The sequence below is a fragment of the Pseudorasbora parva genome, chromosome 10 (assembly GCF_024679245.1).
Source record: "Pseudorasbora parva isolate DD20220531a chromosome 10, ASM2467924v1, whole genome shotgun sequence".
In the NCBI taxonomy this organism is placed as follows: Eukaryota; Metazoa; Chordata; class Actinopteri; order Cypriniformes; family Gobionidae; genus Pseudorasbora; species Pseudorasbora parva.
In genome coordinates, this window is record NC_090181.1 from 3,506,103 (window position 1) to 3,578,191 (window position 72,089).

General features: G+C 39.7%; 3 protein-coding genes across 5 annotated transcripts; 2 read left to right on the forward strand and 1 right to left on the reverse strand.

Moving 5' to 3' along the window:
• The first annotated feature begins 1,603 nt into the window (after nt 1-1,603).
• On the forward strand, nt 1,604-27,893 carry ppp1r14d (protein phosphatase 1 regulatory inhibitor subunit 14D). Its single transcript, XM_067454895.1, has 4 exons — nt 1,604-2,062; nt 23,287-23,367; nt 25,774-25,806; nt 27,047-27,893. The coding sequence occupies exons 1-4, from the start codon at nt 1,889-1,891 to the stop codon at nt 27,113-27,115; spliced, it is 357 nt and encodes a 118-aa protein (XP_067310996.1). The 5' UTR covers nt 1,604-1,888; the 3' UTR covers nt 27,116-27,893.
• Nucleotides 27,894-30,902: 3,009 nt separating this feature from the next.
• On the reverse strand, nt 30,903-44,832 carry zfyve19 (zinc finger, FYVE domain containing 19). 3 transcript variants are annotated; one of them, XM_067454891.1, is made up of 12 exons: nt 44,772-44,821; nt 44,605-44,690; nt 44,403-44,524; nt 44,272-44,325; nt 44,029-44,192; nt 42,694-42,836; nt 41,149-41,254; nt 40,719-40,931; nt 38,156-38,232; nt 37,050-37,151; nt 36,314-36,495; nt 30,903-31,015 (listed from the first exon to the last, which is right to left on the reverse strand). In XM_067454891.1, exons 2-12 carry the CDS (start codon nt 44,656-44,658, stop codon nt 30,934-30,936), a joined length of 1,299 nt encoding a protein of 432 aa, XP_067310992.1. In that variant the 5' UTR covers nt 44,659-44,690; nt 44,772-44,821; the 3' UTR covers nt 30,903-30,933. The 3 variants fall into 3 exon arrangements, with proteins under 3 accessions (XP_067310992.1, XP_067310991.1, XP_067310993.1); XM_067454890.1 differs by having other exon boundaries at nt 44,605-44,832; XM_067454892.1 differs by lacking the exon at nt 44,403-44,524 and having other exon boundaries at nt 44,772-44,789.
• Nucleotides 44,833-44,887: 55 nt separating this feature from the next.
• Nucleotides 44,888-56,211, forward strand: bub1bb (BUB1 mitotic checkpoint serine/threonine kinase Bb). Its single transcript, XM_067454893.1, has 9 exons — nt 44,888-45,373; nt 45,759-45,908; nt 45,981-46,040; nt 46,121-46,265; nt 47,837-48,033; nt 50,730-50,908; nt 50,997-51,181; nt 51,297-51,394; nt 55,868-56,211. The coding sequence occupies exons 2-9, from the start codon at nt 45,769-45,771 to the stop codon at nt 56,136-56,138; spliced, it is 1,275 nt and encodes a 424-aa protein (XP_067310994.1). The 5' UTR covers nt 44,888-45,373; nt 45,759-45,768; the 3' UTR covers nt 56,139-56,211.
• The last annotated feature ends 15,878 nt before the right edge of the window (nt 56,212-72,089 follow it).

A 72,089-nucleotide genomic window follows, 5' to 3' on the forward strand; every position in this document is an offset into this window, starting at 1 on the left:
CAAACTAAAAGCCACTAGAATATCTAAGCAAACCTTATAACAACGCCCTAGCAGCCACCAAGAATACTCTAGCAACCACATAGCAACACCCTAACAACCAATAAAAACACCCTAGCAATAGCACAGCTTAGCAACCTCTAACAACCACCCAGAAGTCCCTAGAAACCACACAGCAACAAACTAAAAGCCACTCAGAATATCTTAGCAAACCTTATAACAACGCCCTAGCAGCCACCAAGAATACCCTAGCAACCACATAGCAACACCCTAACAACCAATAAAAACACCCTAGCAATAGAACAGCTTAGCAACCTCTAACAACCACCCAGGAGTCCCTAGAAACCACACAGCAACAAACTAAAAGCCACTCAGAATATCTTAGCAAACCTTATAACAACGCCCTAGCAGCCACCAAGAACACTCTAGCAACCACATAGCAACACCCTAACAACCAATAAAAACACCCTAGCAATAGAACAGCTAAGCAAACCTCTACCAACCACCCAGAAGTCCCTAGAAACCACAGCAACAAACTAACAGCCACTCAGAATATCTTAGCAAACCTTATAACAACGCCCTACAGCCACCAAGAATACCCCGGCAACCACATAGCAACACCCTAACAACCAATAAAAACACCCTAGCAACTCAGAATATCTTAACAACCTTATACCATTGTCCTATCAGCTGAATAGAAACACCCTGGCAACCATTCACAACTTTTGTTTGGAATGACAAACACCACTTATATTTTAGAAATACTTTAAAAACTGACTTTATTTATTTATTAAAAATATATGTATTAATTTTTACAGCTTAGCAACCCCCTAACAACCACTCAGAACATCCAAGCAACAGTTTAGCAACACTCTAAGCACCCAGAACTCACATTTTCCTTAAACATCTAATAAAATGTACAGTTAGTAAAGGGTGCAACCTATTTATTTATATACAGTCAAACCAAAATTATTCAGATACCAGTGCAGGACACTATAGTTCATTTATGTAAGTGAAGACAGTAAAATAAAGTAACATATGACATATTATACCCAAAAAAAAAGTGACTACAAGTAAATTGGTTGACCTAATTGGTTCACCGTTCTAGTCATATTTTATTACTATTTACCAAACCATGGCGAATAATCTGTGATAATGTGAATTTTTTTTAAAGTAATCAATTTTTACAATTTAAATCTGCTAAATTAATAAATATAAATGTACTTTTTTTTAACTCTCCCATTGCATATGAATTACAGTAATAGCCACAAGTGCTTTAACAAGTGTTTTGACCTCTGGCACTGATCTTGCATGTTATCAGTCCTGAGTTGAACTATGTTCACCCTGAACACACACATGAACACACAACGACAACACGTCTTCATTACTAGCCTATAAAGACAGTAGGTAGTGAATGCAGGAGAGGGGGAGGGAAAGAGAAAGAGAGAGAAAGAGAGAGAGAGAGAGAGAGAGAGAGAGAGAGAGAGAGAGAGAGAGAGAGAGAGAGAGAGAGAGGGAGGGTGTGAGATAGTCAGAGGAGAGAGAGAGACAGAGAGAGAGAGGGAGGGAGGGAGGGAGAGAGGGAGAGAGGGAGGGAGGGGAAGGAGCGAGAGAGGCAGTGTAAGTAGAGTGCAGACAGAAGACAGACGCTAAAGGCTGTTGGACAGAAACAAACCGATCATGATTCAGAAACACACTGCAGTATAGAGAGTCAAACGACAGCAGGACTGTGACTGAAGGACCCTGTGTTTGAATCTGTGAGAGAGAGAGAGAGAGAGAGAGAGAGAGAGAGAGAGAGAGAGAGAGAGAGGAGAGAGAGAGAGAGAGAGAGAGAGAGAGAGAGACAGCCGCCTCTTGGACATCTCCCCGTCCGTGTGAGGTTGTGGCAGGCATGGCGTCGGAGCCGGGCTCCCAGTCCAGAGTGATGTTTCAGACCAAAGAGGACGAGCCACCCCAACGCAAACTGGGCAAACTAACGGTCAAATACAACCGCAAAGACCTCCAGAGGAGACTGGACATCGAGGAGTGGATCGACGGGCAGCTGCACCTGCTGTACGACTGCGAGGTAAGACAGACGAGCCGCATTACAGCACACAGAAGTTAATAATGCACCAAAATAAACAGCAAGACGGTGACTTAGAGCAGATGATTCTCTGAAAGGAGAAAAGCATTTCATGAGAAGTGTATGAGCTCATATTGAGATCTCTGACATTAGCAAATCTGAGATGTTTTTGAGATCTCTTCTGAAACTCACACATGGGGTCTAAGGAGAAACATCTGAGACTTCAGTAAATATCTCGATTTAATCTCATGGCTGTCTAGGAGGAATAATTGAGAGAAGTTTTCCTAGAAATCACACCATAGTATGTTTTTCCTGAACATTGTTATCATTTATAAAACTTTATTCCATGACGTGCAAATAAACATGAGTCAGTTTAAAGCTTCATAAACTACATGTGCATTTATTCATTTAGCAGATGCTTTAATCCAAAGCGACTTAAAAATGAGGAACATCACAAGTATGTTTTGCTTCACTGGATCTATATGAGCACCTGCATGAACCACTGTTTAAATCTGTGACATGATGTCGATTACCACAGACCATTATTTCGAATCCCTACTCAGTTTGTAAAAAACGGCAATGCATGTACAGTGGATGTCTACAGGGCAGAAGACTGTGATAAATGTATAAATATGACAAGACATATACAGAATATAAATATATATCCAAGCGAGAATCGAACCCGCGTCTCTTGCATTGGAAGCTAAAGACCGCGGTATCTAGCATCAGTATCTAGCCCGCCTCTTGAGTTCATGGGAAGTGAGGTTTACACACACAGCTCATGTCATGCCACCAAATGTAACCCCTCTGGTCCAGTGTTGTCATCAAGACCACCTAAATCGAGACCAAGTCGAGACCATGACAAGACTTAGACTTTGTGGGGTTGAGACCAAGACAAGACCAAGATCAGACCAGCACTCCTTAAATTCATCTAAAAGATCCAGATCCATATCTAATTTATTCATTTTCTAGAATTTATTCAACTGATTTGTTCAAAGCAGCTGATTTATTTTAATAATGAAACATTGCCGAATTAGCAAAGACACGTTTAAAGACACTGTTATAAAAAACTAAATCTCTAAAACCTAACCCTAACTCTAATTTTTTTGGCCGTTTATATTAATTTGGGCATTTTTGAGACAATGCTGCATTGCTTTTGAACCCACCCGCACAGTAACAAAAGAAATCATATTACAAAGAAGTTATTCATTGCATTTTAAGCAGTACGTTTTACATCAAATCACATGAATGATGTTAAATCAGACAATGCATCGGCAGTTTAGTGATATCCTTGCAATTGTTGTCTTGACTGGTCTTGAGAAAAAATCACGAGTCCTCTAAGTCCGCGACAGAGTAAAAATGTGGTCAAGTCCGAGACCAGAGCAAGACCCAAAAAATGGTCTTAAAACTGAACTCAAGACCAAGACCGGTCTCGAGTACTACAACACTACCGAGCAGGACTCAAACCAGCGTCTCTAGCAATGGAGACAAGCGCTAACAAGGACCACAATCTCTAGCACAGGGATAGGCAACATTGCAGAGTTTTGCTCAACTCTTACTAGCTTGCCTCCGTTACACTCTCCAACAAGACTGCAATCTCTAGTGTCAGTCTTTTGGATGTCTCTTGAGATCAGGGGAGTGAGGTTTACAGGGTTTACATGCACAGGTCTAACTAGCTTGCCTCCGCTACACTCTCCCCCCAAACCTCACTCTCATCCGGGTCACGGCACCAAATGTAACCCCTCCGGTCGTACTTGCCCTGCTCCAAGTGGGATTCAAACCACTGACTCCGGCAATGGGTGATGGACGTGCTAACAAATATGTTAACATGAAGTTTACATACATAGCTCTTACTAGCTTGTCTCCGTTACACTTTCCCCCCCAACCTCACTCCTATCAGGGTCACGGCACCAAATGTAACCCCTCCGGTTCTATGCGTCCTGCTCCAAGTGGGATTCGAACCAGCATTTCCGGCATGGGCCGAGGGTGCGCTACACAATTACGTGTAAACTTTCCTTTAGCGTCCAACTCTTACTAGCTTGCCTCCATTACACTCTTCCCCCTAAACCTCACTCCCATCCGGGTCACGGCACCAAATGTAACCCCTCTGGACCTACTCGCCCCGCTCCGAACGGGATTCATATAGTGTCTCCACTATAGGAGGTGGGTGCACTAACAAAGACACTAAAGTAAAGTTTACACACACCTCTCTTTGTAGCTTGGCCCCCTTAAACCTCACTCCCATCCGGGTCAAGGCACCAATGTAACCAGTTCTACTCGCCCGCTCCGAGTGGGATTTGAACCAGCATCTTCGGCATAGGAGGCGGATGCACTAACAAAGATGCTAAATGTAAGTTTACATGCACAGCTCTTTCTAGCTTGGCTCCATTACATTCTCCCCCCTAAAGCTCACTCGCATCCGGGTCACGGCACCAATGCAACCGGTCCTACTCGCCCCACTCTGAGTGGGATTCAAACCTGTGTTTTTGGAATAGGATGCGAGTACTCTAAAAAGGACGCTAAACAGTGTCTAGGGTCCTTTTAAAGCAACACTAGGTAACTTTTCAACCTTCATAATATATTTTCAAGACTCTTGTGATGATACATCGACTTACAATAGGTTGAATGACACGTCTGCCATTGCCTGACAGGGTCTGTATCGTTTTTAATCGTACTTTTAAACTTCGGGTTTCGGGTAGTAACCCGAGAACAAAAAGAACTACAAAATCCGACTGCTTTACGGCAAATACGTCACTTCCACCAACACCCACACTTCCTTAAATTCGGACGTGCAAGCCCAACTTTGTTCGTCGGATAATATAGTCATGTCCGAAGCAGCAGAGACAAATAAGATAGAAAAGGTTTTGTTGGAGGAAAGCAATAAGAGGAAATGAAAAAGTGATGGGATTAAAGGCAGGACGAGGATCAACATGTGACCAGCGTTTGCTCGTCGGCGTGAGCTGAAGAAGGCGTGCCCGACCGATGCTGTCCTGCTTGTTATGGTGATTACCGACCACTCAAACACTGAACTGAAGGATCATATAGATTCTGGAAAACGCTAACCAATAGACTACTATAATGACGCTGGCTTGTAAACGTGAGCATCGTGATTATTTGGCGTTTGAAAAAAATAAAACCCATGAAATGATATTCATATGACCTGCTGAAACATCTGCCACTGACTGTACCTGATGAAGACATTTCACACGCGCCACCAGAAGAACACCTGCATGTGAACTCCTCCTGCAGTGTTCAGGGGAACTGTTAGTGCTGCACCGACCCGCGGGACGCTTTTATGAAGTTATTTGGCCCGCCCCGCCCCCCGCACTGTATATATTTTTACAACCCGCCGCGCACCCGCGACCATTAAATAGACATACGGGGTCCGCGGGTTATGAGACGACCCGCGTATCACTAGTTCAGGGCTATCAGGGCTGTCATGTCTACAAATGCACGCGCGATGGCATCCCCTGTTGTAGGAGGACAGAGCTTACGACAGTAGCTGAGGACATTATTTTTTCCCAACTGTAGGGGGACCCCGAGTGCTGCTTTAAGACTACTATGTGACTAATAAGTGTAAGATTACTAAAAGCAGGTACTGTCTACATAGGGCAAACTTCAGGATCTAACATCCTAAACCAGGGGTGGGGACCGTTGATCCAGAAGGGCCACTCTCTTGCAGAGTTTAGCTCCAACCCTAATCAAACACATCTGAAGATATTCAAGGTCTTCAGGATTACTAAAGTTAAAGGCAGGTTTTTTTCAGGGTTGGAGCTAAACTCTGCAAGAGGGTGGCCCTTCTGGAGCAATGTTCCCCACCTCTGTCCTAAACATTATAAAGATGCAAAAAAATTATGAATTAGACACTTTACAGATCAAATAGCCATTTTTGCACAAAGCTTGTTGCATACACAGACCTTCCAAGCACATTACTGGCTGTTTTAACAAACTGAGGGGCAAAAGAAAATGACAGCACGTCAGACTCACAGATGGCGCTCATTCGCTGGTGATCACAAGTTACAAACATCTGGGATTGCGCAACATCTGCCCCGTTACATCAGAGAGTCTGTTTGCGCGGTGTGCATCCCGTGGTACCATGGAAACAGTGCTCCGGTTGGTTCAGCGGGATGCAGAGCAGCATGGATGAGATGAGATGAGTGTGATGATCGCACATAATGTGACACTGACATTTACTCAAGTGCGCTGTGGATGCGGTGATATTAGAGAAGGTCAAAACAAGTTGTTTTCTCCCAACATTCCCTCCCACATGTGCCGATTATAACTGACAGGTGTCAGGTGGCCTAATGCCGATCTCGGCACACACACGCAACAATCACCTTGCAATTATTTATCAAACCTGTGGCAGCTTTTGCATGCACCTTTATGGTTGTGGTTAGACTGTTAAAGCACGTTCTCACTAAGAATGATAACTATAATGATAACTACCACACCAAACGCATGATAACACTCAGTTTTTCTACTGCAGTTTTGTCGTCTGCTGTTAAATGCTCAAGTTTTTAAATCATGGTGGATTCTCATTGTCAATGTCAAAGTATCGTGCATCAGCTGAACATTTCTAATTAGATAATAAAGATTAATAGAGACTAATTTACACTCATGCATTTAGCAGATGCTTCTATCCAGAGTGAATTGCATTGCGTTTAATGTTCATGTTCATGCCTTCCCTGGGAATCGAATCCATAGTGTTTGAGCTACAGGAATAACTAGTCATTTATCAGCTCATTTATTCCTGTGACAAGCTTCCTGGAGTAATGGGGGTGTTTTACTCAATGCACTGGAGGGGTTTGAACCAACAGCCTACACACCCAACAGGATAATCTGCACCATGTGTTTTCGTGATATGTTATCTTGCATATGACAGCAGGCCGTATACTTGGGTAAAGCTTTCTTTCGTTGTACCAGAAAAGAGCATGATGCTAGAAAGAGAATGCATAAACTGAACAAAATGCATAGCTTGAATACAATGCAAGTTGCATCTGCTAAATGAATTACTAAATTTGCATTGCTTCAGTATCAAAAATGTAAGACTTCAGAGCCAGAAATGAGAGTTTTACAGGCATTTTACTAGGGATGCACCAATATGAAAAGTTTGGTCAGTACCAATAACTGAACTAAAATTTCAAAGCCGACAAATCTAAATCCAAGTTTTTATATCATTTTTGAGAGTCTGCTTACAAAACCAAAAGTCTTAGTATTAAAGCCATGCCCTAAACACACAATTATGATATTCTTATTATAATTTTTTGTAGCCGATATGACAGACTTGAGCCGCACATGTTGCTCTGAACTGAATATTTCAATCAATTCAAACCCATCATGATGAACAGTGTGCATCTGAAGTGTCTCAGCTGAAGGTAATAATACATTATTTATCAGCTTTAATATATTGGACAAATTTTCTTATAGGGCCAGTAACATAATTATTGGCCGATGCCGATATATCGTGCATTCTAACCTTTATGAGTATATTTCTTATGTAATCTCACTGTCTGTCTTGCAATTGCATCATATTCCTCAAATAAACCAATTAATTCAAAGACATTGATCAATATGAACAATTATGTCTGAAATTAAAACAAACAAACATTAAATACAGAAGTAGCTGTACATAAAGCACAAGATATTGGTCACTGTTAATATACCGTATACCGTATACCGTAGAACCGTAGAATAATATACCGTAGAACACATGTAAAATTTAAACAAAATATGCAGATTTTAATATGTATTCCTGTTTGAGGTTCCAGAGTTGTTGGAGAGTTTATCACATTCAGTGTTTTGTTATTCATCCACATCCACTGCATGTCAGTTCAATTCAACCTAACAGGGAACGTTCTGGCAAGGTTATCTTAATGTTACGAACAGTAATGTTGATAGAAAGTTTGTTCGTTTGCTGGTCTTTAAAGGTGCACTATTCAGTTGAGTCCCTACAATATCCCAAATGTTTCCAACTATTTGTAAATTGTGAGAAAATTGCTATTTTAACTAAGGACTGGGACGTGTCAGCATAGCGTTTGAGCAGTCTTCGAACTATATACCATGGCCCTTTGGGGGAGCCCACTTGTGTATGGGGGTGGGGTGGGAATGGGGGGTAACCACCATAGTCATTGACCTATATTTTTGATATTCTTGCACTGCACTGCTTCACTTCAGTACACAGATATGTTAGGATGCCAAAAAGTTTTAAAAGTTACATTTTTGTCTGGTTTGCCTCAGATCTAATGGCGCTCGTCAATGAGCTGAGCTGAGATGGCCAATCAAATCAAAGTAGGCGGGGTTTGCGTGCGTTCTCTTTTGGCTCGTTCACACAGTCGTCACACACAGACGAGCATGACAATCTATCGAATGCCATTCCGGAGACTCTTAATATACAATCATTGATGAACATCTTTGATTTTAATGAAGAAGAAAAAGGAAAAAAACACAAATTGATAAGTCAAAAAGCCACCCTCAATTAGCCTATAAACCAAGCATTCGGCTGTCTTTGAGTTCACATGAACAACGGTTAAAGTTACTCGTCAGGCGACAAAAGAATACCATAATTCCTCCATTCAACTAGGCTACTGCACATAATTGGGAATAACATGCCTTAACTTAACACTAATCGGCCACAAAGGCCTGGGGTACGCTTCCTTTGCTCTTACTAAATGTAATAAACGAGTGGAATTTGCACCACAGCGCCACCCCACCTTGATGGTCAGGACTAGAATAGCATATAGTTATTTTTATTGAAGTGAATTAGATCGCCATCAACCATGAATTATATTTATTGAGTAATTTTACACATAATAATCCACGATGGCACATTACACAAAACTGAAATTGCACCTCAAAATAGCTTAGTGTCAATATTTTTTGAGACCCCCCAAAATTTCACAAATCACATTTTCAGGGGAGCCCATGTCTTATTTAGGGGAGCCGAGCTCCCCCTAGCTCCCCCGTAGTTCACACCCTGGCGTTTGAGCGAGTCGCCTGTCAATCGCGTCATATCTGCGCTACCCTAGGTTTTATTCTGCAGAAGCGCTTTACTCTTAGCAGTGTGAACATGTCACAGCAGCGCCGAGCAAACGCACGGAGTAACGCCATAACATCATTTTAAACACACTTAAATGTATCTAATATGATAAACAGAGCTGCTTTACCTTATAATCATGACCGGAAAAAGCAGAAGTGTGGCGCCCGGTGACTGTGTCCCGTCCCGTCATAATAAAAGTCCCAGTATTTGCGAGCCGTGTGTGTGTGTGTAACAATCGCTCCAGCAGCCGTGCTCAGCTCCTCAACACTCGGTCCTGCTCTGCTTCACTACAGTAACGTTAATAACCAATCGCTCCAGCGGCCGTGCTCAGCTCCTCAACACTCGGTCCTGCTCTGCTTCACTACAGTAACGTTAATAACCAATCGCTCCAGCGGCCGTGCTCAGCTCCTCAACACTCGCTCCTGCTCTGCTTCACTACAGTAACGTTAATAACCAATCGCTCCAGCGGCCGCGCTCAGCTCCTCAACACTCGCTCCTGCTCTGCTTCACTACAGTAACGTTAATAACCAATCGCTCCAGCGGCCGTGCTCAGCTCCTCAACACTCGCTCCTGCTCTGCTTCACTACAGTAACGTTAATAACCAATCGCTCCAGCGGCCGTGCTCAGCTCCTCAACACTCGCTCCTGCTCTGCTTCACTACAGTAACGTTTATAACCAATCGCTCCAGCGGCCGTGCTCAGCTCCTCAACACTCGCTCCTGCTCTGCTTCCCTAAAGTAACGTTAATAACCAATCGCTCCAGCGGCCGTGCTCAGCTCCACAACACTCGGTCCTGCTCTGCTTCACTACAGTAACGTTAATAACCAATCGCTCCAGCGGCCGTGCTCAGCTCCTTAACACTCGCTCCTGCTCTGCTTCCCTAAAGTAACGTTAATAACCAATCGCTCCAGCGGCCGTGCTCAGCTCCACAACACTCGGTCCTGCTCTGCTTCACTACAGTAACGTTAATAACCAATCGCTCCAGCGGCCGTGCTCAGCTCCTCAACACTCGCTCCTGCTCTGCTTCACTACAGTAACGTTAATAACCAATCGCTCCAGCAGCCGTGCTCAGCTCCTCAACACTCGCTCCTGCTCTGCTTCACTACAGTAACGTTAATAACCAATCGCTCCAGCGGCCGTGCTCAGCTCCTCAACACTCGCTCCTGCTCTGCTTCACTACAGTAACGTTAATAACCGATCGCTCCAGCGGCCGTGCTCAGCTCCTCAACACTCGCTCCTGCTCTGCTTCCCTAAAGTAACGTTAATAACCGATCGCTCCAGCAGCCGTGCTCAGCTCCTTAACACTCGCTCCTGCTCTGCTTCCCTAAAGTAACGTTAATAACCAATCGCTCCAGCGGCCGTGCTCAGCTCCACAACACTCGGTCCTGCTCTGCTTCACTACAGTAACGTTAATAACCAATCGCTCCAGCGGCCGTGCTCAGCTCCTCAACACTCGGTCCTGCTCTGCTTCACTACAGTAACGTTAATAACCAATCGCTCCAGCGGCCGTGCTCAGCTCCTCAACACTCGGTCCTGCTCTGCTTCACTACAGTAACGTTAATAACCAATCGCTCCAGCGGCCGTGCTCAGCTCCTCAACACTCGGTCCTGCTCTGCTTCACTACAGTAACGTTAATAACCAATCGCTCCAGCAGCCGTGCTCAGCTCCTCAACACTCGGTCCTGCTCTGCTTCACTACAGTAACGTTAATAACCAATCGCTCCAGCGGCCGTGCTCAGCTCCTCAACACTCGGTCCTGCTCTGCTTCACTACAGTAACGTTAATAACCAATCGCTCCAGCGGCCGTGCTCAGCTCCTCAACACTCGGTCCTGCTCTGCTTCACTACAGTAACGTTAATAACCAATCGCTCCAGCGGCCGTGCTCAACTCCTCAACACTCGCTCCTGCTCTGCTTCACTACAGTAACGTTAATAACCAATCGCTCCAGCGGCCGTGCTCAGCTCCACAACACTCGCTCCTGCTCTGCTTCACTACAGTAACGTTAATAACCAATCGCTCCAGAGGCCGTGCTCAGCTCCTCAACACTCGGTCCTGCTCTGCTTCACTACAGTAACGTTAATAACCAATCGCTCCAGCAGCCGTGCTCAACTCCTCAACACTCGGTCCTGCTCTGCTTCACTACAGTAACGTTAATAACCAATCGCTCCAGCGGCCGTGCTCAGCTCCTCAACACTCGGTCCTGCTCTGCTTCACTACAGTAACGTTAATAACCAATCGCTCCAGCGGCCGTGCTCAGCTCCTCAACACTCGGTCCTGCTCTGCTTCACTACAGTAACGTTAATAACCAATCGCTCCAGCGGCCGTGCTCAGCTCCTCAACACTCGCTCCTGCTCTGCTTCACACTACAGTAACGTTAATAACCAATCGCTCCAGCGGACGTGCTAAGCTCCACAACACTCGGTCCTGCTCTGCTTCACTACAGTAACGTTAATAACCAATCGCTCCAGCGGACGTGCTAAGCTCCACAACACTCGGTCCTGCTCTGCTTCACTACAGTAACGTTAATAACCAATCGCTCCAGCGGACGTGCTAAGCTCCACAACACTCGGTCCTGCTCTGCTTCACTACAGTAACGTTAATAACCAATCGCTCCAGCGGCCGTGCTCAGCTCCTCAACACTCGCTCCTGCTCTGCTTCACTACAGTAACGTTAATAACCAATCGCTCCAGCGGCCGTGCTCAGCTCCTCAACACTCGGTCCTGCTCTGCTTCACTACAGTAACGTTAATAACCAATCGCTCCAGCGGCCGTGCTCAGCTCCTCAACACTCGGTCCTGCTCTGCTTCACTACAGTAACGTTTATAACCAATCGCTCCAGCGGCCGTGCTCAGCTCCTCAACACTCGCTCCTGCTCTGCTTCCCTAAAGTAACGTTAATAACCAATCGCTCCAGCGGCCGTGCTCAGCTCCACAACACTCGGTCCTGCTCTGCTTCACTACAGTAACGTTAATAACCAATCACTCCAGAGGCCGTGCTCAGCTCCTCAACACTCGGTCCTGCTCTGCTTCACTACAGTAACGTTAATAACCAATCGCTCCAGCGGCCGTGCTCAGCTCCACAACACTCGGTCCTGCTCTGCTTCACTACAGTAACGTTAATAACCAATCACTCCAGAGGCCGTGCTCAGCTCCTCAACACTCGGTCCTGCTCTGCTTCACTACAGTAACGTTAATAACCAATCGCTCCAGCGGCCGTGCTCAGCTCCTCAACACTCGGTCCTGCTCTGCTTCACTACAGTAACGTTAATAACCGCATCCATGAATATGATTTCTGCCTGAGTCCTATTCTCCACCGGCTGTGAGGTGAAGACCTCATGTCCCAAGATGCTGCGCTCACACTTTGTGTCATCAAACTACGCATTTGTTTAGAATAGGCGTCCTCTAGTGGACGGAAAGTTGCATAGTGCACCTTTAATAATGTTCTCAAAACAGTAGCATAAAAAAAATCATATATCATTCAGTTTTTGTTTTACATTCTAACGTTTGTCTGTTTTTTAAATGTTGCTACTTGCTCAGAGAACATTTAAAACAATCCCATAATGTGTGATGAATGCTAAAACAGAAAGTTTTTCTTTAAAACATTGAATGTTCACAGAATAACGTCTTCATAACTTGATATGAAACATATCTGGGACATTCAACAACGCTCACCTCTGAAACACAGCGAGGTCACTAAACGTCACCATTCAGAACGAAAATAGATGAGAATAAATCAAATGTTAGATAACAGATTACAAGAACAGAGGAAATGATTTCAGCTCCCACATTATAAACACGCGGGTCGGTCCGGGTTAATGTCTGACCCTGTTACTGTTAAACTCAAGCGCTCAAGGACATGTGGGACATTCAAGCATTCAGCGGTGGAGATCTTTCAGCATGGTGTGTGTGTGTGTAAGAAAGTGTTGAGTGTGGTGGCAGATGTCCAGCATCTCTCACACAGACTGATTGCTGACAAACACACATGTACAGAAACACTGGCGTTAATCTTTATTTTCTAGGGGATTTAAATGGAGCAGGCTTTGAGGGGGAAACGTCTGCTGTGTCCTAAATACATGCTAAAGCAGCTCCATTTAAAGCTTTCATGTGTTCTGTGGCTCTTGTGCATCTCACTGATATAATCCATCAACACTGAAGATATAAAAGGCAAAGCGAATATGCACTGATTAACTATATCATCATCATACTGCCCCAGCTGATTAATCACATGAAAGATTTTTTAAGGTTTTCTGAAATGTTATGTTTAAATATGCAAATCTAATTAAACATGCACTAATTTGCATACTAGTCACATCAGCAAGAAAGTGTAAAAACAAATTCTTTCTCAATATACACTGATTAGGCATACCATTATGACCACCTTCCTAATATTGTGTTGGTCCCCCTTTTTCTGACCCGTCTCTGATGGACTCCTCTAGACCCCTGAAGGTCTGCTGTGGTATCTGGCACCAAGATGTTAGCAGCAGATCCTTTAAGTTGAGAGGTGGGGCCTCCATGGATCGGACTTGTTTGTTCAGCACATCCCACAGATGCTCGATTGGATTGAGATCTGGGGAATCTGGAGGCCGAGTCAACGCCTCAGACTCGTTGTTGAGCTCCTCAAACCATTCCTGAAGCATTTGTGCTTTGTGTCAGGAGCATTATCCTGCTGGAAGAGCCACAGCCATCAGAATACCGTTTCCATGAAAGGCTGAACATGGTCTCAGCAATGCTTAGGTAGGTGGAGCGTGTCAAAGTAACATCCACATGGATGGAGGACCCAAGGTTTCCCAGCAGAACATTGCCCAAAGCATCACACTGCCTCCGCCGGCTCGCCTTCTTCCCATAGTGCATCCTGGGGCCATGTGTTCCCCAGGTAAGCCACACACACACACACACACACACACACCCGGCCATCCACGTGATGTAAAAGAACACGTGATTCCTCAGACCAGGCCACCTTCTTCCATTGCTCCGTGGTCCAGTTCTGATGCTCACGTGCCACTGTTGGTGCTTTCGGCGGGGTCAGAGGTCACCCTGACTGGTCAGCGGCTATGCCGCCCCATACGCAACAAACTGAGCTGCTCTGTGTATTCTGACAGCTTTCTATCAGAACCAGCATTAACTTCTGGAGCAGTTTGAGCTCCAGTAGCTCGTCTGTTTGATCGGACCACACGGGCCAGCCTTCGCTCCCCACGTGCATCAATGAGCCTTGGCCGCCCATGACCCTGTGGCCGGTTCTCCACTGTTCCTTCCTTGGAGCACTTTTGATAGATACTGACCACTGCAGACCGGGAACAGCCCACAAGAGCTGCAGTTCTGGAGATGCTCTGACCCAGTCGTCTAGCCGTCACAATCTGGCCCTTGTCAAACTCACTCAAATCCTTACGCTTGCCCATTTCTCCTGCTTCACACACATCAACTCTGAGGACAAAATGTTCACTTGCTGCCTAATATATCCCACCCGCTAACAGGAGCCGTGATGAAGAGATCATCAGTGTTATTCACTTCACATGTTCACTGATCAGTGTATTTTATCAGTGTAATCTTTCTTGTAGTTGCAAAGCTTAATCATTAAACAACAATTTGATATTGCAAAAAAAAGATGTTTGTCAATGGTACGAACAAACTCTATGCCACTACATCTGATTAAGTGCTATATTCAATTTGGTCTATTTTGCAATATATACACAGATATTATTTTAAAAGTTTTTTTTTGTTGTTGCAAATATTCAAGTAAAATTCTCCTCACCGAGGACAAGAACATTTTTTATAAAAAATCTACTTTTGATAATGTTGATAGTTTTAAGACTGTCATGCAAACCTCCAGTCTGGCCAACCAAATGTTATTTTCCTGATCAGGCTAACCTCACATTTTAATATCTATTTGAAATAAAATCATACAAATATTGCAAACCATGCCAATGTACACATAGACTTAATGTACTCTTTGACACTAGGTCATTGGAGATAAAATATAGAAAAATTAAGAGGACATTTACCATAATGTGTTCATCTACCGCAGAAGAAAACGACACCACATGATGCTGGTCAGATGGTTTTGGGATAAACAATTCAGTTCAGTTTCAGTTTGTCTCACGGTTCTCATATTTTGTGATAGAAGTGACATTTGGACAGAAATGTAATAATTTGTTACAGGAGAATCCATTAAAACAATCAATGGGATGTGTTTGACACCCAATGGATATCTTTGGTACTGCGCCTAAATAAAATCTCATGGGAACTTTAATTTTTGTGATAAGTTCAAAGCTACACTGTGTAACTTTTTTTGTTTATTCTTAGCTAAAAACACTTAGGTCTTTCAAAAATATATGTGCTCATTAATGTATATTTACTTCTTTCAAGTAATAAAGTATTCTCGTAAGTTTATAATATGCCATTGAAAATACATACGGGTGAGGGGTTCGAATGCCGGTCGCCATGTTGCTCCTCCATCTTGAAAGTACAGTAGCCAAAGAGGGACATACCCGTAAATTCAAGCTTCGCCTTTCGCATTTTAACACTCGATGGCACCGTGTCGAATGTGAAGAGGGGGATTGCCATGTTAATCTTGGACTAAATCGGCCACTGTACGAGTTAAAACGAAATCAGAATTGAGAGGAACAGAAACTAATATACACTGGATGGTCATAAACCTTTACACCGCTAGATGGAGGAAAATATCACACAGTGTAGCTTTAAAATTTGGAACACAACTTGGTTAGACACATGGCTTTATAATATTATAGTATTTTTTGTTGTTGTTTTAAAATACATATTTTATATAACAGTAGGCCTATGTTTAATTTACAGTAAATTTAAACTTCCATAACTTTTTCATACCTACATTTTTTGAAGTGCTTTCACTTCAGTAATAATCTGCTGAGTGTCTTTTTTAGGTCTATATTCTAAAGCATGCTTGAATTACAACATTTACGTTTGGAGGATAGTGCATTTCCACGTCTATTCTCAAAACGGTGGGCGACAGTAAAGGGGTTAAAATACTTGCCCAAAATTGTTAGAAAACATATATCATCAATGGACATTAAATGTACCCTAAATTATAGAATGACCCATTCCAGAGCAGAAATATGAACATTGGATAAGCCAGGATCACAATTCATTCTCTTTTTATCACTCTAAAAATCAGAAAACACCATCAACAGACAGAAATGAAATACACTGTCACTATGTTTTATGAATATGAACAAACCATTAGAATATAGATATGAATAAAACTATCAAGTAAAGCTGCTGAAGTGGAGATTTCTGACTAATAATCACCGCCCGTATTAAAATTTAAAGTGCAATAAAATAAAAACTATTTTGGATGAGTTCCCCCCCAACCCCTTAGTCTGATCAACACATACTGGAAATTTTGAATGGTGCATGAAAAACAATGTTCTTGCCTACTTATGCATTAATACATGTATAGTGGATCCTCATAGTGTATTTGCAGATCCTACTGTACTCAGTGAGCTGGGAGTGGCGGTGCGTTTGTCTACGTTTAGGCGATGCTGACTGATGAATATTTCATGGCCCGGCGGAAGAGTTTCAATCTGCAGGTTCTCTGACACTTCCGTGTGGAAGCCTGTAAGACTCCGCCCACTTTGTCAACCGCTTCATTATTCATGAGCATCTCTAATTTATGCGTGACCTCACTGGAGCCTGCAGTCACTCTGCCTTACCTTTTCAAATCACAAGTTTTTGTCTCTTATTAACATGATATATGAGTATGAGTTCAGAGAAACTATTTCAAAGGACGTATGGGTGGTGTGTGGGTGGGGGTGGGGGGGGGGGCTTTCTAGGTTAAAAGACACATGGCTTCATGTCTCTCACACAACACTCAACTTTTACACTTAAAGTCATTTGTGTTTGTACAAGGCTGTGTGAACTTCATTCATTTTCAGAACACAAAAGGAGAAATTTCAAAGTTGCGTGGACTTATTTTATGAAGCTTGAAGAAGGGCTCCATTATATGGACACACACAACATGATTTCTTCTTATTATGTTCTGAGAATAATAATAAAATTAACTAGATGAGTAAAGTTTGATAACAAACTTTGATGTTGGTTTGACAAAGCATTGTCTGAAAGTTTAAAATAACGTTGATCAGCTTGAAGTTTGAAGCTTTTACTCAAAGTCAAAAAATAAATAAATTACTAGCATGAATTAGCATGTTGGTAACGTTTTAACATGTTTGTTAGCATGTTGCCAGCAAGTTTTAGCACGCTGCTAGCATTAATGATCATTTTGTTAACGTGATTTAACATTTTGCTAGCATGTTTTTGCATTCTGATATGACATTAATTAGTTTAACTTTGAGTTTTTTGACAAAAAGTAGCAATACTCATGTTTTAGCATTTTTAGAAACATTTTGCTGACATGAATTAGCATTTGGTTGCTAGCATGAATTAACATGTCAGCAACAAATTGTTAGCATGGATTCACGTGTTTGCTACCATGTTTTAGCACATTGCTAGCATAAATGAGTATGCATGTTGAACATGTTTTAGCATGAATTTGTATGTTTTTCTAGCTTGTTTTATTATGCTGTTAACATTATATAACATGGCATGTTTTGGTCATGTTTTAACATTTTGTTAACACGATTTAACATGTAGCTAGCATTTTTAGTGTGTGCTGCCAGCATTAATTAGTTTGAGTCTATTTGACAACAAATAGCAATACAAATACGTTCGTTAACATGTTTAAACATGCTGCTAGCATACATTAGCATGCATGTTGTTTGCATGAATTAACATGTTTTGCTAGCATGTTTTAGCAAATCTATTATCATGAATTAGTTTTTGTGCTAACATGAATTAGCATGTTGCTAGCATGTTTTAGTGTGCTGCTACTATGAATTTGTTTGCGTTTATTTGACCACAAGTAGCATTACAAATACAATCTGCTAAAATGCTTTAAGATGTTGTTAACATGAATTAACAAGTTTTGCCAGCATGTTTAACACGCAATACAAATGTGTTTGTTGACATGTTTTATCATTTTGTTAGCATTAATTAGCATGTTATTAGCATTGTTTAACATGGTTAATCAGGGTAAAACAAAAACACGTTTTGGGCGATAAGGGTTAATAATATTGACTGTTTATTAAAGGTGCAGTGTGATGATTATAGCGGCATCTAGAGGTGAGCTTGTGAATTGCAATCACACGCTGCTCACCCCTCCCTTTTGAAGCACATAGAGACGCTACGGTGGCCCACAGGACAAATATGTCGTTGTCTGAGAAAGCAGAGTGTGACTAGCACTCTGTAGAGAAGTTTATCCCTTTAGGGCTACCGTAAAAATATGGCGGCGCAAAATGGCGACTTCACTGTAAGGGGACCCGCGGTGTGTGTAGATGGAAATGGCTCATTCTAAGGTAATAAAAACATGACGGATTATTCTATACACTCACCTAAAGGATCATTAGGAAAACCATACTAATACTTAGCCTAGAAATCTAGACGCACCCTAGCGGCAGCAAATTTAATTTGTCCGCAAGTCTCAATTCCTATCTGAGCTGTATTCCTCAGAATCTGGACGGCCCAATCACATCGTGTAGGTAGGCGAGGTAGGCTAAAGAGTCGGCGGGCGGGGCCATAATGACGACGGCCGAGATGCGTTTGCGTGCTTCTAGTAACACAGTCTTCTAGTAAACACAGAAACTGGCGAACTGCGGCGGTCTTTCGAATCAGCTCTGCCCGCGCCTCCGGAAGACTTGGAGTTAAGCTTTTCTCTGAGAAAAGAACAAAGAGCGGCACTGAAGTCATTCTTAAAAAGGGAAGATGTGTTCAGAGTTTAGCCGACCGGATACGGCGAATGTTTAATCAGTCAGCGAGGAGCGAGCTCCCCTTCACCGTCGTTGCTCCGGTTGGTGTACCGCTATCCTATCGCGTGCAGAGGGAGTTTGAAAGACAACCGTTTATCCCGCCCCTCGGACTGAGCCCTGTCTATGGTGAGTTTCCAGACCAAACATCTTGATGTGGGTCTGGCTTGTCAGGCTAACTAATACTGTGTTTGACCCCCTTTCGCCTTCAGAACTGCCTTAATTCTACGTGGCATTGATTCAACAAGGTGCTGAAAGCATTCTTTAGAAATGTTGGCCCATATTGATAGGAGAGCATCTTGCAGTTGATGGAGATTTGTGGGATGCACATCCAGGGCACGAAGCTCCCGTTCCACCACATCTCAAAGATGCTCTATTGGGGTGAGATCTGGTGACTGTGGCGGCCATTTTAGTACAGTCAACTCATTGTCATGTTCAAGAAACCAATTTGAAATTATTGGAGCTTTGTGACATGGTGCATTATCCTGCTGGAAGTAGCCATCAGAGGATGGGGACATGGTGGTCATAAAGGGATGGACATGGTCAGAAACAATGCTCAGGTAGGCCGTGACATTTAAACGATGCCCAATTGGCACTAAGGGGCCTAAAGTGTGCCAAGAAAACATCCCCCACACCATTACACCACCACCACCAGCCTGCACAGTGGTAACAAGGCATGATGGATCCATGTTCTCATTCTGTTTACTCCAAATTCTGACTCTACCATCTGAATGTCTCAGCAGAAATCGAGACTCATCAGACCAGGCAACATTTTTCCAGTCTTCAACTGTCCAATTTTGGTGAGCTCATGCAAATTGTAGCCTCTTTTTCTCCTAATTGTAGTGGAGATGAGCGGTACCCGGTGGGGTCTTCTGCTGTTGTAGCCCATCCGCCTCAAGGTTGTGTGTGTTGTGGCTTCACAAATGCTTTGCTGCATACCTCGTTTGTAACAAGTGGTTATTTCAGTCAAAGTTGCTCTTCTATCAGCTTGAATCAGTCGGCCCATTCTCCTCTGACCTCGAGCATCAACAAGGCATTTTCTCCCACAGGACTGCTGCATACTGGATGCTCTTCCCTTTTCACACCATTCTTTGTAAACCCTAGAAATGGTTGTGTGTGAAAATCACAGTAACTGAGCAGATTGTGAAATACTCAGACCGGCCCCTCTGACACGAACAACGATGCCGCGCTTAAATCGCCTTTCTTTCCCAGTCTGACATTCAGTTTGGAGTTCAGGAGATTGTCTTGAGCAGGAACACACCCCTAAATGCACTGAAGCAAATGCCTGCAAATTATTGGCTGATTAGATAATTGCATTAATGAGAAATTGAACAGGTGTTCCTACTAATCCTTTAGGTGATTGTAAGGTCTTTATACTATTGCGTTTCTGTCAATAGCTCCTCATAAATCCTACACACTGCAGCTTTAAATGTTGTTAATTTTGAACAAACCCGTCTTTAAGCTAAAGTTGGCGGAACTGATGTGTTGTTTTGTATGGATGGTCTTGTGTTTGCACTCATATCCTCCACAGTCACAGATCCAGCAGCGCTTCTGGATAATATTTCCACATTATGTGAAGATGTTTTTTGTGTCCCGGCAGGAAACCTGGGAAGGAAGATCAGATTAGTAACGGATCCACATTAGGGAATAAGAGCCGCCCGACATCCCGCGAAATCTCATTCAGACAAAACACAACACACCCACATGCTAGCGCTAGCAGAGCTAAAGAGATCAGGAGCTGTATTATATTAATTAATTTTAGAAATATTAATTCATGCATTCATATTTAGAGCATATTTAGGGAGCTTTTAGTTTAAATTTAAGTTTAAATGTGTGCTTTTGTCATGCTTATATATATATATATATATATATATATATATATATATATATATATATATATATATATATATATATATATATATATATATATATATATATATATATATATATATATATATATATATTGCTTTATTTGTTCAGATTTAGTCCAACTTATTTTTTTTTAAGTTTTAAAGCAAAATCTTTATTTTATTTCAGATTTATTAATGTATTCATTAATGCATTCATATTTTAAATGTTTATTAGTTGTGCTTTTGACATTATTATAACATTTTTAAAACACTCATATTTTTTTCTTGAATTAATCAGTTGTAAACTATTATTAGTTGTAAAGTATTTATTTTAGATTTATAATAATTTTAGATTATTTTAGATTTATAATAATTATTTATATTATATTAATTAATTTCAGAAATATTAATTCATGCATTCATATTTCAAATTACCTTTTAGTTTAAATTTGTGCTAAATGTTTATTTACATTTTAGTGTTAATCATTTTAATATTTCAACTTATTTTCATTTTATTAGCCTACTTGTCAATGCAATATTTCGCATTTTCATAAAACACTTTTTTTAGCGTTTTTTTCATCTAATATGTATATATTTTCTCAGCGTTACTTTAATTATTTTAGGGTTTTAGATTTAGTTAACACTGACTTCAGGGCATTCATGAATGTCTGTTCTTCATCATATTGCCAATATAAACATCATGATATTCCATAGTTCTGTTTGAATAAATGACAGGTATGACGTCAAGGCTGTAAAGGTTTCCTAATAGAAACATCAGCTCGTTAGAAACTGCCCCGCGGGGTAATTAGTAATTAGTGTCCTGCAAACGCTGCAGTTCCTCTAAAGTTCTCATCTCGGAGCTCCTGTAATATTCATGTGTGCAGCGATTAATCGTGCGGTTGGTAAGCGGCGTCACTCTGGGGGTCGTCATTGCTCTTCTCTCTCTCATTCCTGAGGCTTTTAGGAGCGGATGCCATTAGAGACTCCAGCAGACACTCTGAGCTACATCTGAAAGATCAGTCTCATGCATGATACATGACAAACACTAAGAGGAAGAAGCTAAAGCATAATAAATCACATTTAAATATCTGGAAGACTGTAGATTATCCACACACTCTTAAGATCCTGACGTGACAACCCAGTGTTTGGGTAGTTTTTTTGTTACTCAGATCCTGGGTCAGACGTAACAACCCAGCGTTTGGGTAGTTTTTGTGTTACTCAGATCCTGGGTCAGACGTAACAACCCAGTGTTTGGGTAGTTTTTGTGTTACTCAGATCCTGGGTCAGACGTAACAACCCAGTGTTTGGGTAGTTTTTGTGTTACCCAGATCCTGGGTCAGACGTAACAACCCAGTGTTTGGGTAGTTTTTGTGTTACTCAGATCCTGGGTCAGAAGTAACAACCCAGTGTTTGGGTAGTTTTTGTGTTACACAGATCCTGGGTCAGACGTAACAACCCAGTGTTTGGGTAGTTTTTGTGTTCCTCAGATCCTGGGTCAGATGTAACAACCCAGTGTTTGGGTAGTTTTTGTGTTACTCAGATCCTGGGTCAGACGTAACAACCCAGTGTTTGGGTAGTTTTTGTGTTACTCAGATCCTGGGTCAGAAGTAACAACCCAGCGTTTGGGTAGTTTTTGTGTTACTCAGATCCTGGGTCAGACGTAACAACCCAGTGTTTGGGTAGTTTTTGTGTTACTCAGATCCTGGGTCAGACGTAACAACCCAGTGTTTGGGTAGTTTTTGTGTTACTCAGATCCTGGGTCAGAAATAACAACCCAGTGTTTGGGTAGTTTTTGTGTTCCTCAGATCCTAGGTCAGACGTAACAACCCAGTGTTTGGGTAGTTTTTGTGTTACACAGATCCTGGGTCAGACGTAACAACCCAGTGTTTGGGTAGTTTTTGTGTTCCTCAGATCCTGGGTCAGATGTAACAACCCAGTGTTTGGGTAGTTTTTGTGTTACTCAGATCCTGGGTCAGACGTAACAACCCAGTGTTTGGGTAGTTTTTGTGTTACTCAGATCCCGGGTCAGACGTAACAACCCAGTGTTTGGGTAGTTTTTGTGCTACACAGATCCCGGGTCAGACGTAACAACCCAGTGTTTGGGTAGTTTTTGTGCTACACAGATCCCGGGTCAGACGTAATGACTTAGATTATTTTTTTTACTTCTAATATTTTTTAAATGAGCTTGTGTTCTGTCCTATATTTACCCAGCCATTGGGTTGTTTTTAACCCTGTGTTTGTATAATCTCACCGTAAGCTTTAATAGAATCCGATGCCCATGAGAGCCTCATAATCAGATTTTCTTATAGTGTGACTCTCACAGGGTTGGCTGCATTTCCAGCATCATTTATTAGTTGGACACATTAAAACTGGGCTCAGATCAGAAGGGGATGTTTATGACTTCCGCAGCATCTCTGGACAAGCAACTTTCATAATTAATAACAGATTTGTTTTGCAATTTAAAAAAGCGGGTAAATGCAATAATGAGCGTAATGGACTGCTTGTGTGTGTGCAGGAGGAGGAGATCCCGGAGCTGGAGATCGACATCGATGAACTTCTGGAGCTGACAGATGAAGAGCAGAGATCCCGACTGCATGTGCGTCACTTTCACTTCATCTGCTTCAAAATAAACCTTCTTTATTCACATCCAACGAATCTTTCCATTCCACGAAGTGAAAAAGGGATATTTACATTGTTTAAAGGGGTGGTTGCATGCGTTTTGACTTGTTTAACTGTAGTTAGTGTGTAATGTCTCTGCTTAAGCATAAACAGTATCTGCAAAGTTACAGCGCTGAATGTTCAATGCAAACGGAGATATTAGGCGTTTCTCAATGTCAAGGAAGGATCCTCGGAAGCCAGAATTCCAAGGATGCTACGTTATCGACATCCGACGAAGGACTGTTCCAATGTCGAGGATCCTCAGAATTTCAACCAAGGACTGAGTCCTTCGTTCGAAAAATATGTCATATACAGGAAAGGATGCACATGAGTAGCCTTCGCGCTCTTCGCGTTCTCAAATCACCCACAATCCTATGCGCGCAGCTTTGCTATCTTCAGACGTTCCCGGAGTCGGAGCGTGAATGGGGCAAATATGCTTGTATCGGGGTTTGTAGATGGGAAGGAAAGAGACGGGAACCGGCGAACGTTCAACAACTTTATAATAAAATAATAAACAAAACGAAAGTAACGCGGGCGACTGCCCGCACACACATAATAAAACATAAACAGTCCTCTCTCGTCTTCCACGCTCCTCCAATTATACTCCCGTCACTCCCGTGAGCCGAGACCGGTGTGGTGGCGATCAGCTGCCGCTCATTATCACTCCACCGGCCCGCTCTCACGGTCCCTCACCTCGCTGCTTGCCACAATGCTTTTATTTAAGTTACCAAACATTTGTTATAACCGTAGTCAATATAAGTAAAGTTTAATGTTTAAATGCCGGTACAAATTACTACTGTATTGATATAAAAAAATAATAATACAAATAACGTTACACATAACATTATTGATGGCCAACGGACCTTTTCACTGACATAATGACGCAATGACGTGCACTTGCTAGCCTGTTCCATTTACGTGTTCTCCGAATGCTAAAGAGAAGCCTCGCCTAGCCTCTGAAGGAAGTGACTTGGAAGGATCAGTCCTTCCAAGGAAGCATCCTTGACATTGAGAAACACCTATTGTCTTTTAAAGTTATGGCAGTTTATTGCCTACAAAAATGGCCGATTTGGACTACAACGAGCTTCTTGTCGAGGTTGGTGACATCATAAACCCTTGCTAGTCTCTGCAGATGTGAGTTCTGCCCGTAACGGGAAGGGGCGTGGCGTTTCCATGACAACCTGTGCTTGGCACTTCAGCCAATAAAATTACAGGAAACTACATTTGGCCATCTAACCGATCTAAGACCATTGCGTTTTTCGGAGGAATGAGATTCATAGAAGCAGGAAGCAAACAAGCTGTTCAAAGGACAGTGGAGACAGCGGTGTGGAATAAAGGGAGAATAGAAGAAAAATACGGTGTATTAAAGGTGCCCTAGAATTATTTGAAACAACATGTTTAATTGTTCTCTGATATCTACATAGAGGGTTTGTGGCTTATTTAAGGGAAAAAAAATGTCCAGATACAGTTTTACAGGTCCATTTACAACCCTATAAATTGTCCCTAGGATGTAATGCTCTGTTTTTGCCTTATTTGGAAGAGTCATGAATATTAATGTTGAGCTCTGCTCTGATTGGCTCTGATCACAGCAGTTCAGTGAAGCGGCTCACGAGTCCTGACCCTAATAGTTTCTCTTTTTTTATTGAAAATAAATACCTTTCCGATCTGATATGTGATGGGGAAAGGGAGTAGAGCGAGTGTGGCAAAAGGCGGATTCGAACCTCTGATCGATATGCGTCAAAACTTGATGCCGCGTGTCTCTAACCACTACTCTATAGCCACCGTGAATAATACGGTGATTTCTGTCATTTTGGCTGGTCCAATCAATCGTTTAGTAAACGGCACTTTTTCTGTCTGGATACGGAGAATAAAAAACATGCAACTTGTTCATTATCATTATCTGTGAAACTGTTGATGTCTATGGCAGTTAAATGAATATAGCCTTTTTATTAGACTATTGGTATTGACTGGTTTGAGGTCTTTTTTGGTACAGGAAAGGGATATGGCCTCAAACGCACCATAATGCAGGAAATCACATCTATGAAATCATTTTTTTTCTGAGGGGGGAACCCCCAGACCCCTCCGCAAAACAATTTCCCCACCTATCATTATTTGTCTTAGCCGCTACTGACCCACCCACTGTTTATTTGCTTCCGACGAGCATGCGTTAAACACAACAAAACCTGAAAAAAAACCACAGAACCGCCGCTTTAAGATGTTCTTTGGGGAAAGGAAAAGGTTCTTCTTTGATATCCTCGCTGTGAAACCTTCTGGAAGCTTTAGCTTTAAGTTGGTTGCAGAAGACAAATATAATGCATGTTTCTGCTGTTCTGTGTTTTAACAGGAGCTTTTGCAAGAATGTGGAAAGCCAAAGGAGGTAAGAGCGACTTTACAAACAGCACCAACACTTCCAGTTATTAACCAGTTGTTCATGCTTTACAATAAGTCGTCAGCTTTATTTCTGTGGCAGCTTCACAGTAAGAAACAACGGAATAACATTATTAATGTTGCATTTACAAATATTTAAAGACGATAGTGACTATTCAGCTCAATTCAGTTTTGGGTAAATGAGAATTATGACATACTAAGTCATAAGAGAAAAAAGCAGAAATTATGACCTCTGACAAATACTATGACTATGTCATAACTGAGACTTTTTTTGTCTCATAATTAAACTTTATGTCATAAATATGACTTAGTATATAGTAAATATGATCTCATAATAGTGACTTTTATCTAATAATTTACATTTTTATGTCATTTATGATTTAGTATATCATAATTTGGACTTTTAATCTCATTAATATGTAAGATAATATAAAGTAAAAATATATATTTTAAATATATATTAATTAAAAAATATATAATTAATATATAATTTATTTAAAAAATAAATAAATAGATACAATAAAAACAAAGAAAAGCAAAATAAAATAAAATAACAGCAAAACAATTAAGATAAAAAATAAGATATTACATTTACAAAATTACATATAAAGCAAAATACAATAATAAATTAAATAAGATAATATTAAATAATAAAAAAGTAAAACAATAAAATAAAAGCAAAATAAGATCAAAGACAATAAAATAAATTAAATACCATAAAATAATCAAATAAAGCTAAATAATTCAGATAAAAAAAGAAGATAAAAGTAAATGCTACAAAAAAACATGACTAAAGGTGCAGTTTATGACTGTCCTAGTGTGTGTGTGTGTGTGTGTGTGTGTGTGTGTGTGTGTGTGTGTGTGTCAGTACAGAATGTGTTTGGGCTGAAGGACAAACACTGGTCAGTCAGATGATCAGATCTACATTTTTATGTCATAGTCATGTCATAATTTTGACTTAGTACACATACTTTCCACTTTTTTAAATCATAGTTATAACTTGCTATGCCATAATTTAGACTTTTCATCTTATTAATATGACTTGGTATGCCATCATTTTGAGTTGGCAATTCATTTATTGGTCATTTGGTCCTAATCTCGATTGTTCATAATTATCATTATTATTTTCTGGGTGGAAATGGCCTTTAGTTGGCGATTTCGTGATGTTCAATATGTTTTATCAGCAGAGATGGTTTGAACTGCTATCCGCTCTGATTTGAACTCCACAGGACTTCATCAACGGGCTGCTGTATCGGATGAAGGGACTCCGTAAGATGTCAGGATCTCTGAAGAAATAGTGTTAGGTCAAAGTCTGGATTTTTCCTGATGAGGTGAACCGCCCATGGCCCCGCCTCCACCCCTTCAGCCCCGCCTCCTCCCTGACAGCCCCGCCCCCAAACCGCTCAGTATGTGTAGAGCGTTGAGTGTCTGTCTGTGGATGTTTCTACAGTAGGACTGTAATAATTCACTGCACACACAGCTCAATGACGGAAGCTTCCATAAACTGTGTTTTTGACCACTAATATTTCTGTACAGTTTCTCCAAGCACATGTAGAGTTGCATTGCAGATTGCATATCATTACTCAAAAAGGTTTTCTTTTTTTTTTGTGACACGTACATTTTGTTCTCTATTTATATATATTTTGTTCTGACAAGTGTTGTATGTAACAATAAACTATTTTAAGATTTTAGAATAAGAGCATACGTTCAGTTCTTGATATTAAATTAAGAATCCGGGATATCTGATTTCAGTTCTTCACTTTAAAAGACACAAGTGTGGAATATTCTGGGTTCAAATGTACAAAATGAAGAAAATATGCATGCTAATTAACTTACAATGAAGGTTTATGGGGGTCTGTCAACATTACTACATATAAACGATCAATTAAAATATGCTTTCAAACACATTATTACATGGCTCTGTGAAATACTCAATTCTGATTGGTCAATCGCGCATTCCAGTGGTATGTTATTTCCAGATAACATCCGCTCATCCGGGTACTACGAGTTATCTTGACCGGTACTACTTCTGTGCTTAACGCTGGCGCCATCGTGGCTTAAACAGCCGTGGGTTACAATGGAAGACTTCAAGGCAGGTTTCCTTTATAACGTTTTTAAGATAGATATTTTTCTTACACAAACGCATCGATTGGAATCAGAAGGCTCTATTAACCCATCGGAGCCGTGTGGAGCGCGTTATTTGACGGACAGCTGCATTTTTTACGGACTTCAAACACAACTACAACTACTGCTGGGATTTACGTTAGCCTGGACTTTTTAAATATAACTCTGATTGTATTTGTCTGACAGAAGAATGTCATAAACACCTATAATGACCTGAGGGTGAGTAAATCATAGGCTTGGTTTCATTTTTGGCTGAACTAACCCTTTCAGCATTCATTCTCAACATTTAGCAGCAATAGATAAAGGCTTAAAGCAGGTTGGAACTGTTTCTCTTCGCGGAAGCTTTGCATAAGAGCTAATCAAATATTTAATCTCAAGACAATATTTTGTGTGTAATAATTATTTATTTGAGACTAGTAGCCGTGTAATAAGCGGGATAATGTCCACCCAGCCGGTTGTTATCGCAGAATAAACCCCTTCAGTGATGCTCCGCTTCGCGTCGGGGTCCTGATCACTCTGAAGGGGTTTATTCTGCGATAATAACCGGCTGGGTGGACATTATCCCTTACTTAACACAAGCTTGCATGAGACTGAGTGACAAAATCACCACACTGTAAAAAATATTTAGAAAAAAAGTTACCTGGTTGCCTTAAAATTTTGAGTTCATTGAAATTAAAATGTTGAGTTAATACAATGAACATTTTTTGAGATTCGACAACCTTTATTAAAATATTATTAAAAGATTTTGTAAGCATATTGGGTAATTGTGTGTTTTATTTCTGATGACGCAGCCAAATTGTGCTATTTTCATGATTTATCACATTTTTTATGTGGTTCAGATACAATAATATTTTGAGTTTCTATTTATTAAACAAATTTCCTTCATTGTATCAACTCAAATTTTTAATTTCAATACTCAAAATTTCAAAGGCAAACAAGTTACTTACTTTTTTAAGTTAAACCAACAAAAAAAAAACATTTTTTTTTACAGTGCACTGATAACCTTCAGTGCATTAATATAAGGTGTATATTCACACACTATTATACATTTTGTTGGTTTAACTTAAAAAGGAAGTAACTTGTTTGCCTTTGAAATTTTGAGTTTATTGAAATTAAAAATTTGAGTTGATACAATGAAGGACATTTGTTTAATAAATAGAAACTCAAAATATTATTGTATCTGAACCACATAAAAAATGTGATAAATCATGAAAATAGCACAATTTGGCTGCGTCATCAGAAATAACACACACACAATTACCCAATATGCTTACACAATCTTTTAATAATATTTTAATAAAGGTTGTCGAATCTCAAAAAATGTTCATTGTATTAACTCAACATTTTAATTTCAATGAACTCAAAATTTTAAGGCAACCAGGAAACTTTTTTTCTAAATATTTTTTTACAGTGTAGTTACAATATCCACATACTGCCTTTGGTGATCAACGTCATGGCACAGATTCAGTCTATAACCCAGAATATTCCTTTAATGTACATTTAATTGATTGAAGCTTTTAAATGACTGAAAGTTTGAATCACATGATCATATTTAACAGGTTAAACACACACAGAGCTCAGAGTGCATGAGGCCAGTCAAATATAAAGCACAATATAATAACTCACAGCAGTAACCAGTAAACCGGGCCGTGTGAGAAAGGTCAGGAGGTTAAGCGGTGTCAGCGTTTCTCCGTTTACTGTGATGGGCAAACCAGAGATTTAAACACATTTAATTCAATACAAATAATACAAAATAAAATGATTAAATGACAGTAAAATAAAATAATAAATAAATCGATTGATTGATTAAAAAAAGAATAAAGATACAAAAAAAAAAGCTAAACAATTAAGATAAAATAATTAAAACTAAAGCTAAAAACAATTAAGGAAAAAATAATGAAATAAAAGTAAAATAAAATAAAATATAAGAAATAAATAAGATAATTTAAAAAAGTAAAATAAACTCACATAAAATAAGATAAAAGCTAAAAAATTAAGATAAAAATAAAATTAGATAAAATAAGAAATAAATGGATAGATAAAATAATTAAAGTAAAGTAATTAAAAAATAAAAGCAAAGCAAAACAATTAAGATAAGAACAATAAAATAAAAATGAAATAAGAAACAAATGAGATAATACAACTCAAGAAAAGTTAAATAAACCACATAAAATACAACAATAAAAGTAAAACAAGATTAAATAAAAATAATAAAAGATAATACAATCACATAAAATAAAAGCTAAATTATAAATAAAACAATACAAATTAATTATATAAAAGACAATTATATATAGTTATACGAGTTAATATAGAAAAAAAAGTCAAATCAAATACAAAATAATAGTAAAATTTACTTTAAAAGTAAAGTAAAAACCGTGACTAAAGGCTTTTTCGTTCATGACTGTCCTTGTGTGTGTGTGTGTGTGTAAGTACAGAATGTGTGTGGGCTGAAGGACAAACACTGGTCTATTGTACACACACACTAAATATGTTAATGAGGTCATAAAGTGATAACACTTGAAACCAGCTGACGTGCTGATAAAAGCTGACAAAACCCTATGTGTGTGTGTGTGTGTATAAACACCTAACACAAAAGACACTTTTATCCATGTATCTTTATTTCGTTTTGTTATCTGTGCCAGTGTTCACTGCCAATGAATGAGAGACGCATCTAAAGCACACAGCAGGACATCGGCGTCAGCAATGCACTGGACTTCCTGTCATGTGACTCTCGTTAATTATTCATGACAACATAGAAATGCCAGCAAAGGGAAGACGCGGCGCGAAGAACGGCACATGACCGGCTGATCTAGTTTCACACACACGCACGCACGCACGCACGCACACACACACACACACTTCATTCATTCCAAGGCTCTGTGTGTGGTTTTCTGCTGGCTATCGGAGGGCTCTAGTTCAAAAGCATGTAGAGTTAAATATGATAATCACCATATATATATATATATATATATATATAAGAGAGAGAGGCTCATGTTTTCTTCTTGCCTTTCTTCGGGGCCGTGTATGTACAAGTGCGATGCTGTTTCCTGTCATATTTGTCGTGGCCTTCCCTGTGGCAGAACAAAAGGAAAATATGGCACAGATTAATATTTTAATATCAGTATGTCAATATGAAGCACATGCGAGATCTGGGGCCGGACTCAAATATTTTCTTAAGAACATCTTAATTTTTTACTTAAGAAGAAAATAAATGGTGTTATTTTATTAAAAGGTATTACTGAAAGTGAAGACTCACTGAATGAAAAACACTTCAAAGCCAGTCTTTTTGCGCTTCCTGCTAATAATCCTGATTACCGTAAATATCATAATAAGTGTGCAGCCTATTTTCCTCGTGACTGGCTTGATTGGAGTAAATCACTAATTTTGTTTTTAATGTGCCGTGTCGGTAAATTCGGTATTTTATAAGAGCCTAGCCATTTATCAATAACGCTGCTCGGGTACCAAGGATCGGCCGTTAGATCTACACAAGATCAATCATATCTCAGAGACCTCCAGAGCCCGCGGCAGACGCCATAAGAACTGGCCCAGGAAAGGCTGCTCTCGGCGGGTTAACGAGCGCTGAACACCTGCTGACCGCCTGGAGCTCACAACTCCGAAAAAGCCAGATAAAATTGTCAAATAGGCGCTCTCTTTATAAATAAACCACAGATTTATTCCTTAAACAAGTACATTCTCGCCTGAAAAAGTCTTAAAACTACTGTTTGTGACACAATAACAGTATTTTTAAATTACGTGGAGTTTCTCGTCCGCTATTATCTTGCCGGTTGGTGCGAGCTTTGCTGGTTTTATACTCGTCCATATGGTACTATTAGTTATAAATATTATATTTAGCTAGCTGCTGTTACTGAAACAACCCAATAAATTGGTTAAACATCTTACATTTGGGTATTTAAGATAGGTTAGAGGTTATCCTAACTTTAAGAAGTTATTTACGATGATTTTTAGGAACATTCTTTTCGTGAATATGAACACGTCTTAAAAGTTATCTTAAGAACCATCATAAAAAAAAAAAGATAAGAACATTTTTAGGAAAAGTTTTTGGGAATACAAAATATTCTTATGTTTTTTCTTAAGTAAGAAAATAAGAAGAAATTGTCAGTTAAAGCAGCACTAGATAACTTTTCAACCTTCATAATATATTTTCAAGACTCTTGTGACGATACATCGACTTACAATAGGCTGAATGACACGTCTGCCATAGCCTGATGGGGTCTGTATCGTTTTTAATCATACTTTTAAACCTCAGGTTTCGTGTAGTAACCCGAGAACAAAAAGAACTACAAAATCCGACTGCTTTACGGCAAATACGTCACTTCCACCAACACACACACTTCCTTACATTCGGACGTGCGAGCCCAACTTTGTTCGTCGGATAATATAGTCATGTCCGAAGCAGCACAGACAAATAAGAAAGAAAAGGTTTTGTTGGAGGAAAGCAATAAGAGGAAACGAGAAAGTGATGTGATTAAAGGCAGGACGAGGATCAACATGTGACCAGCGTTTGCTCGTTGGCGTGAGCTGAAGGAGGCGTGCCCGACCGATGCTGTCCTGCTTGTTACGGTGATTACCGACCACTCAAACACTGAACTGAAGGATCATATAGATTCTGTAAAACGCTAACCAATAGACTACTATAATGACGCTGGCTTGTAAACGTGAGCATCGCGATTATTTGGCGTTTGAAAAAAATAAAGCCCATGAAATGATATTCATATGACATGCTGAAGCATAAGCCACTGACTGTACCTGATGAAGACATTTCACACGCGCCGCCAGAAGAACACCTGCATGTGAACTCCTCCTGCAGTGTTCAGGGGAACTGTTAGTGCTGCACCGACCCGCGGGACGCTTTTATGAAGTTATTTGACCCGCCCCGCACCACTGGATATATTTTTACAACCCGCAGCGCACCCGCGACCATTAAAGGGGGGGTGAAACACTCAGTTTCAGTCAGTGTCATGTCAATCTTGAGTACCTATAGAGTAGCATTGCATCCTGCATATCTCCGAAAAGTCTTTATTTTTTTAATAATTATATAAGAAAGATGCGCTGTTCCGAGTCTTTCCGAAAAAAGCCGAGCGGGTGGGGGCGTGTCGTGTGAGCGGAGCTAAATAATGACGTGTGCTCGCTGCTGCTATGTTGAGTCGAGCTGTGTCATCCCTAACAGCGGGAAAAAAACTTTATTCAAAATAAAAATATGGCTTTTAATCAGATACAGCCATACATCTATGATCCGGAATCAGACCCAGAGGCTGCAGTTGAACAGGAGCAGCAGCAAAAACGACTAGAGCAGGACGTCTCTATGTGGTACAAGTTATACACTAACTATATAATATGCTTAGCGGCTTGTGTTATTTACATATTTATACTCGAATTATATCGTCGTATTTTTGTCTTTGAAGGTGTACATGTGGGAAGTGCAGTTGTGCACGTGTGTTTGTGTGTTTACGCGTGGTTTGTGTAGACAGTAAGCGGACTAAAAAAAACACAGACATTTGAAGCAGTCTCACTCACCGCCTGCGGTACTAACGTTGGGACTGCTCCATCCTTCAGCATTAGGCGATTGGGAAAAGCCGGCGTCGAGCTGGGCCTTGTTTATGAAACAGTCGGCACCGAAATGCAGCGAACAGATATAAACATTCGCGCAACTCAGTTGCTGATCCGGAAAAGCAAATTACATCCACTGTTGCCTTAACGCGGGGTTTTGGGGAATCTGTGCAGGACTGTCTTGGTCTGGCAACCAAAAACGCACTTTTTTGGTGACATTGTTATGTGCACATCACCTGTCCTACAAGCATCCTACAAGCCAGTGCTTTGATGGGCGTAGGCTGTTGCTTTCGCTCTCTCCCTCTCTCTCTCTCACGCGCTTCCGGTAGAATTGTCCGTAGGGCCCATACAAGGAAATTCCGCCCCCATTAACGTCAAAGGGGACGCATGATCTCAAAAAACTTGCCGAAACTTATGACTAACCGGAAGTAGTATTTTTGACAAAGAAATACTCCCATCAAACGTCCACCTTAACTTTTGAAACTTTGTCTATGTTTAGTATGGGATTCCAAGTCTTTAACAGTGTAAAAAGATCAGTATGCATGAAACAGCATTTCACCCCCCCTTTAAATAGACATACGGGGTCCGGGGGTTATGAGACGACCCACGCATCACTAGTTCAGGGCTATCAGGGCTGTCATGTCAACAAATGCACGCGCGATGGCATCCCCTGTTGTAGGAGGACAGATCTTACGACAGTAGTTAAGGACATCATTTTTTCCCAACTGTAGGGGGACCCCGAGAGCAAAAGTTACCCAGTGCTGCTTTAAGAATCATTTTATTCTTAAGAATGTTTTGTGAATCCGGCCGCTGATGAACAAACGCAGTCAGTGAAAAGCCAGAGTCTAACTCTAAATATTATTATGGACGATATTATAAATACACATCTGGACGATTATTATGACTGCAGGCTATAAAGAAAAACATAATCATGCTTTGGGAAATCATAATTATGTCATAAAACGTGACAATTATTGATAAGATTCAAAGTCATAGTTATGACAAAAATTTATAATTATAGCATTTTTATCTTAATTTACTGTGTCATACTTTTTGTTTCATAATTATGACTTATGTCATAATTTCAACTTTTTATTCAATATTTATGCTTCTTTAATCTCATAATCATATCTTTGTATGTTAGAATTGGGACTTTCTATCTAATAAATATGAATTATGTCATAATTCATCTTAGAAAAAAATCATGCTTATGCCATAAATCATTATTATGCCATAAAAATAATTATGTCAAAAGAAGTCATTAAATAATTACTGATTAGATTCAAAGTCAAAGTTATGACTTTTATGATTTTTCAGGTTATCATTTAGACTGTCATATATTCATGACTTATTAGGTTTAAGTTTAAGTTAATTATAATTTAGACTTATTCTAATAATTATGACAGCATGTCAAATGGAGAGAAAAAAAATCATGCTTTAGTAAATAATTATGCCTAAAATATTGATGTTGTAAAAAGATACTAAACCATAATTATAACAAAATTCATAACTGACTTTTATTTCATAATTTCGCCTTTCTATCCCAATAATTAGGACTGGTATGTCATAATTTTGACTTTTTATCCTATAACTGTGACGATTTTTCTTGTTATTATGACTTACTATTCAATAATTGCAACTTTTCATGTCATAAGTGTGGCTTTTGATCTCATAGTTTTGCCTTTACTTTAAATGATAATGAGCATGAACATCAACTCATAACTGAGCGTTTTTTAATGTGTCAGAAATAAGCTTTGATACAGTAATAATTATAACATAACTCAAAAAGTCATAATTTTTCATGATTTTGACTTTTTATCCCATAATTGTGACAATTTTTTTTTTATTCCATAATTGCAACTTTTTATGTCATAAGTATGGCTTTTTATCTCATAATTTTTCCTTTTTCGACTTTAAGTCATAATTTTGACTTGTGATTTCATAAAGATGTTTTTTTTTATCTCAGAATTGTGACTTTTCAGGTCATGATTATGACAATTTTTCTTGTTATTATGACTTAGTATTCCATAATTACTACTTTTTATGGCATAAGTTTGACTTTTTATCTCATAATTTTGCGTTTTCAACTTTAAGTCATAATTTTGACTTTTAAAGCCATCATTATGACAATTTATTTGTGTTATTATGACTTAGTATTCCATCATTTAAACCTTTTGTCATAAATATGACTTTTTATCTCATAATTTTGACTTTTTGACTTTTAAGTTATAATTTTGACTTTAGATTTCATAATGATGGCTTTTTATCTCATAATCATGACTTTTTAGGTGATAATGAGCATGAACATGAACTCATAACTGAGCGTCTTTTAATGTGTCAGAAATAAGCTTTGATACTGTAATCAACTCAAAGTGTCATATTTTTTCATGATTTTGACTTTTTAACCCATAATTATGACAAAGTGTGACTTATCATCTCATAATTTTGTCTTTTTGACTTTTAAGTTATAATTTTGACTTTAGATTCCATAATGATGGCTTTTTATCTCATAATCATGACTTTTTAGGTCATTATTTTGACTTTTTATCCTGTAACTGTGACAATTTATCTTGTTATAATGACTTAGTATTCCACAATTGCAACTTTTTATGTCATAATTTTGACTTTAAATGACAATGAGCATTTCATAATTTAGATTTTTCAAACTCATAACTGAGTGTTTTTCTTATGTGTCAGAAATGGGCTTCGGTACTGTAGTGAGTGCAGAAGGTGAATATGCCTATATGAGTTCTTCACTGTACAGAAGTGAAAGATGAACAGTAGCGGTGTGATAAACGTGCCTGAAGCAGCGGGCGCAGTACAGATCACGCTCACACGTGTGGCAGCGGATGGTGGCGTCCTGGTTACAGATGCAGCACCACGGCAGCTCTTCATCATCGTCTTCATCACTGTCTTCATCATTACAGCGCTGGATCTGAGAGGCGGCAGCTGGCAGACACGATTTAGACCGCTGAGATGAGACCTTCAACACAATAACACACGTTTCAGACTCCAGAACGACGCTAGCAAACTTTAAAACTCTTAAAGGGGTAGTTCACCCAAAAATATAAATTGTGTCATTAATTCCTCCTGTGGTTGGACAGCCGTCAGACCTCCGTTCATCTTCACACACAGATGAAGATATTAGTGTTGAAATCCGATGGCTCAGAAAGGCCTTCATTGACACCAATGTCATTTCCTCTCTCAAGACCCATAAAGGCACTAAAGACGTCGTTACAAAGCCCATCTAACTACAGCGGCTCTACAATCATTTGATGAAGACACGAGAAGAGTTTTTGTGAGCAAAAAAACTAAATAACGACTTATATAATGAAGGGCTGAAGATGAACGGAGGTCTGACGGGTGTCCAACCACAGAAGGAATTAATGACACAATTTACATTTTTGGGTGAACTAACCCTTTAAAAATAAAAATATATGATCATGGTTTCTGGTCTGTTCCGACCGCAAACGATATAAGTGTGAGCCCTAAATGATCAGCACCAGACAGATAGATGTGGTGTGATTGGGCTTGTACCGGTTTCCTGCCGGATCCGTCCTTCTCTCTGTTCATGGGGCCGCTGAGCTCTGGTGGGATGTTGAAGCCGCTGGCCTCGTCTAGGGCCGCCTCCTCTGATAACTGACACACACACACACACACACACACACACACACACACACACACACACACACACACACACACACACACACACACACACACACACACACACAACACACACACAAACACACACACAAACACACACACACCTTTAGATCAGCAGAACAGCGGCATCTGCTGGTTAATTTTGGATGTGCCTAAGATGGCTGATGCGCAGTGTTATTTTAGTTTTATTAATACTTTGAATGAGCTTTTAATGTAATATTTTACATTAATTTTTAGTAATTTCGTTATGTGGTTTTATAATTTTAGTTTATATATATATATATATATATATATATATATATATATATATATATATATATATATATATATATATATATATATATATGTATAAATAAATATTAGAAAAATAAATATTATATATATTAACTTTAGAGTGGATTGAGAGCAATATGAAACGAAAACTGAAATCTATCCACATTAACATAGACATAGTCAAAATTGATTAAACCTAAATAGCTCATATATATATATATATATATGAGCTATTTAGGTTTAATTTTTTATTTCAGTTTTAGTTGTTATTTAGATAAATTGTTCGTCATTTCATTAAGTGCCTTTGTCTTTTTATTATTAAATTATTTTATAAATATTGCCATTTAGGTTTTTTATTTTTATTTTTATTTTTTTATTTAGTTTTAGTCAGTTTTATTTATTTCCAGTTAATTTCAGAGCATCAACTTAAACTTATTTAAGTTTGTTGCCACAGCAAAATTTTAAGTTTAAGTTTTGTGACATATTTTAGCTTTATTTTATGTCAGCTTTAAGTGCTTTTAATAGTTTACACCGCACTTCAGTTGTACATCTACTCATTCTGTGTCATTTATAATATTAAAATGAATATTATTTTATTCAGTTTTTTTTTCAGGTTGTTGAGTCACTAATGTCTTAAACAGAACGTCTTGTGTGTATCCAGATGACAGACACAGGTTCTTTGCAGGACTTTTGTAAATGAGACAGACCTTTTTCATCACCCTGCTGATGGCCTCTTCTTCTGTCTCCTCATCACTGTCAGGCTGCTGGAAATCAGACAGTCTGACTGAAAACACACACACACACACACACACACACACACACACACACACACACACACACACACACACACACACACACACACACACACACACACACACACACACACACACACACACACACACACACACACACACACACACACACACACACACACACACACACACAAACACACACAGGTATTATGCATCTATTTAAAGCATCATCCACAATCCACTGAACTTGCGTTATCTAAGAGAATGCAGCCTTGATTGCTTTATCAGAAAATGAACGTCAAAGTCGGACTAGTTAATCATTCACATTAGGACCAAGTGCATGTATTTACGTTGGCATAAAATCAAAACTGAACATTAATTTTCATAATGCATGTTGCATGTCACTGGTCTTATTGTAAACGATTCATCCATGGATTTTTTTCCCATTCAAATTTGTATTTCCTTCAATCTCTCTCAATCTTTTTCTTTTTTTTTTTTACTAATCTTTAATCCAAATGTTATAACCTGTTATATGACAACGGCTAAAATCAAGACCCATCCTGCAGTTTTTTTTCTTCATTTCGCTCAGAAATACATCACAAGTTAGTCACCATGATTTTTTCTTTTAATGGAAAATTGCAGTGCTTATTTTAAATGATTTATCTGTGCACATTTATCTGTCCTACATTTGTTTCATATTTATTTCCTTTTGATGATGATTACAGATCTGACATCAGTGCAGTCTCAGTCATTATAGTTTGAGGGTTAGTCCACCCAAAAATGAAAATGATCCCATAATTTACTCATACTAGGTGTACACCGGTCAAACATTTGGAAGTCTCTTGCTCCCCAAAGCTGCATTTATTTGATCAAAAATACAGAAAATGTGTAAAATAACATTACAATGTAAAACACAATATTGTATGTGAATATAGAGAAAAGTGTAATTTATTCCTGTGATCAAAGCTGAATTTATCATCATTACTCCAGTCTTCAGTGTCACATGATCCTTCACTAATCACTCTCATTATAATGCTGTTTGCACATTACACTCCTGCACTTCTGTTATCCACGTATTTATTTTTATAGTCTCCAGTTTACTTTATCTCACTTATTTTATTCCACATCTCTTATTTCTTTTACTTGATTATTCATAATTCTACATATGTATATATATAGCACCTTATCCTATTCCTATTTTATCCTATTCCTATTTTATCCTATTCTCTAATTTATTGTGCTTTTTTTGTTAATAGTTATTTGCTGTCCATGGAGCGGACCTGTTTACATTTCACTGCCAGTTGTATTCTGTATATTACTGTGTATGTGACAAATGAAACTCTTGAACTTGAACTTCTCATATAAGGATCTGATATAAATTTTGGAAACAGTTGTGCTGCTTAGTATCTTTTTATAACCTGAACAATATAAATGCTCAGTTTGTAACAATATACAATACCGTTCAAAATTTTGGGGTCAGTAACTTTTCTGTTACTTAAAAAAAAAAAAGAATTAATACTTTTATTCAGCAAGGATGTGTAAAATTGACAACAAATGACAGTAAAGATGTATATTGTTAGACAAGATTTGTGTTATTTCAAATATTCATCAATTAATCCTGAAAAAAGTATCACTTGGGCCAAATAAATATTAATCAGCACTTTCTCCAACATTGATAATAAATCCTCATATGAGAATGATTTCTGAATGATGGAGTAATGATGATAAATTCAGCTTTGATCACAGAAATAAATGACACATGACTATATATGTACATATTCAAAGAGAAAATTGTGTTGTACACTGTAACATTATTTCACAATTTCCCTGTATTTTTGATTAAATAAATGCAGCCTTGGGGAGTAAGAGACTTATTTAAAGGGGTGGTTCTGTGTTTTTTTTCTGGGCTTGGATGTGTTTATGGGGCGCAGTATAACATGTCTTAATACTTTTTTTTATTTTATTTTTATTTATAACATCTCTTAAGCATTTTTCTTTTTTTGGTCTCCACTCTCCTTTGAACGGCTCGTTTGCTTCCTGCTTCTATGAAGCCCCTCCCTCCGACAAACGCAATGGTCTTAGATCGGTTAGATGGCCAAATGTAGTTTCCTGTCATTTTATTGGCTGAAGTGCCAAGCACAGGTTGTCATGGAAACGCCACGCCTCTTCCCATTACGGGCAGAACTCACAGCTACGGAGACTAGCGAGGGTTTATGATGTCACCAACCCAGGAAGAAGCTCGTTGTAGTCCAAACCGGCCATTTTTGTAGGCAATAAACTGCCGTAACTTTAAAAGACAATACCTCCGTTTGCATTGAACTTTCAGCACTGTAACTTTGCAGAAACTGTTTATGCTCAAGCACCAACATTACACACTAACTAAAGTTAAACAAGTCAAATCGCATGCAACCACCCCTTTAAAAATAAATTTAAAAAACGGCTTGAAGGTGAGTTAATCACGTGACTACTTTCATCTTAGGGTGAACTTATCCTTGAAGAACATCAGCAGTGAGCGCACCTTGTTCCGGGTCCTGTCCCTGCAGAACAGCCAGTCTCATGGCCGTCTCGCGCATCTGCTCCTGGTTGTGTTTGTCTTTCTTCAGCTCCTGCATGGCCTCCTCCATAACGCGGCTCTGCTCCGCCTCCAGCTGTTTGACTGACAGCTCACCGTCATCCACGTTCTCGTTCACGCCCCCTCCCTCTTGTTTATTCAGATCGTTTAACGGTTCGTCTGTATTTACACAATTGAGAACAACAGATTACCTTTACATGGCTTTGAGAAGCCTATTGCTTTATAAACTGTAATGTTTAATCAAACTGAGAGCTTAATATTTTATTGTTTCAAGTGCACTATAAGTGCAACATCATTTCCCAGAAAACGAAATCAGGGCATTAAACTTAATAACTGAAAATATAAATTATGCATTTAGTCAGAGAGATAAAACTACCCTCAGAAGATGGATACTGGTCATCAATAGCAACTTCCTCCGTCATTTGGGTGATCAAATCATTGGTCTGTTCTGTTTGAGTCCTGCCGTCGGGCGGCTGGTGAACCTGCACACATTAAACATCCACATCTAAGGTCATAAAACCCTTAATTTGTCTCATAATCTCCACTGCAGCATCAGCTCTTTTCTCTCAGTGTCTGAAATGCTTCGATCAATGATTCAGTCTCTCTAAGCTCCGCCCCTCTGAAAGCTGCCTCTGGTCTGATTGGTCAGAAAGCAAACGCTCATTATCATATCTGACTCTCAGCTCTTGACACACACTGATATGAACAGTAATAATGGTGTGGGTTTAACCGAATCAATCCCAGCAGAAAACCGCGTCGTCTCCACATGAACAACACCAACCAAACCCAGTCTCAGACACAACTACAGTGAGTGAGGGCGGGGCTAAGAGACGCTGTTCAGCCAATGGGGTGATATTATGCAAATGAGCCAAACCTACACAGGTTCAGCAGGAAGTGAGACTCATTCTGCATCCCAATTCGCCCACTTATACTACATCCTAAAAGTATGTACTCTTTTTGTGAAGAAAAAGTTTATACTTTTGAGTGTGTAGCAGAAAAGTATGCAAGCTTCGGGACGAACTACTTCGTTATCTTTAACGGACTCTGTTGCTCAGTTACGTGCATCCCAGCACCGTTTAAACTGCCCTGTCAATCATCGTCTCAGTTCAAATCCTCCACATTCAGTTTAATCTCCTGCCGTATCGGAGAGAAATGTGGCCGCTCGTTGATCTGCCATGTGTGTGTCTTTAATAGGGATGGGCATTTTCCCAAAATATTGTATTCGAATATTTGGGTTCATAAAAATCGAATATTCGAATATTCGTTAGTTTAAATTAGGTATTTTGAGAAAATAAGAGAGACGTTTTTTTTATCAACATGTCGTCACCATTTCTGAACAAGCGAATGATTAGGCAATGTACACAACACGCTTACATTATATATGGTTTTGAAACATTAAACAGTATGTGTAAAAAAAATGCCTAAAGAACAAAAGCATTATAAGCTCAAGCAGCGCCAGCGGAAAAAAACCCCACTAAGAAATCAGAGCGCCATGTTATATTGTGTAGAACACACAGACACACACACGACTCGGTATAAGTTATGGTTGTCGTTAGTACGTTTTTACGTTAAAACTTTTTATCCGCGTTTGTAGTTCTAATCAAATCCTCATCCAACTTGCAATGGGTTGTGGGTAATATCAGTCGTTAGAGTGTCCGTCAATCCGCACTTCGAATTTGGGCCGGAAATAGTAAACCATCCGGGAATCTTTTGGAATACTCTTTTCAACCTACTATGATTTGGGGCCTAATTCTATTTTCGATATGAATAGAATGCGAATTGGGACGCAGGGTCAGTTTAGAATCGCTGCTGTCTTTTAGGAGACAAAAACGCCATTTATCTTTGAATTTTTTTTACACACTATATGAAAGGCCATATCTAAAAAGAAAGCACTTGAAGTGAAAGTTGATGTTGTAGTTACAGGCCGTGGGGCTTGCGAGGGCGGAGGTCTCCCCTGTAAAGCGGCCAGACGCTCCTCCATGTCTTTATCTGAAGACATCGGCTGCATCGGTGCTTTTAAGGCAGCGAGACGAGACTCCAGCTCCTTCTCCGATGGGATGGACTCTGTTAAGACAGACAGACATACAAGGTCAGGGACAGAATAACATTTTAGATTAGGTTCATTCAGTGTCAACTCAACCTAGAAATGTAGATTTTTATAGTGAAAGAAATTCATAAATGATTCATATTCATTTATGTAATGTATTTATGTAAACATACTTTAATGTCATGAGTGTACATTTACTGGCACTTAGATACTTCTAGGGCCCTATCACACAACCTGTGCAATGTGATGCAAGTTTTTTTCTGCTAGTTTCAGCCTGACGCAGTTCTTATGTTCACGTCCAGCTCCTCGTTGTTTAAATATCAAATGCACTGGCGCATTTGTTCAATCATTGGGCGTCTGGTCTAAACCAGGTGTGTGTTCAGGAGCATTGTTGGAGCGTTGCCATTGTGAGGAACTGAAAACCACTGACCATTGACCAACACACACCTGCTCCAAAGTCAATAGTGCAGTATTTCTGTGTTATTTAAAGGGTGTGTTTGTAATATGTGCATATAGACGGTGCCCAACGTGCATTACACACACAGTGATGCGCAGCAGCACAAACATGCCAAATATGAAAAATAAAAGGATTATAATGTAAAAGATTATGATTGTGTACATAATGATAAAATGCCTTCATGTCATTGCATGTGTCAGAATTACCTTTTTGCAGTAATGACGAATGAAATTAACAAATTATTCTAATTATTAAAGATTCGAACGGTTGTGAATCAGCGTATTGATTCATGATTCGGATCGCCAATGTCATGTATTTTCAAAACAAAAATTGGAAGAAAACAAACCGGGAAGAGAAGACAATGCTGAATAAAGTCGTAGTTTTTGTTATTTTTGGACCCAAATGTATTTTGGATGCTTCAAGAGACTCTAATTAACCCACTGATGTCTCATATGGACTACTTTGATGATGTTTTTATTCCCTTTCTGGACATGGACAGTATAGTGTGCATACACTTGCATACGCTCTCGGACTAAATATAAAATATCTTACACTGTGTGTGAAGATGAACGGAGGTCTTACGGGTGTGGAGCGACATTAGGGAGAGGAGTTAATGACAGACATTTCATTTTTGGGAGAACTAACCCTTTAAACTGACTCAATCAGAAGATACATATTTATGCCTTGGGCAATAATGCTGTTTAGATTACATTTTGTGATAAAACAATCAAGCAGATTTTGACCGATCTTACTGGGCTTGGTTTCCTCTTTCAGCTTGTTCAGACGTTCTGCGATGACCTGGTCCTCTTTACTGAGTCCTCGGGTTGAAATACGACTCACAGTGCTGTTCTTTCCCCCTCCGGGTCGGGACGGCTGATTCTGCTGAGCTTGTTTGGCTTCAAGAGCAGCGACCCGCCTGTAAGACGCCACAGATCTGTGTTAGTCCAGTCGCATAAAAGGGCATTTCACATCTGATGTTAAATACAAATTCATACTTTTTGTAGTTTTCAGGTGGGGACCATCTGCCGGCATCATTCTGGTTGCCTGAGCTGCACATAAAAGACAGTTGTCAGTTGAGCATTAGTGAATATAATAAAACAGAGTAAACTGTGCTTGGCTTCCAGACCTTGTTAGGTTTCCATAACACTGTTTGCAGACTTTCTGCTGGCTGTTTCCATATTTTGGCACAATAGCATTGAATGTCAGACACCCAGAGCAGAAAGAATGGCCACAGCTTTTACAACCCAACTGAAGAACACACAAAACCAAATCAAACACTGCCAATTAAAGGTATTTGAATGAAATAATCGGTGTTTACAGGCGCTAACCTCTTTTCTGAAGAGAGTGAACTTTGATGCACAGCAGTAACAGCGGTTATCCATATTGTGATTCTTCGGGGAACCGCATAAACATGCTGTAGAGACACTTTAAACGCTCAAATGTATAATACTTTAATCAATTGTACTGTATGATGCGATTTCAGCTGCATTCTCACCATCGCGTTTCTCTTGAATCACAGAACGTAAATACAGGAAACGATGCGAGAACTGGGGTGTGTTGGGAAATGTAGTTTTTCTCGCTTGCGGGGATGAGAATGGTTGGGGTTTGGCAACAAAGCAATACATTGAGAATAGTATAGAGGCTTTTTAAAAATAAATATTAACTAAAAGTACCTCAAAAGTGATCATGAACAGAACAATCAAAACTTTAAATTTGAAATGTACTCATTTCCCAGCATGCAACACGATAGCCGTTGTATCTTGCTTAGGACTCTCATGCCGTCACAGCATTTATACGTGCACAAAAATACGAGTGATGTTATTATAAAAACACAAATACATAGATTTTATTTTTATTTTTTAAAAGTCAGTTATTATTTACCGACACGCATGGTCACGTGAGTTGTTCGTCCAATAACCATCTCTTTGGCGCGCTTCCGGTTTTCGTTCAAACGTCTTTTTCTCCGTCAACAAGAACAAGAGACATCACAAGAGCGAGCGATTTGTGAAATTAGGATCATATTTGTATATTTCTACTGTACAAACCCTGTTGTTTTGACGAAGAGAAGGATATTAAGGAGATCACCGTTGGATAAATGTAAGTTTTTACTTTGCAGATACATTTTAACTGTGGACAGTATCACGCGATCAAATGCTGTTTGTGTTACTTTTAATGTATTTTAAATTATTCAAGAGCTTTAATATGTGGTTACAATAGTATCCCTTGGTTTTTAGTGCATGCATTTACCTTTTGAAGTACCTTTAAATGCCTTAGTTAGTATAAGGTAACCATTCACTATCATCTGTTTGTCCACTTCTAGGTCGGATCCCCAGCCACTTTTAATGTGTTTCATATCATTTAAGAGCTTTAATATGTGGTCACAATGGTATACCTTAGTTTTTAGGATATGTATTTCCCTTTTTTAAGTACCTTAGTATATGGTAACCATTCACTGTCATCTGTTTGTCCACTTCTGGATCAGATCACCAGCCATGGCAGAGTGTGATGCCGAATGGGAATTATGTAAAGAAAACATCCAGCCTTTGAGACAAGGCCGTACCATTTCGGCCCTGCACCAGGCCCTGAGTCAGCAGCAGGAGGCAAACCACACGGCCCTCAATCAGATGAAACAGTGAGTGGGGCTTTTAATACAACATCATGCATGTTCCAGGACAATTCAGTAATAATATGTTTAATTTTCTAGAGCGTTTGAGTCTGAGCTGCGGCTGTATGATGGAGACGACCCTCTCGACGTGTGGGTCAGGTAAGAATAATGACAGCAGATGCATGATACTTTTAATATGCAAATCGCACGCATTCATGCTTTTTTATTTTTTTCTGCAGGTACATAAAATGGGCAAAACAGACATTCCCACAGGGTGGAAAAGAGAGTAACTTATCCGTGCTTCTTGAAAGAGCAGTCACGCGCTTCACATCCGACAAGAATTATCACAATGACCTTCGCTATGTTGAACTCTGGATTGAATTTGTGAGTGACAGACCTCACATTTAGGGTTGCAAAGGGGCGGAAACCCTCCATGGGAACTTATGCTATCGGAAATGTCCTACTTCCCACTTCTGAAGTCGTGATTACGAGCTCATTACATTTAAATTTTGACTTGAGAGGGTGTTCATATCCCATTTTTTAACTAGGAAACTAGTATTTGCTATAATCCCAGAAGGTAGCATAAATATGGGGAATTTTGGAAATATTCCAGTTTGGAAAATGAATTGGAATTTTTTGTGAAATGTATATAAACCGTATCATATATAAGCATTTTGTTTGGTCATAAGCGGACATGTACTTTTTTTGCATTTTGATATATTTCCCAATTAATTATTTCTAATATTTTATTCCAGCAATTATGCTTATTTGTTTAAGTGTCACATGATCCTTCAGAAATCATTCTAATATGATGATTTATTATCAATTATTTGCCATCTGTGATACTTTTTTTTAGGGTTCATTGATGAATAAAAGGTTAAAAAGAACAGCATTTATTCAAAATATCAAAATTTTCTAAGAGTTTGAATACACCTTCTGGTGCTACTTGGACACGTCATCAGTGAAAAACCCTGGGTCATAGAGTGTTTCGGGTCTTTAATCTTCATACACCCTCACCTGGGCGACCCAACCGGGGTTGATCAGTCCCCGGCCTGTGTCCAAGTGGCATGTTGCTCCACGGATCCCCCCTACGGATCCATAGCCACCGAGAAGCCTTCTGTGCGGCCTCTAAGATGTTTGCGGTGGCTTTTTTCAATTGCACTCCAAGGAGTTTGAGGGTTCGCAGCAGTGAGTGGCCAGTGAAGCCTCGGCACCCGACCTTGACTGGCTCGCAGCGAGTTTTCCAGTCGTTGTTCCGGCACTCCGAGCCGAGCCCTGCGTACTTAGCCCTCTTGCGCTCGTGGGGATTTTCTAAATATAGAAAAAACAATATTTTCTAACAATATTATAAATGTTTACTGTTACTTTTTATCAATTTAACACATCCTTGCTGAATAAAAGTATTAATTTCTTTAAAAAAATAATTAAAACTGAGCCCAAACTTTTGAACGATAGTGTTTATTTTTAGAAAATAAATGCTGTTTTTTTAGCTTTTTATTCATCCTGAAAAATGTATCGCAGGATATAAAAAATATTTGTTGTATCCAAAATTGATAAATCATCACATTAGAATGATTTCTAAAGGATCATGCGACACTGGAGTAATGATGATGAATTCAGCTTTGATCACAGGAATAAATTGCATCTTAAAAGTGTATTAGAAAAACATTTTAATGACTTTTTTTCTTTTTCTTGGATCAAATGTGCATGTTATGGAGGAAATGGGTAGGGTAGAAATTCAACTGAAAGTGCATTAAAACTGGCTGTTTTAAGATTATATATATATATTTTTCAACTACATTTAAGTTTGTTGTTAACCTGCAATTTTGCTTATTCCCATTAATTTCCATGGAAAGTTTCCAGCCTTAAATGCCTGGAATTTTGCAACCCTACTCTCATTCAGATTGCATAATTACAGTGTTTTTTAACACTCATTTGTTTCCATTTGCTTGCAGGCAGAAGGCTGTTCGGATCCGATGGACGTCTTCCGCTACATGCAAGCTCAGGGAATCGGAGTCATGCAAGCGGCTCTTTACATCGCCTGGTCTGAAGAGCACGAGAAGAGGGGGAATTTAAAGATGGCCGACAGCGTTTTTCAGGATGGTGTCAAGTGTGGAGCAGAACCTGTTGATAAACTACATGCGTTTCACAGGTCTGGAAACATCCTCTGAGTTTATTCATCTCCGTCCTAAAATTAATGCAAGATTAATCCTATAAAGCCTGATGTATCTCACATGAGGCATGGAGTTCTAAGGTTCGATGTCTGACTGATAGGTCAGACTTTTCTTGGCAAGTAAAAGGCCTTTAAGTGTAATTGTAAAAACATCCACCTTCAGGTTGAGGTTTAACCTTCATATTGTAAGTAATATTTCTAGGGAAGCACAATATCGGTCACAATAAGAACATTTGTCTGATATGTTAAAGCTGATCATTTCCTTCAGCTGTGCACTGTTCACCATGATGGGTTTGAATTGCTTCATTTATTGCAGATGAACGCCCTCTGATGTTGTGTTTACCACCAACCGGGAAGTTCGGAAATCATTTTGATATCCAAATTCCCAAGATGGGCGTGCATAAACTTTAAACAGGGTGGCGGGCAGAAGTATTTATTTTAACAAGACCTTGATCGTCTTGTTTTGACATTAATGTAATGCATATTGACATGTAAGAGTAATCATTTGAAGCGTATTATGTTTTATACACAATGAAAATAGCCTGACTTTGACTCAAATTACAGGGTTGTCAGAAAGCTGGATAGTCTGAAATGTTTGTTTGTCAGTGCATGGGACCATACATATTATGCTGGTTTTAATAAGATTTTCCCAATTAATAGACAAGAATAAACCTAGTGTCCTGCATGATTCCTGTTCTTTCCGACATCATAGCACTTGAATGCAACAAGCTCATAATCACGACTGGGAATTAGGACATTTCTGATAGCACTGAAGGCAGCATTAATGGTAAGATTTTAGTTTTTGTAATCAGGCTCTCTAGCCTGGATGCCAGCCGAACTTAGCACCACCCACAACGTTTTTAGGTCAGGTGGTTCGGTCTGGCCTCGATCCATAGAGGAGTAATTATCCCCGAACAGAAACTGTTCGGCCCAATGAGATCATCAGGGCGGGCTTTAGACGATGACGGACAGATGATCAACAGTAACGTAATCATCACGTCATCAAAGGTGCTTGGATTATATTTGTTTGAATCCTAAACGGAGAGCTTAGTTGTATCTACATTCACCTTCACTATTTCTCTCAGAAATGATGATCATGTTGGGAAATCATGGATAATTTTTTCTCTGGGAAAAAATGGTGTTTGGGGGTTAAAATGTGTGTTATTTTGGCAAGGTTGCCTGCTAAAATTCGCACACATTGGTCTATATATCACATAATAGTCGCTTTAACCAGCGGACATAGAAAACAACCCGGGGAAAAAACTGCGGACTTGGCATCACAGTGCAGTTGAGCTCTGTTGACATTTTACAACTAACGTAAGGCGTCACTTCGTTGCTCTAATCGGTTGTAGGACTGTCCAATTGAGATTTTTCCTAGTTGGGTTGAAACACGCCCCATAATCACAGCCCAATGGAGCAGTTTCAGACTCATTCTGACTAGAATTGAGTATGACCACGCCAGGCTACAGGCTTTAAAAAATTCTATAAAAAGATTGGATTTAGATGTATTTGTCAATATATCAGTTATCAGCTGTCAAATATAAAGACTTTCCGATAACCAATATATTTGCAGATGAATCTAAATCCTAAGTTACATTAATTTTTGAGAGCCTGATTACAAAAACGAAAGTCTCTCTATCAAATCCATGTCCCAAACTTACAATTATGTAGCCTAGAAATCTAGACGCACCCTAGCAGCAGCAAATCTGCCCGCAAGTGTCGTCTAGCAACTCTCAATACCCTTCTGAGCTGTATTCCCCTCACTCTTGCCGGGCCAATCACATCGTGTATAGAGTCGGCGGGCGGGGCCATAATGACGACGGCCGAGTTGCGTTTGCGTGCTTCTAGTAAACACAGAAACTGGCGAACGACGGCGGTCTTTCGAATCAGCTTTGACCGCGACTCTGGAAGACTTGGAGTTGAGCTTTTCTCTGAGAAAAGAACAAAGAACAGCACTGAAGTCATTCTTAAGAAGGGAAGATGTGTTCAGAGTTTTGCCGACCGGATACGGCGAATGTTTAATCAGTCAGCGAGCTCTGCTTCACCTTCGTTGCTCTGGTTGGTGTAGCGCTATCCTATCGCGTGCAGAGGGAGTTTGAAAGACAACCGTTTATCCGCCCCTCTGATTGAGCTGTCAATGGTGAGTTTCCAGACCAAACATCTTGATGTGGGTCTGACTTATCAGGCTAACAATTATGATGTTCTCCTTCTAAATTTCTGTAGCCGATGACAGACTTGCGCTGAACTGTATTTAAATCATATTTCATATCAAACCCATCATAATGAACAGAGCACATCCGAAGTGTCAGCTGAAGGAATAATGCATCATTTATCGGCTTTATTAGAAATTTTCTCTTATTGGGCCGAAAACGATAACATTATAAATTTAACGTGTATCGGCCCCGATATATTGTGCATATATATATTTTTTATTTGAAAGAGAAGTTACTTAATCGCTTATTTTATGTCTAGCTTTACTGGGTTAAATCAGTGCATGTTACTCTAAACATAAAGGGATTTCTCATCATGTAATAAATTCCTCACTGATGAAATAGTGTTGCATTTGTCCGTTGATTATATTGTTTGACTCTAAAATCACGTAATAGAAGTAAAAAGATTATGAGTGTTTTCAGGGTTTTGAACATCACACCTCATAATGAATTGTTTGTCTCCAGAGCTTTGCAGGCACGAGTGTGCAGACAGATGATGTCATCCATGACAGATCAACAAAGAGATGATGATGATGATGACGAAGGACCTGCAGAGCCTCAGCGATCGTCACTGGCTGAGCTCAAAGCCAAAGGGAAGAAAAAGGCTGTCGTTCCCATCAACAGAGTGATTGCATCTGCCGGATGTGAGAAACTTTATTTAAACATGTTGTGAATGTTTGCTGTGTATTACACACGAACCAGTTCAATCACACTCTTTGCTTTGACACACAGATGCACGTGGGCTCCAGTTTAAACAGCCGTTGGGCCCCAAACAGAACAGTCGCATTGTGGTATTTGATGAGAATAAAGCTTCTGAAACTGAGCCTCAAGAACCCAAATTTGAGATCTGGACAGCGCCACCTACTGCCAGAGCCAAAGAGAACGAACAGAAACCGGAGAAATGGTCCAATGTGAAGGTGCGTGCAGTGTTGAGCAGTATTACCCGTCTAACCGGTTACCTGACTGGTTCTAGTGAGTGTCTGTTTTGTGTCTGGAGGCTGTTATCTGATAGATGTTTGTTTCTTATTCCAGTTGCCCCTGAAGTCCAGATCGGGCCTCAGTGTCGTGGTTCCGCCTCCTAAACCCAGTTTCCAGCCGTTTGTGGAAGAGGACGACCAGCCTCCCGCTGTGTGAGTAGCCGCGTCGGTTTCGCAAAAGCTTTACGCTTGCATGAGGTGGTTTTTGAGGCAAATCGAAAAAGGACATTTCCGCAAAAAATTACATGGAAAGATTTACAGGTCACCTGGTACGGTGACGCATTGCTGCCACGGGTCTATATATAGATTTTTTCCACTCATCTATGTCGTTTTCGCAAAATATTTTTTAAATATTTTTTATTTAAAAGGGACAATGCACATTAATTAACATTTTTTGTTTTACACTCAAAATGTAAATGCGCCAGAGTTAACTAGAGAGCTAATTTTCATCTGTAGTCCCTTGGCAGGTAGACACAGCATCATAATAAAAAAAAAAAAAATACATGTTAAATTTTTTTTTTTTAACAAAATGGATACATAAAAATAAATACAATACAAAGAAGGGCAGTACCTAAGATAAGATTAACCAACTATTAATGATTACAGTTTTGAGTGTTTTTATGAGTGTTTTGAGTGTTTTCTCATAATAAATGTCATTTTTATGACATAACATCTCTTTATCTTGTTAAAATTACATTTTCTCCTAATAAGGATATAGGCTATGTTGTATAGTGTAGACCAGCCTTTCTCAAACTTTTTTCAGTCAGGGCACCTTTCAAGAGTGCATACAATTTCAAGGCACCCCAGTTTAAAATATAATTTAAAAACACTGCATAACCCAAATTTAAATGCAAATGTCCTGTTTATTTAGACAGTAATGAACAGAGTATAATCCGCTAATATGTTTAACCCTTTCACACGTAAATTTAAAACATAGTTTTTCAAAGCGACCATTATTAATGTGTCACTTTATGGTTTCCTTGGTGACGCGTCATTGCTTGTCACGTGACACACCGCAGCAACAACAGAGAATGAATGATGATCTGCCTTTATGTAATTTTTCCTTTTTTATTCAAAATATTCACCATTTTTTTAGATATGGCCTGAAATATCTGATATTCCGATTGTCAAATATATACAAGTGGCAGTGTTTTGTCGTTTAAACAACTTTATAATGATCGCGTTAGTTGAGCTGTATGCACGATGGGCGCCGCCATCGCCGCCGCAGGCGCAATTCAGAAAATCGGATCTGTTATATTTAAGTTACAAGACGTGAATTCTCCCAAAATACATAAAAGTAAGTGGCAGGTGAACTGGTAGAAGAATAGAGTAAACTTTAAAGTTACTTACACAATGTGTATCTGATATGAATAAAACTAATTATAATGGAAAGGATTATTATTGCCTCTTCATTTTTCATCAGTGTATTTTACAAACTCTAAATGTATTGTTTTTAGTACGTATGTTTGAAACCTAAAATAAACATTATGTGGCTGAAAACACTGAAAAGTTGTGATATATGACAGCTCTGAGCGCGCCTGTCTCTGGCTCAGTGCAAGCCAACGCGAAAGCACATTTGAATAAACGTGATGCACTGACCGTTCTAATCACATGCGTGAATGTGTGATCATACGTGCGAAAGGGTTAAAAAGAAGAAGAATGTATTTATGTAAATTCAAATATATTCTATATATGAAATTTCAGATTATTATTATTATTTATTTTTAGCCAACGTAATTTTTGGGCGGCACCCCTGACACAGTCACGGGGCACCCCAGTGTGCCGCGGCACCCACTTTGAGAAAGGCTGGTGTAGACTACTATCCACATTAGAGAATTTATATAGCCAATGTGCCTTTGCCACACTTCCATTTTTTTATGCTATACATTAGTATAAAAGTAAAATATAATCAAGTATAGAGACGTATTTAGGCCACGCCCACACCATTGTGGGAAAACAATCCAAAAGTTCTGCTCGGTCAATATGTCGAGAACAAGCTGAGAGAAATCCCAAACCAGGGCTGCGAGAACAAAATGACGTAATTTTGTTCTCGCAGCCCTGGGAGATCGAGAACTTTTTTCTCTGTTCTTGGGGAGTATGTTGCAGCCTTAAAGGGGTACTTCAGCGCTGGGAAGATGAATCTGTATTTAAACTGGGTCATTAATGTAGTAGAAATGTGAAATTATTTTCTATACTGAGAAAAGTATAGGGAAAAATTTGGATGAAACGCAACAATTCCCAGAATGCTTTGCTGCCCTGCGAGGCCACTCCCAAAGCCACCGCTACTGAATCACTTTCACTTTCCCACCGCGATCACGTTCATTTTCTTAAAATCAGTTCAGTTAGAGAACAGACACTACAATGAAAAGCTGAAGGTGTGTGTTCAATATAATGTTATTTACGCCAGCTTCACACTGCACGCGTAAGCAGGGCGTAGGCAGTGCCGAAGCAGCGCGTGTGTAAAGCAGTAGCAGCGCGCGCACTTTTTGCTTTCACACAGGCAGCGTTTGTCGCGCGCAGTTGTGTACAGAGTACTCTATAATGGATAAGTTTGCATTTCTCTTTAAAGGGTTACTTCAGCGATTAGCATATGGCTTTGTATCAGTAGAAACCCTGGAGTATATTCAAATGATCGTGCTCCCCCCTCATATCCCCCTGAGAGGAGAGATTTATGCATTTAATTTCTGGAAAATTTCCTCTCGTGACGCAAATTGACGATATTTGCGTCACGAGAGGAATGATTGCCCAGAGGCTAAAGACTACAGCCAGCAGAGGGAGCCATTTCCTCATGTTTTCAACTCGTGCATGGGGGATGGAGATCACACTCACAGCTCAGCTCAGCTACAGGCATTAATTTAAACGGATGCAAAGCAATGTAAGTGTTTTAACTTCTCAAATTAATTTCTATGAAAGTTAAGCTTCCAAAGGCATGAACTGAAAACGCGTTGTGAATGTATGCCGCGAATGTGGTCGCGATTACCTCAGCTCATCACGAGAGCTCATCAACTCATTTATGACGTTAAATGTAATCTGACTCCTAATCTGAGTCTGCTGTGAAACTCACGCGGCCACTCGATCGTTATATTGAACAGACACGTTCAGTTTTTAATTGTAGGAACTCAGTCTCAGTAATCCAGTCCCGGTGGCTTTGGGAATGGCCTCAAAGGGCAGCGAAGCATTCTGGGAATTGTAGTCTTTCATCCCCATGAGACAAAAATACATTTTCTGTCTTTTCTCAGTCTAGAAAGCACCAAATTAAAAAATAATTTAACATTTCTACTACATTAATGACCCAGTTTACATACAGATTCATCTTCCCAGCGCTGAAGTACCCCTTTAATGTATTTGAAATGGAAATAAAGCAAATATTCATCATGAAGCTAATTTTATTTAAAAAAATCGTTTCACTTGTTTCTGATGTTTTTTATTTCGTTTAAGTGCGATTCTTTTTTTTTTTTTTTTTTTTTTTTTTTTTTTGATAGAAGAAAGGCCATTGCACTATATGTCCATGAAAAGCACACTGCTAAAAGGAGAAACTTCAGGAAATTGTCTTGAAATATTGGATAGGCATCAAATTTACATGCATTACCCATCATAAACCTATTAAAGATAATTCATAAATGACTGTAATAACTAAGAGGAAACTTCATAATGATATATTGTAGGCTAAATGAGCAAATTATCTAAAAACGTTTTTTTAAAAATGACAAAATAACGCTCATCATAGTCTGTCTACATGTCTATACTGTATGTGTGCTATATTAATGTGTGTACATTCTATTTACCTATCCATATTTAGTTGTTAGTTCGTGAGACAACGAAAGATTGTCAAAAACACTTTAAAATTACTTACCAAGAGCCGCTCACGCTCACCAACTTCCTCCCATGCGGGAGTTCTCACAGTTCTCTATGATCCACACAATTTGCTTTATAAAGACTTGCAAGTGAATGTTTTTCATTCACTTGCAAGTCTTTATAAAGCAAATTGTGTGGATCATAGAGAACTGTGCTTCTCAACCTCCACGATGAGACGAGTGTCGTCCATTGCTCTTTCCAGGTGCACTCTGAAGAACACTGCCTACACCATGTGCTTTTGTTTATCGTTTCTGTTTTTATGCCAGCATATAGATCTATATAGTTCATATAGTTCAGCATATAGTTCGGTTTTTGTGAAGAACTTTTTTTTTTTTCTCACAGCGCCGGATGTTATATGGTGACTGAGAAACACACGGAACACTTCATTAAATTATTTCATGTGGCTTTAATTCATCGTGAGCAGCGCGTCAAAAATAGACCCGGTGCCGAAACGATCACGACACTGACACTTCTGTTCTGCTCCTGCTACGCGCCGCTGCGCTGCCTCTGCTGCCGGTGTGAATGCACTCATCTGTTAACATCAGCGCCGGAAAAAATACGCCCTGCTTACGTGTGCAGTGTGAAGCCGGCGTTAGCCACTGAGTGTCAGCACAAACGCAGCACAATCATTCGAAAATACTCCAGGGTTTCTACTGATACAAAGCCATATGCTAATCGCTGAAGTAACCCTTTAAGTGTCGGTCTTGTTCTTGTGACACTGATGTGTTTGCATGTTTATGTCCATGCACTCACCTAATTTCTCTCCTCCAGAACTCCCTGTAAAATCAACCCTGCGGTGAACTCGGTGCTGTCAGCGAGGAAGCCCTGCAGACTGGAGCAGACGCCGCTGAAGATGCTGCAAGAGCGACAGCAGCTCATGCAGCTCCAGACGCAGGAGGACGGGAAGAGCCGAGAGCAGAGCATGTACTGCAGAGAGCTTCTGGACAGCGGAGCCACAGAGTTCTGCTTCGAGGAGCTGCGGGCCGAGCGATACCGACAGAAGCACCCGCTCAAAACACACACGGGGTCCAGCGCAAACTGAAGACGGCTTTCTGTCAACACTGCAAAAAAGGCTTTTCTTACTTAGTATTGTTGTCTTGTTTCTAGTTTAAATATCTCAAAATTCTTACATTAAGAAACATTTACTAGACAAGTAAAAATAGAGGGAAAAAAACAAGTGGGTTTACTAGACAAGAAAAATAACTCAATAAAATAAAATAAGATAAATAATCTACCAGCAGGGTACTTGAAAAGCTTTACCCCACTGGCAGACTATTTCTTATTTTAAGAAAACTCTTAATTTTGAGTTATTTTTCTTGTCTAGTAAACGCACTTATTTTTTCCCCTATTTTTACTTGTCTAGTAAATGTTTCTTAATGTAAGAATTTTGAGATATTTAAACTAGAAACAAGACAACAATACTAAGAAAAGCATTTTTTGCAGTGTTGACAACAGCTTTAGATGACACCTAACAAGTCTTTGTGTTTGTGTAGCACTGTTCCTGTGTTTTTGTACATATTTTTTTGTATATACATACTTTTTGTAACGCAACACTTTTTTTTTTTATTGCAAGAGTAGCATTTATTATATTGTCATTTCTTGTAGATGTGGTGATTAAAGCTTCAAAAAATGCAACTGATTTTTGCTCTGTAATTTGACTTCAGCAACTGCATCTGAAGTGCTGAAGAAGATAAAGGGCTGTTCAGACCAAGCAAAATGGGGTTCCTGCGTTCCTTCCCCCATGGTAGAAATCGAATGAGGATTTAAGAATCGATATTGGTTCAAAAAAATTAGAATTTATTAAAATCAAGACTTTAATTTTTTTTTTCTCCAGCCATAGAACTTTGTAAACAGAGCATATCCAACATCTAATGTGAAATATAATAGTGAAAGTCTATTCGCATTTAGCTAGCGTGAATTAGGACATTGTTTAAAGGGCTGGTGTCATGCGATTTGACTTTTTTAACTTTAGTTAGTGTGTAATGTCGCTGCTTGACCATAAACAATATCTGCAAAGTTACAGCGCTGAAAGTTCAATGCAAACGGAGATATTGTCTTTAAAAGTTACGGCAGTTTATTGCCTACAAAAATGGCCGGTTTGGACTACAACGAGCTTCTTCCTGGCTTGGTGACATTATAAACCCTTGCTATTAACATAAATACTGTGACTTCCGCCTGTAATGGGAAGGGGCGTGGTGTTTCCATGACAACCTGTGCTTGGCACTTCAGCCAATAAAAATACAGGAAACTACATTTGGCCATCTAACCGATCTAAGACCAATCGCTTTAAACCGTTAATCTAAAACACAGACAGCTGAATTAGAGACCTTTACCTCTCAGTTAGTATTAAGCAGATGCCACCCACCCATCTTCATTATTTAATATCAGTCAGTGCTCATCTATGACAGAAACAGAGGAACACAGAAGATCAAATGCTAAATGCCCTGTTAGTTAATCGTCTCCAGTGTGATTTGCTCTCCTGCTATTGTCCTTTCAAAGCTTTTGTTATGCGGGGCAATTTAAGTCCATTCCTAAACAATGGCTCCCTATGAGCTTTTGTCTTGTTTTTTAGCATATTAAAGGCAGGGTAGGGGATTTGTTCCAGAAACAGGTTTTTTTATGCTGTTGAAAGTGATGACTCAGTAAAATGATGGCACCTCTCATCTTCATAAAATCAGTTTAGTTAGAGAACAGACACTACAATTAAAAACTGAACGTGTCTGTTCAATATGTGATTTAGCCGCTGAGGGAGTCTCACAGCCCAAATGCTGCAGGAGTCAGATATATCAACAGTCATGGATGAGCTCGTGATGAGAGCTGAGGTAAACGCGTCCGCGGCATAGATTCACAGCACATGTTCAGTCTGCCGCGTTTTCAGTTCATGCCTTTGAAAGCTTAACTTTCATAGGAACTAGTTTGAGAAGTTGAAAGACTTACTTTGCTCCGCCGGCTGCACCGTTTAAAAATGAACGCCTGAGGCTGTGCTGAGCTGTGAGTGTGATCTCACACGCGAGTTGAAAACACGCAGAAATGGCTCCCTCTGCTGGCTGTAGTCTTTATCCTCTGGCCAACAATTCCTCCGATGGCGCAAATTGACGATACGTCATGGGAGGATTTTTTTCAGAAATAAAATGCATAAATCTCTTGTCTCAGGGAAACAAGAGAGGGGGAAAGCACATTTATTTGAATATACTCCAGGGTTTCTACTGATACAAAGCCATATGCTAATCGCTGAAGTAACCCTTAAGGGCCTACGTAAGCTGCTTACATCCATTTATTGTGAAAGTTGCTTATACAAATCATTTTGATTGAAAATGTTCTCCTTCAGGTTTGTACATCCAACATTAAGAGTGAGAGAGAGAGATCCAATTGGATTCCATTAAAATCCTGTAGAGATTATCCTACAGTATATTTAAAATCCTAAAGGAATCAGATAATAATCTTATAGGACAAGACATAAATATCCTACACTCTAAAAAATTCTGAGTAAAAAACAACCCAATGTTGGGTCAAATATGGACTAACCCAGCGATAGGGTTGTCTTAAGCAAATATGTAACCCAAACGCAGGGTTAAAACAACCCAACTGCTGGGTTAGTCCATATTTGACCCAACATTGGGTTAAAACAACCCAGCATTTTTTAGAGTGTATAAGAAAATTCCGAACGGAACCCTATAGGAACGGTTCCAAAATGTGAGAGAACATGCAACCAACTAAAATCAGAGCCATGTGTACCTAAACCTGTTTTAAAACAATCTATATTGTAAAAAGAGCTATATAAAATAACTTGACTTAAGAATGCATTAAAATTAATATTGGGAATATAAACGGTGTCTCAAGTTTGATCTTTTTCCTGTTAATTCAATATTAATTTATAATGATTTTACAATAACGGCAGGCTTTAAAAGTCAAAACATGCAAACAAGTCAAATCAGAGCCGTTTGTTCCTGACCATATGCCATATTAAAATCACATTTTAGATGTTGCCACATTAAGACATTTCTGCTGGAAACGGTTTACAATGATAAATATTTGATAATTCAGCCTCTGTCATCTGACTGCTGTTATTTCGTAGCATCACCGGCCTGTCATGACCCTCATTACCTCATGAATTATTCATGAGCTGACCGGTTTATTATCACTACCTGTCGTCTCAAATCACCCGCTCACGTGGAAACGCTTCACCACGGCGACGGAGGGGGCGTGAACTGTCTCCTAGGTGATACTGCCACACACACACACACACACACACAGGAGCGCGCGCGCGAGAGAAGAGGAGGCAGGCCAGGCTGTTTTCGCATCCTCTAGATGTGGATTGTACCTTATTTTCACCATGGCACCGTCACGGCATCGGTAGCAGGGGCTGCTGGGAGATCAGATGCGCGGCTCTGAGCATCCTCTCTCTGAGATGGCCGTGCACGCGTGCAGCTGGAGGCAGAAATGCATCGGGCGCTCTCAGGCGAACGGCAGCCTGCAGTGGGAGGCTGACTGAGCGCGCGCGCGCGCGTGCGTTCACACAGCCCCACAAAGCCTCTTCCCAGCTGGAGAGGCTGCTAAATTCATCACCGCACAACGGCAAGGTAAGAAAACCTGCGTTTTGACATCTATACACGAGCTGTGCGCACGCACTCGGATGATGATGAGGATGCTTTGCGCGGCGTCGCTGGACAGAGACAGACACGCAGAGAGCGCGTGATGGGAGAACGCAAACGCACAAAGCCTAGACGACAATGAAAAAGCTCAAGAGAAGGTGAGGTGAAGCTCTGAAGGACTGCGTTGATGTGGAAATGCTTTTACGTTCCCTCACCCTCACCAACCCCACCTCCTCTCTCTCTCTCTCTGGCGCGCGCGCGCGCGGTACATTTGCATGCAAATATGAGGATACCTTAAGGTAAACCTTTGAAAAATATCTGTTTCGGAGCAGTTGATCACTGTAAAAAAGATGCTTTAAGGGTTTGATGTTAAAGTTGAATAACAGGATATTTGATGCACCTTCAGAAACATGCCTAGATGCTCTCCAATGGGCATTTTGAGGAAGTCGGAGAATGCTGTCATTTTTATATTAAATAGCTCGATCAGAATGAAAAGCCTCCATCCGTACACCTCAAATGGTCCAATAATGACATTTCTTTCTGATTGCATGTGCTGTTGCAGATCTTACTCTATGAAACAGAATAATTTACATTTAAATCTACTTTCACATGCACTTTCACAGTGTTTACATCATCACACAGCTCTCTCTCTATATGATATTAGACTCTATATGATTAGAGTAAAAGCAATACACACTACATAGCAAATCTTAATTGTATCATCGCACAGTTTAAAGTATATTGATCGCCTAGCTCTAATCTGCAAAATGCAACTATAATGCATGAAGATATTGTGATATTATAAACATTAACATCATGATTTTCAGTAAAGTTGCTTTGAGACTGTGTATTGCAGGGTTTCCGCTGGTCTTAAATTGTTAAAGGTCAAATTAAGACTTTTTAAAGGCATTAGATAGTCTAAAGTATCATGGCATTAAACTAGGGCCCTTTGGACTGAATTGCAGAATCCATTCATAAAAATGTAATTTATTGTATAATGCAGAATGTGTCAGAATTTGTCAAATTTTGGATGAATGAATCAAAAGTAGGTCAGAACACTTAAAGGGACAGTTCATCCCAAAATGACAATCCTGTCATGATTTACTCACCCTAATGTCATTCCAAACCTATCAGATTTTCCTTCTTCGTATAAAGCGATTGAGAAAATTTTCAGTTTTAAGTTTTCAGTTTTATGCAGAGTTCACACTGCCCGATTTTAGCCCCGATTTTGACTCGCTGACAGGTTTTGTAAAATCGCAGACAAATGACCGAAATCAATCATAGGCAAATCGTTGCTCGTGCACGCAGTGTGAATGATCAAAGACGCGATCAGAGAGAATCGCCGACGAGTCGCCGACGCCCGCGAGATATTTAGCATGTTAAATATCTGGAGCTGTCGACGATTCAGACTCCTGCTGTGTGAACTGCGTTCTGACTGAAATTACATCGGCAATGACCAACAGCCAATGAGAGCGTGAGATACAGGGCAGCAGGAGGTTCAGGGAGGAGTTATAGAGCAGAATATCAGTATTTTAATAGATATATTTACAATTCTATCAAACAGAAACAAAGCCCAAACATTTGCACGTCCAGCCGTGGCAGCAGCACATTACAAAAGTATTTATTTACCTCAAACTCTCTTTGCAGAACACAGTCATTACTCCTTCTGTCTCTCCAACAATTTCCTTCAAAATATTTTTGAAGCGACAAAGTGGAAGTTGCTTAGACGGTCAATGGAGGGACAGAAATATTTACGATTTCATTAAAAATATCTTTTGTGGTCTGAAGATAAATGAAAAACGATTAAAATTTAATTTAACCATTAAAGCAGAGAAAGCAGAGCAGAGAAAAGAGAGAGGGGGGGGGGGTATAAATCCTCACATAAACCCATAATAATAATAATACATTATATTTGTATCTGTGCTCTTCCTACCTGTATAACAACAAGTAGGAAATAAACATAAATTGTTATTAGTTTGCAGTGCATAAGTTATGAATTATATATAGATTAACCCTTATTAAAGGTACTGAAGTTATTTACTCAAGAGCAGAGCATATTTAGTGAGCAATTACTTTAGTTCTTTACATTGTCATTATAAGTGGTTACTGTCACTTTAAAAGATCTTCCACTGTCGCACATGATGAAGTCGCAGTTACAAAATTTACAAAATGCGTCACTGTCCCCCACCTGATCCTCTTCAGAAAATTAAATTCACTGTCCCATTGATCACGGTATTGACACGAGGGTTTGGTTTTTTTGGCAGGGGTGCCTTCCGTCTCTATCGTTAGTTACGTCCATCATCCGTCTGTGTTTTGTTTTTCCCCGCGTCATCTGACCTCACACACTAACCTCGCGACAACAGCCTCCTATAGTGTAGGCTACTGCAGATGGCAGTTATCGTGAGGGTAGTTACAGAGCTCAGATTGGAAATGTGTTTGTTTTTTTTACTCCGGTATTATTATTTGTAATAACGCAGGTTAAAATACGGGAGATTTACGGGAAAATACGAATACGGGAGGACGGCGGGAAAGAAGGGTAAAATACGGGACTTTCCCGGCCAAAACGGGAGACTTGACAGGTATGTTTTCGAGAGATGAGAGAGCTGTACAATAGAGGTCTGCGCGGGACTGTTTTTTAATTCCCGCTCCCGCTGGGGTTATATTCCGCTTCCACCTGTTCCTGATATACACTCTTTGTTCACCTGCTGTCTGCTTAGAATACATTTTTGTGGCTTGACTATCGTACAGTCTGACAAGGAACAATCGTAAAGGACTATTATAAAATTGCACAGTGTGCATCCGGCTTTAGTCTGAGACCAAGACAAGACAGAGTAAACATGTGGTCGAGACCGAGACCAGATCAAGACCTTCAAAAAAGACCGGTCTTAAGAACTAAAACACTACTGAAAACATAACTAACCCTGTCTGATGCGTTACTGTAGTAGACGGTTGCATGGTTATTTAGGATAAATCGTCCAAGTAAAGAACTTCATAAAGTCCTTACTGCCATGTTGTTTGGAAACATCTGGGGTTATTTCTCATTAATTTAACCACTGTATCAAATAAATACCTTTTAGTTCTCTAATAAAGTTGAGAAGTAAGATCTAGCAGTTTTTATATGCAATAACACTTTCCTTCCACGAATTGCAAAATACCTTGGATTTAGTTTTTTTTTTTTCACTTGAACAGAATTAAGTGCCTATGAGCAAAAATATCTGATTTAATATTGCATGCATCTTTCATTATACTGCATGTGTTTAGGGTTCTATAAATAGGACATTTGTAGAATTTGCTATTTGACCCAGATCTGTGCAAGTAAACATCTTTCGTCTTGATCTCGTTGAGGTGACATAGAGTTTGGATGTTGCTTCTCGTGACACATGTGTTCATGTGAAGGTCCTCATGGGCTCAAAACTGGGCCGTTTGCTGCTGTCAGACTGTGTTTATTCTCCTTCCTACTCAAGCGATCATGTGAACTGATCTTATTAGACAGTGAGCCCCACAAATGCCAGAAACAGCCCATTGCTGTTGCAGATATTTCTCTCTGGGATGAGAGGTATTTAAAGAGGACCTATTATGCTTTTCTCCATGTTTATCTGTCTTAAGGGACTAATGTTGCTGTTTGAGTCCCTCCAGCGGGAGTTTTTCTCTATATCAGTGTCAGTGTTTCTGAACTCCTGAAATGCCTCCATTGTAATCTTGAGTTTCTCTTGGGAACAAACATGTCGCAATATTCCTCATTTAAATAATTCATACGCATAATTAAGGGGCGGGTCTGGTTGAGTTAATTAGTAGTGTGTTGAAACCAAGCGGTCACCTCCCGCGATTTCTCTTGAAGCCAATTTGGAAGTAATGTAAACTGCAATTCAACGACTGGCCACTAGAGCGGCTCCAGAAGGAGCAGAATCTCATTGAGCCCCATGTTAAAATGCCCAACTTTACAGCAGAAAAAAACATGTTTACAGTCTGGTACAAAATTTGTTTTTGGCCTATACGGCTAAATTTGACCTTCATGACAACTGTGAGACGGTGAATTTTTTTATAACTCATTCGTTACGTTATATAAAGCCTTAAAGTTCTGCATAATTAAGGGCATGGTTACTTTGAGTGACAGGTGGATAGCCATTTATCCACCGTCTATAGTAATTGCAGGACCTAAGCTCCGCCCACATCCTGCATTTTTGCCCATTTTCTGTTATCCAGGAGTGACACGCGATGACTTGCTCGCAAGATGGCGACGCCCAGCTCGCCCCTAATTTAAGCTTCAGAGCTTATCAGAATCCAATGGGTGACGTCACAAACAATACGTCCATATTTTTTCACAGTTTATGGTTGAAACTGGCAGTTATAGTAAGGGGTGGGACATTTCATAAACACGCTAGAAGTGCTTGACCAATCACAACACACTGCTCCAACCGACCAATCAGAATCAAAAATGCTTTTCGGAAGGAAGGGCTTCATAGAGACAGGAACTAAGCAGATATAAAAATAGTGTGAATAAAACAAAGACTACTGGAGTATGGTTTACAAGAAAATACTATTATTTCAGACATTTTTGTCAATACATAATATATGTTAGAGAATAGAATAGAACCAGAAAGGTATTATAAAAGCTTAAGCATTTTTTATTTCAACTATCAACTATTCCCTTCAAAGCACTAACCAGCCACTAACGAACCCGTTCCTGAGCACTACACTGCAAAAAATGCTCTTCTTACTTAGTATTTTTGCCTTGTTTCTAGTCAAAATATAAAAATATTCTTACATTAAGGAATATTTACTATACAAGCAAAAGTAATTGTCTTGTTTGGGGGAAAATAACTCTAAATTAAGAGAGTTTTTGCTTAAAATACGTAGCCTGGATGCCAGCCGAATTTAGCCCCGCCCACAACATTTTTTGGTCGGGCAATTCGGTCTGGCCTTGCTCCATAGAGGAGTGATTATCCCCGAACAGAAACAGTTCGGACCAATGAAATCATCAGGGCGGGCTTTAGACGATGACGGACAGATGATCGACAGTAACGTAATCATCACGTCATCAAAGGGGCTTGGATTATATTTGTTCAAATCCTAAACGGAGAGCTTGTTTGTATCTGCATTCACCTTCACTATTTCTCTCAGAAATGATGATCATGTTGGGTAAGTACTCTGTGTATCATTAAATTATTTTACAACACTGGCAAAGATCGGGTATTCCAGCCTGATCTCAGCGCGCGTGCAGACAGGGTTGCCAAGTTTTTACAAAAAAACGCGGCAACTACTAGGGGGGTTCTCCGGTGAAAAAAATGGCATTTGGGGGTTAAAATGTGTGTTATTTTGGCAAGGTTGCCTGCTAAAATTTGCACTCATGGGTCTATATATCACATAATAGTCGCTTCAACCCGCAGACATAGAAAACAACCCGGGGGAAAAACGCGGACTTGGCATCACAGTGCAGTTGAGCTCTGTTGACATTTGACAAGTAACGTTATGCGTCCCTTCGTTGCTCTGATTGGTTGTAGGTCTGTCCAGTTGAGATCTTTCCTAGTTCGGTTGAAACACGCCCCATAATCACAGCCCAATGGAGCATCAGACTCATATTCTGACTAGAATTGAGTATGACCACGTCAGGCTATAAAATAAGCCAAATAATCTGCCAATTATTTTTCTTACCCCATTGGCAGATTATTTTGCTTATTTTAAGCAAAAATTATCTTAATTTAGAGTTATTTTTCCCAAAACAAGACAATAATTTGTACTTGTCTAGTAAATGTTTCTTAATGTAAGAAGTTTTTGATATTTTGACTTAAAACAAGGCAAAAATACTAAGTAAGAAAAGCATTTTTTGCAGTGTAGAGATGTGCTGATAGTGTTTGGGTTAGGGTTAGGGTGACAGATATAGATTGTGGATGTGGATGAGGACAGACGACATGCGGCTCAGGTATTTAGGGTCAGTCGTATCCCATCTGAAGTCCTGCTCCACGCTTCACTTCACTGCCGTTACTGTGATGGGACTGACAAACGATCTCAAACATCAACGGGGAACAGGGGATTGGATTCTGCTCGGGACTGAGTCCAAGCGTTCCCAGGAGAATGAGGTGGCAGAAACAACAGAAAATAAACTGACAGATCGTCATGGCAAACAGCCACACACACATATATCCTGGTTTGGAACAATCAGACGGCAAAACTCCAAGACAGCTTCTACACTCCTAGAGAAAAGATTATAATTGGAATTTAAAGGATTCATACATAAAAGTTCCCATCATGGGATCATTTTATGGATTCAGTTTTAATTTATTTAATTTTTAATTCAATTGGTTTTAATTTTAAATTACATTTTATGAATTAAGCCGCTACTTTATTCCTAGAAAAAAATTTAGTAGCACATTAAAGTATTTTGTAAACCTTTTAGACATTTTTCACCAACACATTATAACCTTTTGGTATTAATGCATTATAAAGGGGTTCATAATGCATGTTATAATGCATTATAGCTTTTCAATTGTAAATGCATTGTAAAATTTACAGATTCCTTGTTACATATGAAATTGGTTGTTTGTCGGGTTTTTTAAACTATATACAGTATTGTTCAAAATAATAGCAGTACAATGTGACTAACCAGAATAATCAAGGTTTTTAGTATATTTTTTATTGCTACGTGGCAAACAAGTTACCAGTAGGTTCAGTAGATTCTCAGAAAACAAACGAGACCCAGCATTCATGATATGCACGCTCTTAAGGCTGTGCAATTGGGCAATTAGTTGAAAGGGGTGTGTTCAAAAAAATAGCAGTGTCTACCTTTGACTGTACAAACTCAAAACTATTTTGTACAAACATTTTTTTTTTCTGGGATTTAGCAATCCTGTGAATCACTAAACTAATATTTAGTTGTATGACCACAGTTTTTTAAAACTGCTTGACATCTGTGTGGCATGGAGTCAACCAACTTGTGGCACCTCTCAGCTGTTATTCCACTCCATGATTCTTTAACAACATTCCACAATTCATTCACATTTCTTGGTTTTGCTTCAGAAACAGCATTTTTGATATCACCCCACAAGTTCTCAATTGGATTAAGGTCTGGAGATTGGGCTGGCCACTCCATAACATTAATTTTGTTGGTTTGGAACCAAGACTTTGCCCGTTTACTAGTGTGTTTTGGGTCATTGTCTTGTTGAAACAACCGTTTCAAGGGCATGTCCTCTTCAGCATAGGGCAACATGACCTCTTCAAGTATTTTAACATATGCAAACTGATCCATGATCCCTGGTATGCGATAAATAGGCCCAACACCATAGTAGGAGAAACATGCCCATATCATGATGCTTGCACCTCCATGCTTCACTGTCTTCACTGTGTACTGTGGCTTGAATTCAGAGTTTGGGGGTCGTCTCACAAACTGCCTGTGGCCCTTGGACCCAAAAAGAACAATTTTACTCTCATCAGTCCACAAAATGTTCCTCCATTTCTCTTTAGGCCAGTTGATGTGTTCTTTGGCAAATTGTAACCTCTTCTGCACATGCCTTTTTTTTAACAGAGGGACTTTGCGGGGGATTCTTGAAAATAGATTAGCTTCACACAGACGTCTTCTAACTGTCACAGTACTTACAGGTAACTCCAGACTGTCTTTGATCATCCTGGAGGTGATCATTGGCTGAGCCTTTGCCATTCTGGTTATTCTTCTATCCATTTTGATGGTTGTCTTCCGTTTTCTTCCACGTCTCTCTGGTTTTGCTCTCCATTTTAAGGCATTGGAGATCATTTTAGCTGAACAGCCTATCATTTTTTGCACCTCTTTATAGGTTTTCCCCTCTCTAATCAACTTTTTAATCAAAGTACGCTGTTCTTCTGAACAATGTCTTGAACGACCCATTTTCCTCAGCTTTCAAATGCATGTTCAACAAGTGTTGGCTTCATCCTTAAATAGGGGCCACCTGATTCACACCTGTTTCTTCACAAAATTGATGACCTCAGTGATTGAATGCCACACTGCTATTTTTTTGAACACACCCCTTTCAACTAATTCAACTAATTGCCCAATTGCACAGCCTTAAGAGCGTGCATATCATGAATGCTGGGTCTCATTTGTTTTCTGAGAATCTACTGAACCTACTGGTAACTTGTTTGCCACGTAGCAATAAAAATATACTAAAAACCTTGATTATTCTGGTTAGTCACATTGTACTGCTATTATTTTGAACAATACTGTATATATATATATATATTTTTTTTTTTAAAGGGGGGGTGAAACACTCAGTTTCAGTCAATCTCATGTCAATCTTGAGTACCTATAGAGTAGTATTGCATCCTTCATATCTCCGAAAAGTCTTTAGTTTTATTATATTTATAAAAGAAATATAGGCTGTACCGAGTCTTTCCGGAAAAAAACGAGCGGCTGGAGGCGTATCGTGTGGGCGGAGCTAAAGAATGACGAGCGCGCACAAAGCGGTGACATCCTCAAGCGTGGAGAAACCCATGGCTATCAATCAGATTCAGCTAATACAGATATGATCCAGAATCATTCGGAGGCTGAAATAAATTGAACAGGAGAAACAGCAGCAGCAGGACGTCCGTCTGTGGTATGGACTGTATTTAGTGGCCTGTCAACATTTGTGTGTGTTTACTCGCAGTTTATGAGGACATGATTCGGTTTATGGACTATTGTATGTGACTAAACCTTAGCAGTAGCAAGCAAAACGGTTTTTCACGTCAGACTAGTGTAACGTTATACAGAGAACAACAATGGAGTCTGTTATCGCATTTGAATGACGAAGCACGCGATCGTGTCGTTTACTGATGTTTACTCACGTGACGATAGCCGACAGCACAGACATCTGAAGCAGTTTTACTCACCGGTTGCTTCCAAAGAAGGACCGAACCTTTCACTGGGACCGCTCCGTCAAAAACACACTTCTTTGGTGACATTGTTGATTTGGTGAAGTCCTGAGACAGCAGTGACCGTGGAGATCCACTATTGCGACACGACTGAAGTGATGTTGTGACGCTTCTCGTCATTTCTGCGTTCAAATCGGTTCAAATGCAGCGCTGCCTTACGGGAATGCTGTGCTGAAGCGTTGAAGTCGTTTGACGTCACCCATAGGAATAAAGCGGAGCGGCGTGTCAGAAGTGTTCACGGACGACTGGATCTGCAGCTGAACGAGTGTTTACGGGCGTGCATTTCCTCTCTCGCTCTAGTCTCGCGCGCGCGCACCCTACCGGGAGAAGAGCCCGTACGGCCCATACAAGGACCTTCCGCTCTTATTAACGTCAAGCCAACCCATTCTCGAAAAAAGCTCTCCGAAACTTGTGAGAAACCGGAAGGAGTATTTTTGATCTTTGTCTATGTTTAGGATGGGAATCCAAGTCTTTAACAGTGTAAAAAGCTCAGTATGCATGAAACAGCATTTCACCGCCCCTTTAATGCTTTATTTACATTTTTGGCATGAAGGGTTCTTTAAAATTGAGTCAGTGGATCTTTATCTAATATAATAAAAATAATGTTTTTTCCATTTAACCCAGCAAATGTAGATATAAATATTTGGCCAATACAAGAACACACTCCTTTTGTTCATATGAAATATTTTTTTTTCAAATTCATCCTATTTTTCTAAATGCATGCAATGCAATCTGAAAGAGAAAACTGACTGTACAATATAACATATATATATATATACATACACATACTCATATACAGCTCTGAATTTAGTTCATAGTCCAGTTGTCCCATATGACATGATGAAGTCAACCGTGCAGTGAGTTTTATAAGGTTATTTTGTCTGAAGCCCTTTCACTACGTAACTGAAGTGTCCAACATGTCACACTTTTTTCAGTATTTAAAGTGCACTTTTTTGTGTAGAATTTTCAGTGAACACACCAAGTTGAACTATTTAATACATAGTGCATAAGTATAGTGAACAGTGCATCATTTAAGACAAGACTTGGTTCTATGCATTGATTGGTTGTTAAGATGAGGGCGTGATCCTCAAAAAATTTAAAAATTACAGTCAATTTTAACAAAGAATTATTATTATTTTTATACATTGGTGTTGGTTGAGGAGATCCCCCTTCCATGTGAAAAGTGATTTGAGTACCCAGATTAGTGCTATATAAATATAACACATTATTATTATTACTACAAAAGCTATAGAATAGTGCATGAGTATGTGAATTGGGACGCATCTTAATTCTCACTATTGCTCCCCTAGTGTTTTAAGGTCAGGTTATTTGTTATTAGCTAGTAATCCTAAAAAATGATACATTTTGTCTTTATAGAAGTAAACTTAACGCAAGAGGAAAAATAAATGATGAGCCTTTTGGAGAATGGGATATTCGTCACATTGATAATGAAAACCATTTGAAACTGAAACCAGTCCTGATCTCACGTGCCAATGTGTAAATCTGTCACATGACCTAAATATGCTGCATACTTAAAGGTCCCGTTCTTCGCGTGTTTTCGAAGCTTTGATTATGTTTACAGTGTGCAATATAACATGAGTTCATGTTTCGCGTATAAATAAACACAGTATTTTTCACACAATTGACTTATCTGTACAGCGCTGTTTCCTCTGTCCTAAAAACGGCCTGATGATTTCCTTGTTCTATGAAGTCCCTCCTTCAGAAACACGTAACGAGTTCTGATTGGGCCAGCGCTTCCCGTGTTGTGATTGGACAGCAGCTTAGCGCACTCTGCCCGGAAAGGTCCCGCCTCTTACCATAACGGGGCGATGCAAGCGCTCAAATGTGCGCTCTTCTCCACGTGGGAGAGCAACGAGACCACGCCCCCTATTTTGCATGTTCTTGTGGGCGGAGCTTTAGTCAACAAACAATGACGTCTAGTGACATCATTACATCCCTGCACTTGCTGCTGTAGTCCAAATCGGCTGCTCGGCTTTGAAAGGGAACTTCTGTAAAATAAAATATCTCGCTTGGCATTGAACTTTGAGCTTTATAATTTTACAGGTATTATTTATGCTCTAACAGCAACATTACACACTAACTAAAGTTTGAAAGATGGAATCGCGAAGAACGGGACCTTTAACTCAGTGAGTGGCATCAGGTTTTTTTTACTTTTGCATTTTTATCCAATTTTGTGTAAAAATTGTATCTTTTGGCAGTGATCAAATGAGTCAAGTTTTGGGATATACACTGATCAGGCATAACATTATGACAGCTGAACCGATGATCTCTTCATCACGGCTCCTGTTAGTGGGTGGGATATATTAGGCAGCAAGTGAACATTTTGTCCTCAGAGTTGATGTGTTAGAAGCAGGAGAAATGGGCAAGCGTAAGGATTTGAGCGAGTTTGACAAGGGCCAGATTGTGACGGCTAGACGACTGGGTCAGAGCATCTCCAAAACTGCAGCTCTTGTGGGCTGTTCCCGGTCTGCAGTGGTCAGTATCTATCAAAAGTGCTCCAAGGAAGGACCAGTGGAGAACCGGCCACAGGGTCATGGGCGGCCAAGGCTCATTGATGCACGTGGGGAGCGAAGGCTGGCCCGTGGGGTCCGATCAAACAGACGAGCTACTGGAGCTCAAACTGCTCCAGAAGTTAATGCTGGTTCTGATAGAAAGGTGTCAGAATACACAGAGCATCTCAGTTTGTTGCGTATGGGGCGGCATAGCTGCTGACCAGTCAGGGTGCCCATGCTGACCCCTGACCCCGCCGAAAGCACAAACAGTGGCACGTGAGCATCAGAACTGGACCACGGAGCAATGGAAGAAGGTGGCCTGGTCTGAGGAATCACGTGTTCTTTTACAACACGTGGATGGCCGGGTGTGTGTGTGTGTGTGTGGCTTACCTGGGGAACACATGGCCCCAGGATGCACTATGGGAAGAAGGCGAGCCGGCGGAGGCAGTGTGATGCTTTGGGCGATGTTCTGCTGGGAAACCTTGGGTCCTCCATCCATGTGGATGTTACTTTGACACGCTCCACCTACCTAAGCATTGCTGAGACCATTTTCAGCCTTTCATGGAAACGGTATTCTGGTGGCTGTGGCTCTTCCAGCAGGATAATGCTCCTGACACAAAGCACAAATGCTTCAGGAATGGTTTGAGGAGCACAACGAGTTTGAGGCGTTGATTGGCCTCCAGATTCCCCAGATCTCAATCCAATCGAGCATCTGTGGGATGAGCTGAACAAACAAGTCCGATCCATGGAGGCCCCACCTCGCAACTTACAGGACTAAAAGGATCTGCTGCTAACATCTTGGTGCCAGATACCACAGCAAACCTTCAGGGGTCTAGTGGAGGCTGTTTTGGAAGCTAAAGGGGGACCAGCACAATATTAGGAATACCTGATCGGTGTAGTTACTAGTGAAAATAAACTATTAAAATATTATTATTATACTGTATTAGTAAATTTCAGCTGTTCGCACATTAGTCATTTCAATCAAAAATTGTAATGTAGGCTATGAGTTGC

Bases quoted from the DNA above. Each gene is read 5' to 3' on its own strand.
- zfyve19 (XM_067454890.1), bottom strand. From the start codon at position 44,658: ATGGATAACCGCTGTTACTGCTGTGCATCAAAGTTCACTCTCTTCAGA. The intron at 44,525-44,604 runs GTTAGCGCCTGT...TGTGTTCTTCAG, and splicing joins TCACTCTCTTCAGAAAAGAG to TTGGGTTGTAAAAGCTGTGG. The intron at 41,255-42,693 runs GTAACTACAACA...TAATGTGTGCAG, and splicing joins CCTCGCAAGCCCCACGGCCT to GTTCACCAGCCGCCCGACGG.
- ppp1r14d (XM_067454895.1), top strand. From the start codon at position 1,889: ATGGCGTCGGAGCCGGGCTCCCAGTCCAGAGTGATGTTTCAGACCAAA. The intron at 2,063-23,286 runs GTAAGACAGACG...GTGTGTGTGCAG, and splicing joins ACCTGCTGTACGACTGCGAG to GAGGAGGAGATCCCGGAGCT. The intron at 25,807-27,046 runs GTAAGAGCGACT...TGAACTCCACAG, and splicing joins AATGTGGAAAGCCAAAGGAG to GACTTCATCAACGGGCTGCT.
- bub1bb (XM_067454893.1), top strand. From the start codon at position 45,769: ATGGCAGAGTGTGATGCCGAATGGGAATTATGTAAAGAAAACATCCAG. The intron at 46,041-46,120 runs GTAAGAATAATG...TTTTTTCTGCAG, and splicing joins CCTCTCGACGTGTGGGTCAG to GTACATAAAATGGGCAAAAC. The intron at 51,182-51,296 runs GTGCGTGCAGTG...TTCTTATTCCAG, and splicing joins AGAAATGGTCCAATGTGAAG to TTGCCCCTGAAGTCCAGATC.